The following is a 71756-nucleotide window of genomic DNA, read 5'->3' on the forward strand; positions in this document are numbered from 1 at the left end:
AGCTACCCAGGCTTCCCCAGAGAAACACTTCTGATAATAAATCAATGTTAATTTGAGAAAAGCTAGGGAAGATGTTCTAAGTTAGGAGAAATTTTAATTATTGAAGAATTTTATGGAACTAGTGTGAGGATACAGAGAGTGGATGTAAGAAAGAGATAGATTTTGGCTTTAGTTAAAAAAAGAATCCTTTTAACCTTTGGCTATGTCCAAAAATGGAATGCATGGCCTCTATGTAAGGTCAAGGGCCCCTAAACTCAAGACAGACTGTCTTGATGTCTGCACACAGCAGGCCAGGGCAAAAAGGAAGGCCCACAAGATGTACTTTTGTACTTAAATATTTAAAAGAAATAAATCAAGCTGACAAACTATTAAATAAAACATGTTCTGTCCTCCTACCTTGAAAAATTAACCACTACATGCTTTGAGATTCACATTTAGAGTATGAAATTCTTTCAGGTTCCACTCAGTGGTTTTTTGGTTTGGGGAGTGTCACTGCCCCCCACGCCTCCCCGTGTCCTTCTCTGCGCTCCCCCAGGGAATGCTGTCCTAGGCCTGAACTCTCACAACCACAAGGACGCTCAGGCCTCCCCCCATACAGACTCTGCTCAGATGCCCTCAAGCAGCTGCCCTTTGGCCACTGAGGGATCACAGCCAAGTGTGTAAGTTCTCAGAGGTGCTTCGTGCTCAAAAGAAGGAGCTCAACTAATTAACTAAATGGCCTTTTGAGGCCTCTTCTAGCTTGGACTCCTTGTAATTCCATTATTTGCAAACACTGCACAATGTTTGAGCTTAGGGGTGTGTGGGTGGCTCAGCTGGTTAAGTGTCTGCCTTCGACTCAGGTCATCATCCTCGGGTCCTGGGATCAAGCCCCATGTTGGGCTCCCTGCTCAGTGGGGAGCCTGTTTCTCCCTCTTCCTCTCTCTCTTTCTTCTCTCTCTCTCTGTGTGTGTCTCTTAAATAAATAAATAAAAATATTTTTAAAAAAATGTGAGACTAGGGCAGCCCCGGTGGCCCAGCGGTTTAGCGCCGCCTTCCGCCCAGGGCGTGATCCTGGAGACCCGGGATCGAGTCCCACGTCAGGCTCCCTGCATAGAGCCTGCCTCTGCCTCTCCCTCTCTCTGTCTTTCATGATTAAATAAATAAAATCTTTAAAAAATGTGAACTAAGGTATAAACAAATGGGTACATAAAAACAAAATGAGTTACATTTTCAGTTTATAGTTCAGAGGAATCTTATGTCACGAAGCCATATATTGTACACACAAGATAGGAATGAAAACATCTCCTAGCTGAATAACTACACCTCCTGAATTAACAGGGCCTGATTCCTATCAGATATTAATAACTGTTGTAAGACATCTAAAATAATATTAATATTGATCTTAAAGTAGGAAATAGAAGAATCATCATAAGTAGATCCGAGTTTACCCAGGACATTTGTGGGTTTTTCCTTCTCTCCTATAATTTTTTTTCTTTAAAGATTTTTTAAAATTTATTTATTCATAAGAGACACACACACACACACACACACAGAGAGAGAGAGAGAGAGAGAGGTAGAGACACAGGCAGAGGGAGGAGTAGACTCCATGCAGGGAGCCCGATGTGGGACCTGATCCCAGGACTCCAGGATCATACCCTGAGCAAAAGGCAGATGCTCAACTGCTGAGCCACCCAGGTGTCTTGCCTTCTGTCCTGTTATTAATTATTGCTCCTTTTCATCCTCAAAAATGTCCCATTTTGATGATAAATTATGTGTTCATCTTACTCAAGGGCATCAAGTGACACCTTCTAGAGATCTTTTCACTGCAACAAAGGCACATGTCAACCAGAAATAAAGACTCACATATAATCAAAGGATTGTTTTCAATAAGAACATTTCAGAGATCATCCTATAGGATCTGCCATCTCCCTCTCAATAAGGATTTTCAGGCCTAGGGAAGTTACCTAAGGCACCCAGCGTTTAAGTAGTAGATCTCCAAATGGTCCCCAGCCTCCTAACTCCCAGGGGACTTCCAGAAGAGTAGAATTCTGTCGATAGTCAGGAGCCTGGGGTTGCCAAGTGAGGACTTCATCCCTAGAAGCCAGCAGGAACAAGGGCCAGGATAAGAAGCCACATGTCAGTGGAGTCTAGTACATGGGTCAGACCAGGCTGGTTCAATCTCTCTGCCACCAGGACCAGCAGGACCCTAGCAGACACCTTCATGGAACCAAGGGGCCATTTGAGCCCCATCTATAATTTACCCAGACACCATTTAGGGACAAACTGATACAGGGAAAGCATATCTGAAAGATTGAGGATTTGCCTTAAAATTTTTAAAAAATTAAAAAAAAAATCAACTTAATCTTTTCAAAAATAATAAACAAAATTTAATATTTAAAAATATTTTTCAAGCTCAAGAAAACTGTCACCAATAATTTGCAGGATTATATTCTCCTTCTTCCTCCATAATCTAATGGAGGAGGGCACTTGAAGAACAGAAGAGGTACAGTTAAAAAGGACCTTTGTACATTTTGTCAATGTAAGAAAATGAGGGGACATGTGCCATCTGAAAAGGGAGATCCTACTGGTCTTCAGATTTCAAAGCAACTGTGTGGTACCTCTTCACCAGTTAAGATTTCTCTTCCAGGGAAATGGGATGGCCATTTGGAGAACTTCCAGAAGCAAGCATAGAGGAGCCACCAGATTGTGCTCCCTCTTCTCCAGCAAACCCAAATCCCATCACCCTGTGCACTCTTCTCCCCATCAAGTCCTATCCAACTCGATGTTTGTCTAGTAGAAAACTAGCTATCTGAATCCACATTTTCTCTCACAGATACAGAAGCGTCTTTCATTCACTATCCCTCATCTTACACTCAAACCAAAGGTTTTAATACCATGAGCTCAGAATCACTCAGATTCTTGGCTGGGCTCTGTGGTCGGTGGATCCACACACTGGGATCTGAGGCTGCTCAAGGCCATGCTTTAGGCTCCCTGGTTATGTAGGGCCAGAGGATATTTTAAATTCTGGTATAATCAGTTTGTCTATTTTTTTTTCTTTTATCTGTGCTTTTTTTTTAAGATTTTATTTATTTATTCATGACAGATACAGAGAGAGAGGCAGAGACACAGGCAGAGGGAGAAGCAGGCTCCCTGCGGGGAGTCCGATGTGGGACTCCATCTCAGGACTCAGGGATCACACAGTGAGCCAAAGGCAGACACTCAACCTCTGAGCCACCTGGGGGCCCCTTGCCTGTGCCTTTGATGTCATATCTAGTGGTGTCATTGGCAAACCTAACGTCATAACAGTTTTCCCCTATGTCTTTCCCCTATGTTTTATATTTTTAGCTCTTCTGTTTAGATTCCTCGTCCATTTAGAGTTAATTCTTATATATGGTGTAAGTTAAGGTTCAAACTTCATATTTTTGTGTGTAGGATGTCTAGTTTTACTAATACCATTTATTAAAAAGTCTGCCATTTTCTCATTGCATTATCTTGGCACATTAGTTTAAAATAATTTGATCACATATGTGAGGGTTCATTTTGGGCTTTCTATTCTATTCTCTTAGCCTATGTGTCTGTCTTCAGGCCAGTACCACAGTTTTTTGATTATGGTAGCTTTGCGGTAAGTTTTGCAAGTAAGAAATGTGAGACTTTCAACTTTGTTCTTTTTTTTTTTTTTTTTTCCTAGATCATTCTGGTGATTCAGGGTACCTTGAGATACATACAAATTTTAGGATTGATTTTTGTTTCTTCAAAAACATTGTTTTGATTTCAATAAGGATTGCATTGAAGCAGTGGATTCCTTTCGGTTAGTAGCAACATCTTACAACATTCAGTCTTCCAATCATGACAATTTCATTTGTGTCTTTTAAAATTTCTGTCAGTGGTGTTTCATAGTTTTCAGCATAAATATTTAGTTCTTTCATATGCTATTGTAAATAGGATTGTTTTCCTTAATTTTCTTTTGTAGATTTTTCATTGCTAGTGTATAAAAATGCAACTGAACCTTTTCTTGACTAAAGTATAGAAAATGCAACTTTGCATATTGATTTTGTATCATGAACTTTGCCGAATTCATTTATTTAACTTATTTATGTACTTATGTATTTATGTATGTATGTATGTATTTATTTATTCTTTTTAAGTTGGCTCTATGCCCAATGTGGGGCTTGAACTCACAACCCCGAGACCAAAAGTAGCATGCTCGACTTACTGAACCAGCCAGCCAGGCACCCCTGCTGAATTCATTTATTAATTCTAACAGCTTGTGCTGTGTGTGTGTGATCTATAGTTTTGTTTTGTCTTTTACATAAGATCATGTTTTCTGTAAAAAGAAATCATTTTACTTCTCTTTTAAATTTGCATTTGTTTTCTTTCTCTTGCCTAATTGCTCTGGGTTGGACTTCCAGCATTATATTGAATCGCAGTCACAAAAGCTGGTATCCTTTTCCTGATCTTGGAGGAAAACCTTCCTGTCTTTCCCCATTGAGTACAATGCTAGCTATGGGCTTTCCATATATGGCCTTTGTTATATTGACGTATCAGGGTCATGCTGGCCTCATAGAATTATAATTTTTCTTAGTGTGAGATTTTTTAGATTTATCTTACTTAGAGTTTGTTTTTTTCTTGTATTTATATATTCATAGATTTCCTCAAATTTGGGAAATCTTAGTCATTATTTCTTCAAATAATCTCTCTGTTCCTTTCTCTCCTTGCTCCATCTGGGACCTCTCTAATGCATATACTAATCTGCTTGATGGTGCTTCATAATTCCCATAGGCTCTGTTCACTTTTTTTCTTTGTATTTTTATTTTTACTCCTTGGTCTTGTTAGCTTAAAATGACATCTCTTCATCTTTGCTAAGTCTTTCTTTTGTCTGTTTGAGTCTATTGTTGAAGCTCTGTTGTGAGATTTCAATTCTGAAATTGTGTTTTTCAGGTCCAGTATTTGGCTCTTTTTATAATTTTGATCTCTTCTGATATGCTTATTTTGTTTATATATTTTTATTATTTCCTTTAGCTCTTTGTCCATGTTCTGCTTTAGTTCTGTGAGAGTTACAAGGCAGTAGTTTAAAAGTCTTTGTCTAGCAATCTAAAGCCTTATTTCTTTAGAGTTTATGTCTGGAGATATATTTTCTTTCTCTGAATGGGCCATGTTTTCCTATTTCAATTACACTTTGTGGACTTTATTTGAAAATTAAGCATTTGAAAAAGGTTAGCAATTGCTCCCACTCTTTGCAGACCAGCTATGTGCAGGGCAAGACCTTTACTCATGAGCCTGGTATGAGCTTAATACCTTCTCAGGAATTTTCTGGACATGTATCTTCCCTGGGACTGTGTATGTGCTTTTTCCTGATTCCCCCATACACCTGACTATTTTTAAATGCCTCAATTTCTCTGCTTTTTCCCATGGCTGAAGATTTCTACTATGTTCCTCTGCCTCTGATCTCAGCTCCCAGGGACTCATGCATCTGTAGGCTTCCTATAGTTTTTAGGTGCTATGACCCCTGCCATGACCTGTAGCATCCTCAGACCTGATATATGAATTCTATTACTATAGGGGATGAAAAACTTTTCCTTCTACTTTTCTATGTTCTGTCACTGGTCTAAGTATTAAATGAAAAGAAGGTAGATCAGTGGAGAAAAAAATTAATTATGTATGTGTGCATAGGAGCTCACAAAAACTTGAAACTTATATACCTGACATTAAGGAAGGGCAAGAGTTTGGAGCTTCTAGGTGGGGGTGAGTAGAGCGAAGTTATGGGAATGGATGTGAGGGAAGAAAATGTATAGTAAATAAGTATTGCCTTTTTACGCAGATAAGATTCTCTCAGGAAAAAGAATTATCTCTGAGATTAGCTCTCTTCCTGGTACAAGCTCCTTTTCTATTTGGAACTTCCTTTAGAGATTTCCTTTGCCAAAAGAGGAAAGGTAAGGGGCAGGTTCAAGATTTTTTCCTGAATTTTCTAACTCTCAATCACCTTCAGTTCAGAATAATCCCAATGCAAAGTGGCATGCTTTGGGATGCTCTGAACCCCTTCACTAAAATTCCTGTGTGCTATCTAGTCAGGCAAGACAGAAACCTTGCCCTCCAGGCAGCCTGCCAACAATCAAGAACACAGTAAACAAAGTGACACTCATCCCTTTGTCCCAAAGGAGGTACTAGGAATTGGGTGGCTTCCCATGGACCACAATGTGCTCAAAGGAGATGGGGTCAGGGGGAGCAAAACATAGCATTTCCTATTGTTTCTAGTGTGGCTTTTTCTTGATTTAGGCTTCACCTGGTTGCCACAGATTCTTGACTGGTTTTTAGAGTTCCCATAGAGATATTTCACTCAGTCTGTTGTCATTTACTTGGTGTTTCCACAGGAGAATGAGGGCCTGGGGCTCCCTGCTTTGCCATCTTGCTCGAGTCTTTTGACTTATATAGAGTCTTCATTGGTTTGTTTCTTTGTTTATAAAGATTTTATTTATTTATTTTGAGAGACACACAGAGAGGCAGAGACACAGGCAGAAGGAGAAGCAGGCTCCATGCAGGGAACCCAAGGTGGGACTCGATCCCAGGACCCCAGGATCACACCCTGAGCTAAAGGCAGACACTCAACCACTGAGCCACCCAGGCACCCCTGCTTCATTGGTTTAGAACATGGGTGGGGAGGAGGTGGCATTTCTGCACTTCCTTCCTTAAGTTTATTTCAACCTAACACACTTGTGACAGTGATGAATGAGGTGTTCATGGTGCCTACCTTCATTTAGCTTACAGGCTAAAGGGGAAGGTGGAATAAATAAGTACAGGGACAAAAAACACTGGAGACTCATTCTGCTCTAGGCTATGGAGGAAGCAGGATCTGGGGGCTGGTTTAGGGGAGGTGTAGTAGTTTACTGGGGCTGCCATCACCAAATACCCAGACTGGAGGACCAAGAAAGAGCTCTGTGGAGACTAAAACTCTAGAAACTAGAATTCAAAGGTCCAGAGTCTTCATGCTGTTTGTTGTTGTGCCAGGCTCCCTTTGAGACCTTGCAGAGAATCCTGCCTTGCCATTCTAGCTTCTGGTGTTCACTGGCAATCCTTGGCATTCCTTGACCTGGAGATGTGTCATTCTCATCTCTGGCACCGTTGTCACAGAGCTGGCTTCTCCCTGTGTATCGTCCTCTCCTTAGAAGAACACCAGTCAAATGAAAATAAAGGCTCATCCTACTACAGTATAATCTCATCTTAATTTAATCATCTCTGCAATCCACCCATTTCTGAGTGAGGTCACATTTTGAGCTACTAGTGGCTAGTACTTCACATATTTTTTGGAGGGGGGAGGGAGGACACAATTCATGCTGAGTGGGTGATGCAAGTTTAAACAAGGTAGCCAGGAAGTCCTCTGTAAACAATGCATTTAGCGGAGTGGAATATGGGATCAAGTTGGAGGCATAGCAAGCTGTTGGATCATGAGTGCCTTATGAGCCAACATGGAGGCTGGGCTTGAGTCTAAAAGCTCTGGGATGCCACAGGGCCTCCCTGCTCTGCTCCTCCTGGATGCTTGGAGAACAAACTGGAAATCATGAGCAGGGATGAGGGCAGACCCTCAGATTCATCAGTGTCACCTTCGATCTTTTCAGTTCTTCAGAGAGGACAAGAGTGAGAGGGACAGCAAGCCTGTTTCTCTACATATACTGCAGGTAGGAACAGGAGCAGTGATGATGTAGGAAAGATGGATACTTGAGCTTAGGGCAGAAAGTGGCCTCCCAAGGAGGAGGTATGGCCTTGAGTGGGGGCATGCTAGAAACGAATATCCTGCTGCCCTGCAATTCACCATGATGCGTGTGGCAAGATGTGTAGAGAAGAAGCCACTGGGGACAAGGAGACCATGGGCATAAGAAAGCAGAGAGTGGGTGGTCAGGTGGCACTGGATCCATGTGGAGAGGAAGACCACTAAACCCAAAGGACAACAGATGACCCAAAGGACAGCAAGACAAAGGGGAGAGGCTGGTACAGTCCAGAAGGAGGCTGGATCCTGCAGCCAGAGGGGAGGCTATGATTCAGGAGAGACTGCTCTGAGATTAAGGAGATAATGCAGCATGGGAGGAGAGACTGCCTCTGCTTAGATGCTACAGGAGAAGCGGGGACGGGTCAACTGTCAGCTTTTAATGAGGTCAAAAGAGAAGCAAACTTCTACCAAGTAGTCTAGCATTTATAGAAGCTTGATAGCTAAGGCCCAGGTGTCCCAAAGGATGCAGTGAAAGGTTTGGGAAGGAGGGAAAGCAAAGGTTATCATGAGCAGGATCCAGGCATAGGCAGAGCAGATGAGTACACAGGGCTGCATTTTATGGATATAATCATCTGTGTGTGTTCGCTAATATTTCAGTAGACCAAGATAACTAGGTCAACCTTAGATAAGGCAGGGATGAGAAACTCTCGAGATTACAGAGAACAGATGTCAGCTTTAGCATCTGTGTAGCCCTGGTAAGCTGAAAAGATTAAGAACAGATAGCAAGCATGATGCCTGGGCCTTGTCCTCCCAGTGTTGAGGGAGGGGAGGAAGAACAGAAGCAAAGCCTCCTTAGACCTAAAAGCATCCAGTACAGCTGGGCAAAGCCTGAAGGGATGATTAAAAATAGAGAACTGAGATGGAAACCAATGGAAAAATAGAGTCTTCACCTGCAAAAAGACCTGCCTTTGGCCTTCTTCATTCATGGTAAGTGGATGCCCATCTCTGGAAATCGTCCGTGGCTGCTGAGGTTCTGCTGCAGTGCACAACCACAGCCACCGCTCGGGACCTGAAGCCTGGCAACCCCCGTGACTGGAGTCTTGCTGCTGAAGGCTCTCAGCTGACTCCCTTCCTGAGAATTGGCTCAGAAAGGGCCTGGGGAGAGGACAGCCTGTGATGACTAATCCCAAGGTAGCCTTTGATGTGGGACATCTCCGGAGGGCCAACCCAATTTCAGAGCCCTTATTTCCGGGCCTGGGAACTCACGGACAAGAATCAAAAGAAACCTTCATTCTCTTCTTCCTTTGGTGGGAAGACTTTATTTTCCTAGGCCTGGGCTTCCCTTCCTCCGAGTAGACATCTGCAAGGCCTCTTACATTGCAGAGCTGAGCAGTCAGTTGGAGTGTTTGACCTGTCCAGGGATTAGGCTCCATGAGGGGAAGATGGAAGCAAGAGTATGGACAGCCCTGTAGGTGGACAGCCTGACCACTGGCCTGATCACTGGGAGACAGGCCCTTAGAAGGGACAGCTGCATGGACAGGGCGTAAGGGATGCAATCCTGAAAGACCTTCCACAGGACAGAAACACCTGGAGGTGGTGTGCCTTGTCCCCCTGGCACATTCCATTAAGGCAGTGACTTTTCAATGATTTTTAAGGAGGTAGGCTGACATGGCATTTGTTACAAATATGATAGAAAGGCTTAGGTTAGGGCGGTGGGTTTCAAACCCTACCGTGTGTCATCCAGATCCCCTGGATTGTTTGCTAAACACATGTTCTGGGCCCCACCTTCTGAGTTCCTGAGTCAGGAAGACCAGGAGAGGCTGAAATGCGCTTGCCTAGTAAGTTCCCAGCTGCTGCTGCTACCACTGGTGCCCAAGCCAGTGTCTCAGAGAAAAGAAGATGAAAGTGAGTCCATGAGACACGGAGGAAACACAGTCCAAAGGTATATCTTTTCATCACATGTATGCTCGCCCAGCAGCCAACTAGAGCATCTCCTGCCTTACCCTCCTGGAGCCCCGATGTTAGACTTTGGCTCTGCTTCTCCCTCCATGGCGTCTGGCACTCTGAGGACCTGTGACATCAGGTCCTAAATGGAGCTGCCAGCACCCAGGTGAGCAGTGCTGGCCTGGGGGAGGAATGGGCTGGGTGTGTTTGCCTGGGAAGTTTGTGTCATGTACAAAGGTGACCCGCAGAGGGTGAGAGCGAGGTTGGGGTCCAGCAGGTGCCCTGCACTCACCCCTCTGGAAACCTGGAGTGGGTAGCATCTGCTCCAGGAAGATTCTTTGCACCAAGAGTTCTCTGCTCCTCAAGTCCTGCATCATCTTGGTGGCAAGTGGAGAGTGTGTTCCCCAAGGGAGGGGTCCTTTTTCTACTTTGCAGAAAGGATGAGTTTGGCTGGTCCTACGTGGAGAGTGCAAAGTGGGAACATAGCTGAGGAAGCTTTTTTACAGCCCCCCCCCCCAAAGGTTCTGAGGCTCATGTGTGATTCTCGGGGAAGGACAGGGCTTCCTCTAACTGGGGGATGCTGGCCTGGCTATCCTGGTTTCGATTTGTTGGAGAAAAACAGGAGTATGTATGTTTCTCTTACCGGAACACATTGCCATCTGTTATTAGTCTCGACATCACCTGGGTGGTGATTGATCTCAGCAGGTCCCTGCTTCAAGCAGCCTAAGCATGCCCAGGGAACCTGTTAGAATCACCTACTTTGAAAAAAAAAAAAAAAAAAGAATCACCTACTTTGGAACCCCCCCCCCCACCTCGCCCTCAGCTGAGTCAGAACATCTGGGGTGTTCTGGGGTGTGGCTCAGCTGACTGTGTTGAACATGCTAAGAGTTTGAGAGACGTTGGCTTAGAGCTTCTCAAGTCCAACAGGCTGAGAAATATCCTGGGTATCTTATTAAAGTCAGATTTTAGGAGCAACCTACTCTTCCTAGCCAGAGAAAAGTCAGGGCTTGAGGGTGACAGGCCAGCCAGGGATGTCATTGTAAGCGTGCTGCTCCTGTTTCAATGGGGCCTTTGGGGCCCCTGCATCACATTCTCAGGACAAATAATGACTGCATGAGGCAAAATGCAGATTCTTCTGCAGTGTTGAATTTGCAGAACCAACTGGTTCCATTCACAAGGTCCAGATTCTCTCTCTCTCCTTCCAGGCCTGGGCTAGGATAAGCTTTCCACCTTCAGTACTTCCAAACCATCAAATCTCTTTGCCATTCTCCACTTAGTCCTCAACTTCCATTTTACCATTTAACCTGGTAACCTACATTTTTGGTTGTTGTGGAAAACCACATCTTATTTTGTTAGCCTGGGTACTTTCAGATTCCAGAAATGGAGGTAGGCAGTGCCCAGACTCATCATCAGGGTACCTGAGCCCTCCCCTGAGATGGCTTTCCTATTGGCCATCTGTTTATACCAAAGAGGAGACCTAGACGGAGAGGCCACCCCGCTTTCCTGCATCATTAAAATAGGGGTAGATTTGCCCATAGTGGCCTTCAATGACTTTGACAAAAATGGTGTGTATCTTTTTTTTTATTTTTTTCCTATTCCAATGGCTTTAGCTTCTAGGTCAGGATTAGGGTGAACTAGTGGTAAAAATACGTTTTCTGGATTATAATTATCATTCTAAGTAAGATTTAAAAAAAAATATTTCCTGTGAATAAGAGGGCAGGAAATGTGCTTTGTAAGTGAACATCAAAGATTAGGGTAATTTGAAATGATAAAGAAACTCAAGACAGGTTGAGAACAGGTAAATGGGATTCTATAAGCTAAGTCAAATTTAAAGAACAACAAAACACTTGCCCAAGTCTCTTGGAAAAACTGGTATTAAAAAAGAATGAGTTATAATAGGGAGTTAAAATGTTCCTCAGTCCTGTAGTTTAAATTCAACATTCCATCAGTGTTACAGGCAAGCATTTTTAAAAAAAGTGTTGGCACAGCATTGTGAGCCATAAATCTCATTTCTTGCTGATTCACCTGTTTCTGATCAATGCTTCTTAGACAAAATGGTCTATGCCTGTCGGAAAATAAACCTGGTTATTTCCTGCAGTCGCTAATGTGGAACTACTGGGGGGGGGGGGGGGGGAGGCAGTTCTGGCCGGAGATGGTCCACGGTGATTGTCACAGGAGTCTATTAAATGGGAATGTACTAATCCGTATCGGCGCGGCCCTCTCTCAATCAGTAGGTGCTTCACTTGGTATCTGGGCCCTGAAAGAAAAGCTTACGCGGCTCGTGGGGACCCCCGTTGGTGATGCGACGGATCTAAAACAAAAGAATCTGGTGCACTTTCCATGGAATGATTGTAATTCATTGAATTCTCAGAAAATTCCAGTCCCGGCCACCGATTCCAGGAGCATGCAGTAGGTGGCACCTAAAAGCTCTTTGGAGGCGAGCAGGCGCCATTCGAGCAAAAGCGGCGGCCGCTGCAGCAGCTGGCACGGCTCAGAAGTCGGGGACTGAAGACGGGGCGAGGGGAGCGAGGGGAGCGGCGGCAGCGGCAGCGGCAGCGGCAGGAGGAGCGGCAGGAGGAGCGGCAGGAGGAGCGGCCCGCCGGGCGGCGCAGGTGCGGGGCGCGCGGGGCGCAGGTGCGCGGGGGGCGCGGGGGCGCAGGTGCGCGGGGCGCGCGGGGCGCAGGTGCGGGGCGCGCGGGGGCGCAGGGGCACGGGGGGTGCGGGGGGCGCGGGGCGCAGGTGCCGGGGGCGCGGGGCGCGGGGCGCGGGGCGGGCGGGCAGCTGACGGCAGCGTCACGGCGGCGGCGCGAGGGAGCGCGCGCCCCGCCTGCCTCGGGAGGAGCCCGCAGCCGCACAGCCTGCGCCGCCCTGTCCTGCGCCAGGCGAGCTGAGCTCGGGAGAGGCTGGGCGCAGAGTTGCGCGGCTCCTCAGGTAACGATCCCCCCCCGCCCCTCCCTTGCTGGGGCTTCGCCGCGTCCGCACTGGGGCGCCGACGGCCCCGGGCATCCCGGTCGGGGAGCCCCGGGAAAGGGATTGCCGCCCTCCGGGAGGGCGAGCAGGCGATCGGGATCCTGGAGTTGGCCCCGGGTGGGGGGTGGAGAGGGAGCTGCGTTTCTGCGTCCGCGTCGGGGCGGGGGTGCGCCTGGGCGCTCTCCGTCTCCAGCGTGTTCCCTGGAGAAGCACGTCCGTACCCGACGCGGGCTTTCTTCCAACGCGGGAGTTGGTGTTTTCGGGAATTCTGTGGGGCAGGTGTTTCTAGGGTGAAGTTGACGGAGTGGGTTTGCCCAAGTCCTCCAAGCTGTGGTCCCAGGTGAGGAAAATGCAGAGCGCGTTAGGGCCGCCGGTGGCTCAGCATGTTTTCCCCGACCGCACCGCAGCCCTTGACGGGCTTGGCTGAGACCCGGCGGGAAGATTGTAATTCTCCTCTTGCAGGACGGGGGCTCGTGGCCTGTCCAGGTGGCCCTCCCGGCTCCCAGGTGTTAGGCGGGCGCGGGGGAGGCGCCGCAGCCCGCCTGCAGGTGTGCGGACGGGGCTGCTCCGAGATGACAAGGACTCCTGCCGGCCCGCGCTCCCTGCAAAGCCCTGCTGCTGCTCGCCCTGCGGGAACCCGTCCGGCCGGGGCGGGGGGCGGGGGGGTGGATGCTGGTTTGCTCCTTTAAAGAACTCCAGTGCTCATTCTTGGGGGTTTGGGAGACTTTTAAACTGCAAGCCCTGTGCTCTGGGAGTCCTCTCCGTTGGCCCGTGAAATGCAGCGTCTGGTGGGTTCAGCCTCTCCAGCTGTGCAGTGACACAGCGCTCCTTCCTCAGGGGTGTCTTCTACATCTCTGCCCTTATCAACTTTCCAGCGACCCCCTTCCAAGGGAGAAGCTTGTCTTAGCGTAGGGGACCGCTCCAGCGTCGAACTAAAAAGCTGTAAAATATTATTTGTAGGGAAGATTGTTCTAGGTAACCATAAAAAGCTGGAGCATCTTACATTCCAGATCAGTCCAAATGTGCTTCTTTTCTGGTGGCATTTGGATTTGAAGAGGTGGAGAGGGAGGGAGAGACAAGGGGAGGGTAACATTAGAATAAATTTAACAGATTTTCCCCGGGGGAGGGGGCGGTGGATAATACTATTTCTTTTCTTTCTTTCTTTCTTTTTTTTTTTTGTCGTTGCCTGAAATTGCAAATTGTCAACAGTTCTGTCTGTGGAATTGCAGGAGCCCACAGTTCCTGTGGGCTGAGGCATTGGAAGCCCCATGGTTCATCTTGCAGGAACAGGAGGGACGAGGCAGGGGAAGCATTTTTACCCCCTTTAACACATGATGGTTATTTTGGTAATAGGGCGAGAGATCCCCAGGAGCTCAGGGAAGGGAGTGGGGAGAGGCGGTTGTCTCACAGCGCCTGGAATCCCTGCTTCCTCCTGGGCTACTTCTGCAGACGGCAATTAGAGGTGCACAGTTATTGCAGAAGCCTCCAGAATCTTTTCTTGTGGCAGCTTTCATAGTTTGTTCCTAAGGAGAGACTCAGAAAACAACCCAAATTGAATTCCGAGTTGTGGGAGTGCCTCTGCGCCTGTGTCTGGCAATCTGGCATTGCCAGCAGCCCATGGATGCTGTCTCTCCCCGGGTACCTGCACATCACACTGAAAATTAAAACCCTTTGAAAAATAAAATAGCAAGCGTTCTTTGTCAAAAAGAGAGTGCATCTGTGCCGATAGTCACGTGTTGTTCCCTCTTCTAATTTTGTTGCCATAGTTGACATGTAATGAACCTTATTAATTTGGACAAAGTCGTCATTCTCACACACACACCCCCAAGCCCCCAAGATGAATGCAGTGAAGTTTTGCACTAAAAAAATTTCTTTGTTATAAAGAGGAGCATTTGGTTTTTCTGGGGGGGGGGAGCAGTTGCCTGCAAACTGTTTTAAGTTAGAAAGGGCTCAGTGCTGCCCTGTAACTTTGTGTCCCATTCTCACCTATAAGGGGGTTGGATGTCTGTCTGTCTGTCCAGTGTGGCTATTTCCAGAGGACAGATGTCTCTTTAAAAACACAGCTGGTTTCTAGGACATTGTTTTTGGTTATGCTTTTTCTAGGAAAATACCTGCTCTTAATCAAAAGGGAAGGAGATGGTTGTCACACTGTCATGATTGCCGATGTTGTTTTGCAGGTTAAATTTGCACGTGCGTGCACAATTAAGGATTAGCCTCAAGTTGTTTAATTGACTTCATGTTATGCTTTAGTTTTTATTTCATTATGAATCTTGCAAGTTTCCCTTCCTTCACCAGGTGAGGGTTCTCCAGAGTGCCCGGAGCAGGTGCTCTCTCATCCTCTCTTGCTTCGCTCTCACCATTGACAAATTCAGGAAAGAAAGATTCCTTGTAGCTCTGTCCTTAATGCAGTGAAGTGTTTTCCTATAACTCAGCACTGTTCAATGTAAATAAAGTGCGTGAGCCACATGTATAAACTCAAATGTCCTAGAAATCAAGTTAGACAAGTAAAAATAAACCAGTGTGATAAATTTAGATAATATATTTTCTTTAACCCAATCTGTCAAAAATGACCATTTAAAGATGTAATTGATACAGAATACTGATAAGATACTTTACAAATGGGTTTTTTTTTCCATGCTACGTCTTACACTTATGGAACATCTCAATTTGGATTCACTACATTTTAAGAGGTCAATAGCATATGTAAGTAGTGACTATTGTATCGGCTAGCGTGGCTATGGAAAGTAAACTTTTTGACAAGGCAATTTAAAAGCTGACAGGTTAGGAGCCATTAAACCATTAAATTAAACACTATCAAAAATAAATATACAGATAATCTCAAATTGCTATAAGACCCATGTCCTACCCTTCCTTACCTTTAGCTAGTTGTGTGGTCTTGAAACCTATTTTTACTTCTCTATCAGTAAAACAGGAGGGTTGGGTCAAATAACCTGCTGGGTCAGCTACCTGAGTCAAATACCTGGTTCTCTGAAAATTAACCAGTGAAGAGACTTGAGGAATTCAACCCACATGCAACCTAGAGATGTACCGTAGCAGGAACAAAGCGAGCCATCGTGGTGGTGGGTGTTGCCATTTTGCACAAGTCCTGTTTGCCTCAGTCCAATCCCTGATGGCAGACGTCAGCCACTGCGTCCCCATGTCCCACAGGAGATCATTCAATTTTCATATTTAAATTCCTTTACTGGTGGGCAGGTAACAGCAAATCCATTGTAAAATCAATAAACGGTGAGTGAGCTAGTATATACTGCATGATTGAAGATGCTTCGTGAATCTTCTCAACTTACCCTTCATTGGTATGTGTATTTTCCATACTTCTGTCTGTTTTGACACCATTAAATAAAGTTGGGTGAAATGGAATGCTTTATAATTGAGTGACTCGTGAATTCTGACTTCTTGAAGCCCAAAAAAACGAGTGATCTTCATGAAAAGATGTCACTTTCTTCACCCCGCCCCTGGATAGCCTTGGTGGTCAATGAGCGACGGAGGGGCACGGGGCCATTTCTAACACACGGCTGGCTGGCTCGGAACCAGGGTAGGAGGTTTGAAGAGAAAGGAGTTTGTATGAAAGGAGTTTGTGCAGTGTTCTTCTAAAGCTAATTGATGTCTGAAAAGTGGTTGCTTTTCTGAAGAAGTAAGAGAATTCAGGACTGTTCATTAGGACTTCCCCCTCTCTCCTCCCATCCCTCTGAGGCTGAGCTCCAGAAGGGTCCATGTGCTCCTGAGGGTTCAGACAGAGGAGCTCTTAGAGGGGGAGAGCGTCCTTCCTATGTCACCTTCACCCTCCGATGGCCTTATTGGAGCACACCTGGGACTTTCTTTCTTTAAAATTTTTTTTTTAAAAGATCTTATTTATTTATTTATGAGAGACACACACACAGAGAGAGAGAGAGAGGCAGAGACACAGGCAGAGGGAGAAGCAGGGTCCGTGCAGGGAGCCCTATGTGGGACTTGATTCCGGGACCCTGGGATCACACCCTGAGCCAAAGGCAGATGCTTAACCTCTGAGCCACCCAGGTGTCCCACGCCTAGAACTTTCGATGTGGGATTTATCTTTAGCCCCTACTGGGCAAGGTTGATCAGTGTCCAGGTCTCTGCATCCCGAGCAGAGCCAGCAGCTCACTCGGCTCGACCACATCAAGAATCCAGCTCAGTGGCATTTTCCTGTTTTGGACGAACTTAGACAGGCCTTCCTAACCACACTACCCAGCTACCTATCCCCTCCCAGTGTGCATGGTATCACTGGGCTGTCTCACTGTCCCCTGCTTGTGAGCTGTCCCCCGCGATTTACAGAAAGCCCGTGGAATAGTCCCATTTGGCTTTCTCTCACTCAGTAGCGATCTCTCGCTCTCCATCCCCCTCTGACTAGATACCGTCGTATCCACACCCGATGATAATGTTGGCCCTTACTGTTGACCGCTCAGTGTGCGTGCTATTTGGGTACCTACCCTCCTGTTCCATCAGATCTCTGCTCTTGGCAGAGAGCTATTTCTGGCTATTGAGTCAGAAAACGCACAGCCGTCGGTTATTAGCTGCCTAACATGGCTGTTCCGTCTTTAACGTGAACAGGAGGCCATTCTGAGGGTTGCTTGGCAATGTTATATGTTATCCCATCGACAGCTTCCTTCCACACCATTTTAGCATCCTCAGCCCCTGGTCCCATGGTTGCTGACTTGGATCAGCTGGGGTGCCTTCCTGGGTTTGCTACACCTGAGCTGAGATGCAGGGTCCGCCCCTTCCTAGCACTGCTGCAACCACCCGGAGGCTCGGGTCCCGCATCTGCACGTTGGGGCTGCTAAAACCTCAATCAGAGGTGTTTTGAAGACGTAGCTTGTCTAGGATTGACCTCTCCACACTTGCTGAAGGGTCGGGATTCCCGGGGCTGCTGGGGCGGGTGGTGGTTACCTGGGGAGCATCTCACAGGTTCTGCTCCCACGCTGGGTCAGATTTGTCCTCCTGCACAAACTGGCACAGAGCCCGCTGTCTTCCGTGCTCCTCGCCTCCAGGCTCAGCCCTGTCTAGCTCACCTGGTGTGCACACTCTCCAATTAATCTTAAAATATTGATTTTTTTTTTCCTTTACATCTTGCTCTTTGAGCCGGGCCTGCAGGGACTCCCTCTTTTGATTCTGGTTAGGACTGCGTTCCTTCTTTTGCCAACTCTTTCCTTCTGTTCCTTGGCTGAGCTCATCTCCCCATGGGCAGTCCCGCCTCTGTCACTGAATTCAGGCTGTTCTGCGTATGTAAGAATATCCCCTGCTTGGCATTTTTGTCACTCTAGTCTGTTTGTCTCTGCAAGGATCTGGGTGTCCTGGCCTTGACTGGAAGCCTGCTGAGGACAGGTGGTGCCAAGGACTGTCCAGCATCACCTGTCATTGGATCCTAGACACGTTGGTGGCTACAGATTTTTATGGCACGTTTTGCTGACCTGCTTGGTAACTGTAGAGCAGATGCAGATAAAGATCTGTTATTGGTTCACAACTCCTGACTCCACACCCTTGCCTGGGCTCATCCTGTCCACTTCTGACCTCTGATGCTCTTCCTCCCTCACCAAGAGCATTGGCCCCACAGCACTGGTCCTCATGGTGTCACCCAGGAGACCTGTGTCTTTCCCTCCTCTCCTCTGAAGCTCCACATGACAGTGACAGTCTCAGGAACCCTCCCCTTCCTGAGGGACGTGGGGAGTTCCCTCTCCCCACAGCGTCCACAGCGTCCTGTCCTTGCAGCGTGCTTGCTCAGTGCACTTACTCCACTGCTCTCCCAGGACTCACATTTCATCCTGCTGCTCTCTTCAGTTGTTCCCTTCCTGCTGATAAGTATACATGTTTGTGTCTGTGTATCCTCAAATTAATTTTATTTATTTATTTATTTTTTATTTATTTATTTTCAAATTAATTTTTAAAAACCCAAACTGGGTGTCATTCAGCCACCAAGTTGCAATCATCCCTCATTTCACAGCCAAGGCCCCAGGGCACGTTCCTGAGCTGCACCTCGTGTTCCATCGGGACCACTCCTGCCGGCTCCCCAGGGGCTCTCATCTGTCCCACTGCCTCCGTCCAGTCCATACTGTCTGGCCCTGTCTTCAGCTTCACCCTCTGAGGCTCCCTGTGATGCTTTGCAGGCCCACTGCCGCCCCCAGCTTGCGACCCTGGAGCCCTCTGCCATCCTCGCAGCTCCGGGGCTTCAGGCCCTAGTCACCACGGTCCCCACCCTACAGCCGGCCCTGGACACGTTATCTACCTGCTCACACAGCACAGATGTACTTGCAGCTCACTCTGCGGGAAGTCCTGCTGGTGATCTCGCCCTCCAGCCTGGCCTTGGCCCAACCTGCTCTCAGGAGAGGATCAGACCCTGTCTCTCAGGTTCTGCCACTGGAAGCCTTACAGGTTCCCTTGACGCTTTATTTCCCTTAGCTCCACATCTGTGCCCCTTCCTGAACCAGCCAGCACCTGCCTATAGCTGCCCGTCTGGTCTAAGCTGACTGGGTTTAGGCCCCACTCGTGATACTCGACTTCCCGTGCGCTGTCTCACTGGAGCCAGCTCCTCTCGGGGGCCGTGGCTGCCCTCTGAAACGCGCGTGGCCCTCTATGCCTCCTGTCCAACCTCGCCACACCCCGCTTCCCTCTTGCAGCCTTTGGTATTTGGAGGGCTATGGGTAGAGAGCTTCGGATGCAAGGAGAGGTCTCCCTCAGGGGCTGCACAGGGCCAGGAACAGAGGGCCAGGGCCAGGGGCAGAGGGCCAGGGACCACCCAGCACAGGCAACAGCCCCGCCCCGTCCTTGAGGTGGTGGCCCGCTTCACAGGATGCTGCAACTGCAGCCGGGGAAGCCACGTCTGCCATGCTGCTCAGCCACCCAAGAGGCACATGCCATCTGTAATTGCATGGCCACATAGAGATGACCCCCATCCTAGCCCCCAGAGATCTCTATTCCTGGCACCTTGCTGAGCCTGGCCCTCCCCATTGGTTCATTACAGGTTTATTCACACTCTGAGCAGGTTCTTATCAATGCCTCCTATGGGCCAGAGGGTGTGCAAGCACTGAGGAGACAGAGTGAGGGAGCCGATGAAAAGCCCCCATGGAGCTTATGGTATAGTAGAGGTGAACACAAATTTTTAAGAAGTAAATTGCATAGCATGTCAGGAGAGAATATGTGCTCTAGAGAGACATAAGATGGGAAGAGGTTACAGACTATGAGGGCTGCAGTGAGTTAGTGTGGTCGGGGTCTTGTTGAGAAGGTGGTATTTAGACATAGGTCTGCAGAAGGTGAGGAGTGGGGAAGAGTGGTCCATGGAAAGGGAACTGCCAATGCAAAGGCCCTGGGGCAGGAACATGGAGCTATTGTCCAAGTAGCAATGAGGAAACAAAGGTGGCTGGAGTGAGCTAGGGGAGAAGCAGCAGGAGGCAAGGGTGGGGGTTGAGCCCCTTTAGCTGCTATTCTCACAGAGACAGAGTGGCCTGTGGAGGGATTTGAGTACAAGGATGACAAGATCTGGTGCCTTCGGGGAGTTGATTAGAGCAGCTTTCGGCTGACGTGGGCCTTCTGCTTAGGAGGCTGCTGCAGTGACTCGCCTGAGGGTTGAGTCATTAGGATTTTCTCTCTATAAAATCATGTGATCTTCAAATAGAGACCATTTTACCTCTTGTTTTCTAATCCTAATGCCTTTTATTTTTTTTCTTGCCTAATTACTCTGTCTACAATTTCTAGTACGATGTCAAATAGGAGTGGTGTCAGCAGGCATCCTTGTCTTGTTCTTGATCTTAGACAAAACTTTCAGCCTTTCACCATTGAGCATAATGTTAGCTGTGGGCTTGTCATAGATGGTCTTATTATGTTGAGATGCGTTTTTTTTATGCCTAATTTGTTATATGTTCTTTATCATGAGTGGATACTGAATTTTGTTGAATGCTTTTCCTGTATTTATTGAGATGATCAAGTAATTATTCTCTTTCATTCTATTAATGTGATCTATCAGGTGGATTGATTTGCATACATTGAACCATTTTTTGTATCTATCCCAGGGATAAATCATACTTGATTAAGGTCAACGATCCTTATAATGTGCTGGTGAAATCTGTTAGCTAGTATTTTACTGAGAATTTTTGCATCTATACTCATCAGGGTTATTGGTCTGTCATTTACTTTTCCAGTAGCATCCTTCTCTGGTTTTGGGATCAGGATAATGCTGGCCTCATAGAATGAGTTTGAATGTTCCCTCCCTTTCATTTTTTTTTGGGGGGGGGGTAGAGATTTAGGATTGGTATCAATTCACTTGCAAATTCTCCTTGAAATTCACTAGTGAATCCATCTGGTCCTGGGCTTTTCTTCATTGGGAGATTTTCCATTAGGGATTCAATCCCCTTACTGGTAATTGATTTGTTCTGATTTTCTATTCACAGATTCCCACTGGTAATGTCCTAGGAGCAACCTATGTCACCATCATAGTGACAATGCTCCTAGGAGCGTTTTTATGCATCTCTTTTCAAAATATCCTATCTCCATAGGACAGTTGTTTTTCCAAAGGAGGTATGGTGTCTCTCATGTTTACAATTTCATCTTTATATTAGAGAGAGAGGAAGTAGCCTTAGTTTTGTAAAATACCTACCATATGGCCTACTACTCAAAGCTGTCTGCCATACAGAAAATGGCAATGAATTTAGAACATTTGCTTTTTGTATAAAAGACACATGACTTGCCTTTTAATTCTACAACATATATATTCCTTGCTACAAGGTAATTAGTAAGCCATCCTACAGTAGACAGTATTTTTGTGGTTGCATCTTATCTCCTTATAAAGTATGTTAAAGAATTTGCTGTATCTTAAAGATTGAATTTTCATGTTATATATTATTATTATATATTATTTATATGTATATATTAAAATACTTGCCTTATTTATAACATATATGTTCTTACCTTTTATAAACTAGAAGTACCTATTTCATATTAAAAAAATACCAGTTGGAGATAAGCACATGGAAAAGAATGAAACTGGACCATTTTCTCATGCCATACAGAAAAATAAACTCAAAAGGATAAAAGACCTAAATGTGAGACCTGAAACCATAAAACTAGTACAAGAAAACACAAGCAGTAATCTCTTGGACATTGGCCTATGCAACATATTTATGGACATGTCTTCTCAGGCAAGGGAAACAAAACCGTTGGGACTACACCAAAATAAAAAGTCTTTTCACAGCAAAGGGAACCATAAACAGAATAAAAAGGCAACATAGTGAATGGGAGAAGATATTTGCAAATGATATATCCAATAAGAGGGTAATATCCCAAATATGTAAAGAACTTATATAAGTCACACCAAAACCCCTCCCAAATAATCTCATTAAAAATGGACAAAGAGTGCCTGCCTTTGGCTCGGGGCGCGATCCTGGAGACCCGGGATCGAATCCCACGTCGGGCTTCCTGCATGGAGCCTGCTTCTCCCTCTGCCTATGTCTCTGCCTCTCTCTCTCTCTCTCTCTCTCTGTGACTATCATAAATAAATAAATAAAAGTTAAAAAAAATGGACAAAGAACCTGAATAGACGTTTTACCAAAGAAGACATCCAGGTGGCCAACAGATACATGGAAAGATTCTCCACATCACTTATCATTAGGGAAACACAAATCAAAACTGCAGTGAGTTACCACCTCACACCTGTCACAATGGCTAGAATCAAAACAAGAAACAACAAGTGTGGATGAGAATGTAGAGCAAAAAGAACCCTTGTGTGCTGTTGGTGAGAATGCAAGCTCGTGCAGCCATTGCGGAAAACAGTATGGAAGTTCCTCATAAAGGTAAAAATAGAACTACCATATGATCCAGTAATCTCACTGTTGAGTATTTACCCAAAGAAAATGAAAACATTAATTCAAAAAGATACATACACTCTTGTGTTCATTGCAGCATTATTTATAATAGCCAAGATATGAAAGCACCGTGTCCATTGACAGATGAATGGATTAAAATGATAGATAGATAGATAGATAGATAGATAGATAGATAGATAGATAGATAGATAGATAGATACGCAATGGAATATTAACCATAAAAACGAATGAGATCTTGTCATTTGTGACAACACAGATGAGTTTATGCTAAGTGATATAAGTCAGAGACAAATACTGTATGATTTCACTCATATGTGGAATCTGAAAAAAAAAAGTTGAACAAATAGCAACAGATTCATTAATACAGAGAATAAACTGCCTGGAGGTGGGAGGGGCAGGGGAGTAGATGAAATAGGTGAAGGGAAAAAATAAAATTAAATTAAATATCCAAATGCATGATATGCAGTCACTCCTGCCTGATTTTGGCTTCAACTTCTTTGCCATAAGAACGTACTGAATGCTGCAATAGATTCTGCACCTCTGGTTCTATCTCTATAATGTTACCATATATCCTTCAGTAAATTTTTATTTCACTTGACATTGCCAACCTATGAATGGTAAGTCTTATGTTGATGTTTCAAAACTTTATTTTGTTTCTTCAAAGAATTCATTTTTTCTTCTCAGGTACAGTTTTCCTTGGTTGGCTCAGAAAAATTTATTCCAACAGCAGATAATCATTCAGTATGTGCTAAATGTTTCTGATGTGTTTGGCGATGAGTCAGAGGCATTGATGTGCTTGGTGAATGAATTCAACAGGGACCCTGCCTTTATGGTACTGATGCTAGACAGAGAGTGGAGAGAAAACACAGACAAACACTGAGAGAAAAAAGGATGTGCCAAAGTATCTTATTATTGAAAGAGAATCATTATAGCAGATAATAGATGCACTAAAGTGTGTTTGAGACATTTGTACTTTTGCTCAACTATAGCCAATCTTCTCCTCTGAAATTTCCAATATGGGTTTCTTCCCACCTCATGCATTATTTTTTTATTCATCTTTCTGTAGGATTCTCGGAAGGGAACGCATTTCAGTTTGTCACCGTGCATTTTGGCATGTTATTTTACATATTTTGCCACAGCAGGAAAATAAGTATTTTTCTGATGGCTTGTGGCTATTTGCTTTTCACTATTAGTTAGAAGAGGATTCTTAGAATTTTCTAAAAGATCATGGTCAAATTGTGTAATGGATTGGATGAGTTATAACAATGTGTTGCTAAAAAAAAAAAAAAAACAAAACAAAACAAAACAAAAAAAACATAGATATTTGTTCCAAAGTGTGGCATACCAGCAAATACACAGTGTAAGAAAAAAAAAAAAGTAGCATTCTTTTTGATTCTATGTGTTCAAAGTCTGGTATAGAGTCCAGCTGCAGCACACTTGGGAGTGGCTACCATTTTGAACAACACCGGCTATCAGGCTTAGTTTTAAATGCCCTGGCTAATAGTGATGCTTAACATCACCTTTGATACAATATAAAATTAGGACCAGGAATCGGGTGCAGATGTTAATTGGTCTTCTCAGGAAATTAGATTTTTGTTTGGTTTTGTCAGATGAGATTAGACTCAAAGCTTTTACTGTGTGATGTGGATGAGAAAGGAGAGGGCCTCTCTGTCCTGCCAGTGCTGTTAGTTGTGCTCGTGTCGTGAGTGTGGTCTTTAAAGTGTGGTTCTGTTGTTGATAGAAATGTTTCTACTTGCAATCATATATTTTTATTGTGCTAAAATACTGGTAACATAAAATTTACCATTTTCATCGTTTTCAAATGTACAATTAGGTGGCCTTAAGTACGTTCATACTGTTGTACCGCCATCCATCCACAGGATTCTTCATCTCCCCAAACTGAAACACTGTCCCCATCAAACACTAGCTCTCCATCCCCTTCTCCCCCTAGCCTGGTACACACACCATGCTACTTTCTTTCTCTACTCTAGACTACTCTAGGGACTCTAGTGGAATCATGTCGTATTTGTCCTTTTGTGACTGGCTTATCCCACTTATCCCAGAATAGGACCAATGGCCTAAATATAAGAACTAAAATCATAAAACTTGTAGAAGAAAACATAGAGGTGAATCTTCATGACCTTGGATTTGGCAAAATTCTTAGGGCCCCGAAAGCATGAGTAACAAAGTTGTTTACAATTGTTTAAGGGAGTCTTTCTTAGACACGTGCCAATTTTGTCAAGTTGTATTTGGCTAAATCTAGAAGCCCACCTAATGACCTACACATATACAGAGCCCCATTTCACCAGGCTTATGGTGAAGGGAGGCCCCAGGCTGCCCACGGCAGCACACTGAGCCTTCACACCTGGCACCAAACACTTTCCTTCTCCTGGTCCGCAGAGTTCCCATGTTCGCACTGCCTTCATCCTTTGGTGTCTGCTCACCTGCAGGGTTAGCTTGCGGCACCACCTTGGTAACTGATCCTTTGACCAGAGTGATGATGGTATTTTTATTCACATGATTTGCCTTTTCATTTCCCGTACCTGCATGGACAGAAAAGCAATCAAGCAGAAAGTGTCCCAAGTAGAGTCAAGCTCTTGGCAGTGTGAAAAGTGTTACGAAATGCATGTTTCATGGCTCTCTGGCATTTCTGAGCATGATGGTCAGAGGACTGCATCAGACAAACATTAGCAAATCTTTCTTCTGTGCCTAAGTGGTGGGATTACTTGCCTCTCAATAATGAAAGTCTTAAAGAATAATGTAACCTTTCCAGTCCAAGACATGTCTCGGTGTCTCTCCACTTGTTTCATTCTTGCAGCTATCATGAGTCTTGCAATGAATACCTGAGGTCCCCCCTCAGGGAATGGTCGCTCCATTATCTGGGTGCACATGTGTCACCTGCTTCTATGCCTGTCCTTACATTGCAGGGCAGGATGTTCCAGAACACCATGAAGCAAGCTTCCTGAAAAAGGAGTCTACTTCTTTGGGGAAAGATAAGCCATAGATGTTTAACTCTTTACAATCTGGCAAATGTTCCCCACTAACAAACAAATCTGTCATTTTTTAGGGTCAGCTAGGAAGGTCCATGAAATGAATCATTAATTAAATTGAGATTCTAAAAATACATAGAAGTACACTCTGGTACCTAGAGAATTTATGCTCCATTGAAAGCTAATTTATTTTCAAGATATCCTTATTTATCTTGTAAAATCAGTAATAGTTATTTTCATTTCAGTGACCCATTCATCCCATATTAGTTGTAGTGTTAAATATAGGCTTTCAGGTACCGACTTTAAATATGGAATTTGTTTAACAGTGAAGTTTAAGTGTTATAATAAAGACAGATCTATTTGAGGAGAGGCTGTTGTGGAAAACCAAGGCAAGATTCAGGCAGAGAGCACCTGTGTAATCTTCAGGAGATGGGAGTGCCTTTGATTTCAGACCGTTGGTGAGGATTTATGGCAGGAGAGCACCCAGATTTTCAGGCTTTTCCAAACACCCACACTTCATGAACTGAATTTTTCTAATCTCTAATTTTTGTGTGGTTTGAACAATTTTTTTTATTTATTTATTTATTTATTTATTTATTTATTTATTTATTTATTTATTTTTGCAGCAGGCTTTATTCAGGCTAAAATACAGGTAAAGATTGTGGTTTTACCTGAGATGCTCCTTTTTTCTCATTCACATGAATCTGCTGTTTCTCCCAAAGGGTATTTGAACAGCCAATTTCTGTGACTCAGGAAATCTAAGTCCATTTTCCCTAGAGTCTAGGCCCTCTAGGCTAGGATAACCTCCCATAATTCTGTATCCAGTGACAGTGAGGTGTGGCAGGTTCCCCCACACATCCTATACTTCTCTAGGTACTAGCTGGGTACCCTGCACGTTATCTCACTTCTGATGCTATCTACCCAGAGAAGGCATCGGATTTCATAGGTTTGAGGGCACAGTCCTACAAGCAGACTGCCCCCTGCTTCAGATGCTAGTGGCAGGTCCAGGCTGTTACCTGCACTTCTGGCTGGCCATAAATCAGAGGTTTCCACCACCCCCCTCCTCTGGTTTGATTCATTTGCTAGAGTGGCTCACAGAGCTCAGGGAAGCGTGTTACTTAGTAAATTAGTGGTTCATCATGTAAGACGAGAGCTCAGGAACAGCAGGTGGAAGAGATGTGCAGGGTCAGGAATAGGGAAGGTGGTGGAGCTTCCACAGTCCACCTCTGCATCTGCCCAGAAGCTCTCCAGACCCTATCCTTTTGGGGTTTTACCATGTCTTCATTACATGGTCATGACTGATTACATAACTGGCCATTGGCAAAGGATTCAACCTCCAGTGCCTTCTCTCCTCCGTGGAGGTTGGAGGAGGGGAAGGCTGAAAGTTCCAAGCCTCTATTTATGATTGCTTCCCCTGGCAACCAGCCCCCTAGTCTTTAGGTGCTTTCCAAAGGTCACCTCATTGACACGAACCAAGGTGTGGTGGGAAGGGGCTCCTTATGAATACCAAGACACCCATTTCACTTTTATGGCTCGGGAGACCAGACAGTGTGATAAAAGATGCTCCCAATCCTCTCCTCACTCAAGAAATGCTAAGGGTTTGGGGAGCTATGAGCCAGGAACCATGATGAAGACCAAATATATATAAAAAAATGTCTTTCATCATCTGAATGATCAAATGTATATTTCTTACAAATCATAATACTGCACCACTAACCTGATTTTCAGTATTTAGAATGTCTCACTTTAACTTCTTTAAGACACATAAGTTATGATACTTTGGGATGTATCATTTACTCCCTTTCTTTGATCTCTTCCCTCATTTGTCAATGTATAAGTATAAGCTTTTTAGATGTGCTAAAGGGCTGAGACACCATGTAGTCCAGACAAGTTCTGGAAAAAGAGAGTAGAAAGATATTATTCCAGACAGTCATCCTATGCAGGGCATCTGTGCAACCAGAGAACCCACTCTATCTGCCCCTCCTAGCCATCGTGGTGACTCTTGCCTAAATCAGGAGACAGCCAGGGACCAACAGACATAAGTGAAAACAACATCATGAGACAGAAGATCACAATGAACAAGCAGAACCGGAGATAGCTCAGATAGTGATAAGAACCGCAGCAACAAATCTCAATTAGCATTCTTGATGATAGTCAGGGTGGTATTGCCTTTCTTGAGATAAGAAAGAAAGTGCTTTTTTTTAAAAAAAAAAAAAGATAATTATTTATTTGAGAGAGAGACATAGAGCAAGCTGGCGGGGGTGGGAGGAGTGCAGATGGAAAGAGAGAAGTAGGATCCCACTGAGCAGAGACCCCCTGACACAGGGCTCGATCCCAGGACGCTGAGATCATGACCTGAGCCAAAGGCAGATGCTTAACCCACTGAGCCCCCCAGGCACCCCAAGAAAGAAAGAACGTGCTGCTATGAGGAAGGCAAAAACAGAGTGCAAGAAAGGGGACTGAAAATATAAGGGGAAAAATTCTAAAGAAGTCAGGCATAGGTACACTGGATCCATCATCTAAGAAGAGTTCCAGAAACAGAGAGAAGATATAGGGGTTGGGATGATTTACTTTTTAAAAATAGAAGGAAATTCCTCCAGGCTGCAAAAATGATCAGGTTTTTAAAGCCTCCCTCAGCCTTCGAAAACATAATTAAAAAGCAGTTCTAGGTACATCCTGGTGAGATGTTGTAACTCCCAGAAGAGAGAGAATATCCTCCCCCTGCCAAAGAGAAGGGAAAATCCCCACTTCCCTGCAGAGGTAAGAGCATCATACTGCCGTGGATTTCACATCTCTGGATGATCAAGTTAGAAATCAAATTATACTTAAAATCTGAGGAGAAATAATTTGCTCTTGGTTTAGCTGCAGGGTTGCATCAATCAGGTAAGAAGGACATGAAGTCAGTAATTTTAATGCCATCTATAAGAATTTATCAGTAATGTTTATATCAAAACATAAAATGGATCCAAGGAAGGTGATAATAAATTGAAATACCAGAACTGGCAACTAGGAGTTACCAAGGTAAAACAAAAACAAAAACAAAAACAAGTAGGGGGTAAAAAACCAACGAAACCTATGCCTACAGAAAATTATGCATCAGTCAGCAAAGTCTGATTGACAATGACTTTCCTTCGGTGGGTTCCATCCTACCCTCTACTTCGGCCTTGAAAAATTGGAACGAAAGCCTTTTAATGCTGTCTCTTGATAAGGTTTGGAAACGACCTGCAGGGAAGTTACAGAAGACTTGATATAAATTTTGGAGCAGATTGTAAATGTTATACCTGGAAATACTGGCATATACTTTAAAAATAGAGTCTAACAAGACATAGGTAGTGGAGGAAGGCATTGTGCTAAATATCATAGAAAGACATGGTCCCAAGTCAATAAGTCAAGACATTAAGATCCATGATTCAAGCAGTGAGTGCATTATCTAAAATTATAATGGTGAACACCAGGAAGTGACAACCGAGTGTCCATTCTTTTTCATGGTGGTTATTTCTGGAAAGAGAAACAGGCTGGTGAAGGAAGGAAGGGGGCCTCAGTGCAGATAAAAATGTGTCTTGCGTCACCTTTATCTTTTTTAGCCAAGTGCATGCATGATGTCAATTTTCATTTGTTTGTTTTAAGGTTTTTATTTTATTTTATTTTATTTATTAAAAGATTGTATTTATTTATTCATGAGAGACACACAGAGAGAGGTAGAGACACAGGCAGAGGAGGGAGAAGCAGACTCCCTGTGGGGAGCCCAATGTGGGACTCGATCCCAGGACCCCAGGATCATGACCTGAGCCAAAGGCAGACGCCCAACCACTGAACCACCCAGGTGCCCCTGCCCCTTCTAAACTCAATATTGGTTCACTATTCTGGGCCTATTGAATTTTCATGTGAATTTTGCAATCTGCTTGTCAGTCCTTGCAAAGTAGCCGGTTGGGCTTTTTGTGGGAATTGTGCTGAATCCCTAAGTGATTTGGGGAATATTGCCATTTTAACAAGATTAAGTCCTCTGATACATAGACATGGGTGCCTTCCCATTTATTTAAGTCTTCAAATTCTTTAAACAGTGTTTTTTAATTTTTACAGAAAGATGTTCATGCTTCCTTATTCAATTTATTCCTAAGTATCTTGTGCTTTTTAATGATACTATAAATGGAATTGGTTTCTTACTTTTGTTTTTAGATTGTTCATTGTACGTGTATAGAAATACAGTTGACTTTCATATGGATAAAACCTTTTATTTTTTTTATTTATTTTTTTAAGTTTTTTTATTTATTTATGATAGTCACAGAGAGAGAGAGGCAGAGACATAGGCAGAGGGAGAAGCAGGCTCCATGCACCGGGAGCCCGATGTGGGATTCGATCCGGGGTCTCCAGGATCGCGCCCTGGGCCAAAGGCAGGCGCCAAACCGCTGCACCACCCAGGGATCCCCAATAAAACCTTTTAGAACTAGTTTATTCTCCTTTGTTTTTTGGAAGACTCCTCAAAATTTTCTATATACAAGATTATGTATGCCTTCTGCGATAAATAGTTTCATTTTGTCCTTTCCAATCTGGATGCCTTTTATTTCATGTTCCTGACTTATTCTCCTGGTTAAAAAACCTCCAGGAAGGGATCCCTGGGTGGCGCAGCGGTTTAGCGCCTGCCTTTGGCCCAGGGCGCGATCCTGGAGACCCGGGATCAAATCCCACATCGGGCTCCCGGTGCATGGAGCCTGCTTCTCCCTCTGCCTATGTCTCTGCCTCTCTCTCTCTCTCTGTGTGACTATCATAAATAAATAAAAATTAAAAAAAAAAAAAACCTCCAGGAAAATGGTAAATAGAAGCTGCAAGAGTGGGAACTCTTGTCTTTTTCCTGATCTCATGGAGAAAACATCCAGCCTTCTATCATTAAGTATTGTCTTAGCTACAGTATTTCATAGTATGCCTTTTTTTCTGGCTCAGGAAGTTCCCTTTTATTCCTGATTTGCTTAAAAAAAATCATGATCAAGTGGTAAACTCTGTCAATTTAAAAAAAAATCATGATTGCAGAATTTTGTCCATTTTTTTCTTTTTTTTATGTCTACTGAGATTATCATTTTTTGGTCTTTTATTGCTATGGCATATTATAGTAATTTTTGGATGTTAAAATGACACTGCATTCCTGGCATAAATCCCACTTGGTTATGATGTACAATCTGTTTTATATGTTGATGGATTGAATTTGCTGGTATTTTGTTGAGGATTTTTGCATACATTCATAAGAGATACTGGTCTGTAGTTACTTGTGAAATCTTTGTCTCAAGCTGGTATCAAGGTAATATTGGCCTCAAAAAGAGTGATAAGTGTTCTCTCCTATTCCACTTTTTGGCAGAGTTTGTGAAGGGTTGGTATTAGTCCTTTGAATGTTTGCTGGAATTCCCCAATGAAGCTCTGGACCTGGCTTTCCTTATGGATAGTTTTTTGATCACTGTCCTGCTATAGATATTTTCAGATTTTCCATTTCTGCTTGATTCGGCTTTGGTGGTTTGGGTCTCTCACCTGAGCTACCTAGAGTCACCATGTTACCATACAGTCACCATGTTACCATACAGGAGCCCCTTATAACACTTTATGTTTCTGCAAGGTCTGTAGTAATGTCTCCTTTTTCACTTCTGATCTTAACAATTTGAGTCTTCCCCCATCTTTGGTCAGTCTAGCAGAAAATTTGTTAATTTTGTTGATATTTTCAAAGGATCAACTTTGAGGGTGTTGATTTTTCTCTAATGCTTTTCTACTCTTTATTCTACTAACTTCTACTGTAATGGGATCTTTCCTACTCTTTTCTTCCTTTGGAATTAGTTTGCTCTTATAAGGTCAGAGATTAGGTTACAGATTTTCGATCTCTGTTCTCATTTAACATAGCTGTCCAAAGCTATAGTTTCCTTCTAAACACTAAGCTGCATCCCCCCCCTCATGACTTTTTGACTTTTTTTTTCTTTTGCTTTCTTGGAGTTTTGCTGCCTTCTCTCCAGTTTGTGCCTGTTCCTACTGCTCCTTCGTGACCCCCTTTTCGGCCCTGTCCTTACTAAATGTAGTCAGAGAGCTTGGGCTCCCAACTGTGCCAAGTGCTTGGTTTTGTCTTGTCTCCCTAGTGCCCCCCTAGCAGCTCTGGGAAGAAGGTGCTGTCATTATTCTCCATCTGCAGGCAAGTCCAGTGCAGAAAATTCAAGTAGAAAACTCACTAAGCTCTCTTATATCAGATTTGGCATTCTGTCTTCTCTTGCTACATGCCTTACCTCTGGCTGACTATTACTTATTATAGTGCTGTTTATGTGTGGATGAGACCCAAGTATTTAACTCTAGACTAGATGTCTCTGCTGCGCTTTCAGACTAAAGCCCAGTCACCTACCAGATACTATCTCTTCATGTCTGTCCTACAAACCTGACCCAATCACAGCTGCCTCCTCATCACCTTCTTCAAACCTACTTCTCTCTGCTGCCTTTCATCCTGACTAATGGAGCCACCACTCACCTGCTTGCCCAGCTCTGCCCCAGATATCAGTGCCCATCAGCTTTGTGCCCTGGCCTGAACATTGGATCTGTTCCTGCCCTTGTATGTCTACAAGTGGCACCGTCTTCTGGATGATGTGCCTTTCATCACTTAACGTCTTCACCCAGCCTTCTGTGAAATCTCTCCTGAGGGCCCCACACAGAACTGGATGCCCCACCATGCTGTTATCTTGGTAACACTTGATGCCTGGTAATTCTTAAAAAATAAAGTACCTATAATCATCTTAATTTAGATTGAAATTTGATTTGAACAAAAGGACCCTGCAAGCTTCTTAGTTGACTGTCCACTCATGCTACTCAATGAGCCCCTCTACATCATGACCTTAGTAGCACCCAAGCCTCTGAGACCATTTCCCTGTCCACATGGCCTGGGGGCACTGAGGGTGTCAGCAGCACTTGGTTTGCCTTCCAGCCCTCACCTGTTACCAGCTGTGTGAAATCAGGGACATGACATTCCACAGTGCCTTATGTGTTTCCAGTTATTTCATTGCAAAAGGACAGTGACACCAGTGCTGCAGGGTGGTGAGGATTTCATGAGTTAATGTGAACATTGAATAAATATTAATAGAATTCTCCTCCCCTTTCCCCCTGTACTTATAAAATATCATGTATCGTTATCACCTGAATTTTGGATGTTCACAGTATTTTGTGTAAAATAATAAGGGTATTTGGTGATATTGTGTGTGTGTGTTTGTGTGTGTGTGTGTGTGTGTGTTGGGAGGGTGGTTAATTCCCATCTTTCCTTTACCTTCCCTTGATTCCACCTCCCTTGGCCTGACTTGGCACCTCTTCCCTAGGCACAGGGATGCTCAGTCGTGGCCCAAGAAGGAGAAATAGACTCCAGTTAACTACTAAATAGATTGGCTGTCCTATTGGAAACTGGAGATTGCCCATAATTACTGGACTTAGATAGAAGGATAGAATTTTTAAATGAAATTCAAATTTTCTTATGTCGGGACAGCAAAAGCAAAATCCATCACTCCAGTTCTTTTTAAGCTATCAAAGAGGGTAGAGCCATCTTTCTTGAGATTGTCTTAATTAAAAAAAAATTTTTTTTTTTGAACTAATACTCTCACACATCTGGTTCCTTTGCTAGGTGCTTCCTGGTTGACAGTCTGAGCTCTCAAGCACCATGCCGGAACAAAGCAATGATTACCGGGTGGCCGTGTTCGGAGCTGGTGGAGTTGGCAAGAGCTCGCTGGTCTTGAGGTTTGTGAAGGGCACGTTCCGGGAGAGCTACATCCCCACGGTGGAGGATACCTACCGGCAGGTCATCAGCTGTGACAAGAGCATCTGCACACTGCAGATCACGGACACCACGGGCAGCCACCAGTTCCCCGCCATGCAGCGGCTGTCCATCTCCAAGGGGCACGCCTTCATCCTGGTCTACTCCATCACCAGCCGGCAGTCCTTGGAGGAGCTCAAGCCCATCTACGAACAGATCTGCGAGATCAAAGGGGACGTGGAGAGCATCCCCATCATGCTGGTGGGAAACAAGTGTGATGAGAGCCCCAACCGCGAGGTGGAGAGTGGCGAAGCCGAGGCCCTGGCCCGCAAGTGGAAGTGTGCCTTCATGGAGACCTCCGCCAAGCTCAACCACAACGTGAAGGAGCTCTTCCAGGAGCTGCTCAACCTGGAGAAACGCAGGACCGTGAGCCTCCAGATCGACGGGAAAAAGAGCAAGCAGCAGAAGAGGAAAGAAAAGCTCAAGGGCAAATGCGTGGTCATGTGAACACCCTTCCGTGGGAGAAGCCGCAGCGTGTCCCCCATTCTGTCCCCTTCCCCCCCCACGTGACACCACCGTCGTCAGGGTAGCATGTATGATGCCCACGTGTTCAATATCGCCTTTTGACAGAGATATGCCCTGTCGTCCCTGAGAGGGCATTTCACACCGCCTCCGATCAGCGCCCCTCTCTGGAATCAGGGACTCTGCCCAGCGGCTCAGATGGAAACCCGTGTGCCCGGCAGCACAGGGGACTGCCACGGGCGCCAGCCATGGCCCCCGGTGGCCGTGCCTGGAGAAGGCGTGGGGCTGGTATGGGCGGGAGTGGGTCCCCTCTGCATGCATGTGACAGCCTGTGACCCAGAGCTACAGCCCACCCAGCCCGGGCCTTTCCCTCCGGTGGCGGAGCTGGTCATCCTTGGAGGTGGGACGGGGGTGGGAGGCGAGGAGACCAGGCCAACGCAGTTCCTTCCATTTCAGGTTCTCTAGCAAAATCACAAATAAAATGACACAGGATCCCCCTCCGCCCCCGAGGGTGCTCACTGTCGGGTCCCTGGCTCGGGGGAGCCTTGCCCCTCCAAGGGGATGCACTCACCTCACTAGGCCTAGTTAGCAGGCATCCCCATCCCCGTTTGGAGTATTTATTTCCCATACAATGATGAGTTCTCGAAGGGCGTCCTGCTGGGTCAGAGACCCTTCCATGTGGGAGTGAGAATATTTTGACGTGACTAGAGCAGCTCCCTAAGGCTCTGCGTGTTACACTTGAGGATTTTAGAAATGTGCTTTATTTTCCTTCCTTTGACCCATGAGTGGTATGCTTCTTCCAGCCCCTCAGATTTTAAATAAATGCAATTAAAGTAGCTAATTTTAGACAATTATTTTCCCTCCAAAATAGTTTCCTTCTTTTCAGTAACTCTGTCTGTATCCAGCTGGGGAACAGCCAACAAAGGCCACCCAAAGACCAGAAGCACATCCGTTTTCTAAATCACATGGGTATCTAAACGCCATACTTTGCACCTCAACAAAATACTTTGAAACAGAAGTTGTTCACTGTGTTTTTGATGATCTGTCTATCACAGAAGTATACTCCTGGAAAATGTGCTCGAGTAATAGATTATCTTGCATGCTCCCTCAGAAGTGTCTTCTAAGAGCCGTTTGATGCCATGTTCACTCTGGAAACAGTTATCTTTTCCTCTTAGTGACCTTGTGTGCATCCTTGATCCTCTGGACCAAATTAGGGCCCCTGCTGGTTCCTGCATGCTGGTGACGAGATGGACGGTGGCCAGTGGCTGGAGACAGGAAAGCTGTTCCGTTGTGGGCCGGACACAGTCCACTCAGCTGCTCTGTCCAGTCTGGTTTGGCTCTGCTTCCAGAAAGTTCCCACTGACAGAGCCTGTGAGTCCTCCTATTTGTTCTAGTCCGTGTAGCTCACACTTGGCCTGGACTCTAGAATCTTCCTTCCAGCAGTGCTCCCTGCCTGGCAGACAGAGGAAGCCCTGGGCTGGTACGGGGAGCCCCCAGCTGTGGGGCCTCTGCACCAGCCTCAGCAGAGAGGTCCCCAACTTGGGGACGTTTGTGTGCACCTTCTTTGGTTCTGCTCTGCTCTCCTGCCGCAGCCAGGAGCTCCCTCCCTGCTCTCGGCATATCCTCATCAGCCCTTTGTGATTAAATGTCCTTGCTTTTGCTCATCTTCCATACTCTGCTGGCAGGTCCCCCTGTGGTATATGTCCGTGTGTGGAGGCACCTTTGAGAATCAGCGGCCCCACTGTCTTCCCGTATATTGGCCAACTAGAGCCACCCTAAGAAGGGGGGCATGGATGTCGCCTGGGAGCCAGTGGGGTCAGGGACCCCAGAACGCCCCAGCCAGACCTGAGGCCCTGTCCAGTCCCAATGCATGTACCCTCCCTGTGGTGGCCGCCCCACAGCCTTTACAGTGACACCTAGTTGGTGAACTTCCTAGAACATTTATTTTCCAACCTATCCCTATTTTTTTTTCTGTTTCTATTCTCAGAAAGATGTTATCAGTTTGTCATTTGGATGTGGGTTCAGTGGAAGAAGAAACAGGACTTGGTGGCTACAGTGGGAGGCTGGAGGTTGGCCATGGGCTGCGTGTCCCTAAGGCTCCCAAGCGTGAGGTCTCTCTGCCGGGCGTCCTTTTCCCACAGATACAAGTCACAGTTCCCGTTCTGCCTCTCACATCGAATGTCTAGAGCTTCACCAACAGGAGAAGCTTCAGATGGTTGAAAATTGAAGTGCGCTTGGGACACATTCTGTTCCTTTGTGCTTTGCCTGTGGGTCTATAGGAAGGTCATTGATGCCTCAGCCGCAGGTCTTTGCTCTGCTGTGATTTTCTATGAACTGCGCTGAGGGTTTGACGATTATCTCAAAATAGTCTTTGAGGAGATCCCCGTTGTCTCAGGGCTCCAGGAGGAGTTAGCTCCACAGGATCAGATGTGCTTAGCATGTATGTGGCCCCGTCCTCAATATGTAGCTGTGGTTCCAGAGGATCCGTCCCACGTTGCACATGGGCACAGAGGTTTTGGACCGAGCCACACCGTACGTCACAAAACTCCAAATATTGCTTTGAAGATGGCATTCCAGGGATAAGCATGGGGTTCCACGAGCCCCTTCTGTCCCTTCCCATCTCTCCTCCATCTGGTAACAAGCCATGGGCGTGCCCTGGGCATGCATGCAATACAGCAGGACCAAACAAGAGCAATATTGAATTGTTCATTAGATCTCAAATTATATATATATATATACACATATTATATATATATATATATATAATTTATCTTCCTGCATTTTTGAAGTATAAAGCCGTACACTGTACATACCTGTAAGCTAGCATCCTTGTTTCACCATTTCTAATATTTAAGAAATGCGCATTCTTTGTAGAACAAACGATTATTAAAGGTTTTAAAAACTGCTCTGTGATACGTCATTTCCTTTTCAAGATTTGTAACGTGTCGCCCATACATCAGCTCTCTGGAAACATCCATCACTAACGGGACACACGTAAACCCTGGAAGCATCCTGGAACTCGGTCCGCCACAGAGACCGAATGTGGACAGAGTATTGACAGAGCATGACTTTTATACGTGTGTATATTTATATTTATGGTGTATATTGTTACAACTCCATGATCTATTTTATTTACTCTTCAGTTACAAAAGCCACCCTTGCATACCAGTTTCTAGTTGCCGGTGATGTTCTGAACATAATGAAACCTATTGTAATAAAGCTTCAGTTTTGACCCCCTGGCCAGTAGGTGGTGGTGTTTTTACCGATCCTTTGGGGGGTGCAGCGGGCCAGGGAGGGTCTGCACCTCCTTGTCTCCCACCTCCTTCCTCCTTCCGAGCGCACAAGGCTGATGGGCTCTTCGCGGGGCTGGGATGGGGACAGCGTTTCCGGAGGTTTTCGCTGGCGATCCCTGATGTGCTCTCAGGCAAAGCAAAAGAAGCATTAAGTTTACTTGCTGCCTGCAGCCCACGGGCAAGTCCTCGGCGGGCATTTCTCTGGAGCTGGGCGGCCTCGATGTTGGTACTTTGCTAGGGGCAGGGGAGGGCAGCAGTCTTGGCAGGACCCCTGGAATCCTGTGCATCTGCCTTAGCAGGTACACATTCCTTCAGAGGGAGGCCTGGGGAGCTCAGGGGGTGAAGCATCTGCCTTTGGCTCAGGTCATGATGTCAGGATCCTGGGATCGAGTCCTGCGGCGGCTGGCTAGCTGCTCAGCGGGGAGCCTGCTTCTCCCTCTCCCTCTGCTGCTCCCCTTGCTTGTGCTGTCTTGCTCACTCTCTCTCTCTGTCAAATAAATAAATACAATCTTAAAAAAAAAAAAAAAAAGTTCCGTTGGAGACATCCTTTGTCTCTTCCCGCCCAGGACACGGGTTGTGGGTCATCCCCCAAGCACATGACCCACCAATGTACATCTGTGTGTGTGTGTGGGGGGGGGGGGTCTCATGGGTGGGGTTTTATTAGACACCGATGAATGACCTTTTCCTGACAATGGCTGGCCCATCAAGGTCCTGGAGGCCTTGCTTCCAAAATTCCTTAGACACCTGTTGTCCCTGACCCCCTGCCAACGTCAAAGTGTGGGGTCAGCTGCTCCTCGTGGCCCCAGTGCAGCCCTTCCTGCCCACAGGTCTGGTCCCCCTGGGCTTTAATAAATCCACCTTTCTGCATCATAGACGTCTCAAGAATTCTTTCCTGACCATTGGCTTCAGACCCCAACATCTTTCCTCCATCAGTCCCGTCTCAGGCTGAGGTGAAAGGGAGGAAGTAGAGGCAGGTCTCTCTTGGGCTCCAAATTCCAGTGAGGAAAAGCTCCCTTCTTGTCCTGCATCTCCGCTCCCCACCTCCTCTCAAGGGCAGGCTGTTAAGTGGGTTTGCTCCTGAAAACCCCAGTGCCGTTTCTGGGCTGTTTTGACATCCTTGGTCCTTACTCCTCCTTCTCAAGGCTAATTATAACATAAACCTGACTTTTGGTAACACGGGGAAAGCAAATCAACAACTACAGACAGGAGAAAACCCTCTGTCCACCCGCGAACAGCTAGGTGACCAAGGGCAGGTTTTGAACCTCCCCGAGCTTCTGTAAAATGGGAATTAGCAGCACATAGAGACCCTGGACCTTGCAGGACTCTGCTGGAGGGTTTGTGGCAGGGGGAGGATTCATCCGTGCAGGTACAACAGTCAGCCAGCAACTCCCCGGTTCCTGAGGCCTCTTTAATGACTTTGCTGCGCTGGCTCTCCACAGGCCCCCGCCCCTACCCCCAGGTCAGCATTTCTACATTATTCAGGGGTTTCTCCACTTACACAGATAATTGCAATCAGCAGGCCCCATTAAGCCCCATTAAAGGACATCCCATCCGGTACTTACCAAGCTTTAATGTGCAAATAAACCTCTTGAAGGACCTTGTGACTCCCCGGAGCTGGAGTGGGCAGGGCTGGGCCGGGCCTGAGAATCTGCATTCCAAGGAGGCTTCCTGGCCACGCTGATGCTTCTGGTCACCGACCCACTGCACTTTGAGTCGTGAGGCTGTCGTCTCTTTGTATGCCAATTCCGCTGCACATTGGGGGTCACCTGGAGAGGTTCTGAAACCTCCTGATCCCCAGGCCCCAATCCCGAAATTCTAATGTAGGAGGGTCCAGAACGTGGCCTTAGCTCAAGATGTTTCTGCGTAATCAAAACGTGGAATAGAGTTTGAGAGCCCTGCTGGTAGCCCGGGTGAGCTGGGAATGTCTGCCCCGCCCCGCTCAATCTCCCAGACGGAGGGGCATTGCTTATTAAATCAAGTTTCTCTTTAATGAAAGTTTTCCAGGCAGCAGATTGGAGGGATTTGCGTGGGGCCCCCACCATGTCCAGCAGTGCCCGAGCCTGGCGCAGAGAGAAACGTTTAATCCAGGTCGAGAGCTCCCGCTCACCTGCACCTCCCAGGAGGGTCACATTAGCTCTGAGTGTGAGGGGACCTGGTGTGTCTTGGGTCCGAGTCCCACGCTGTCTGGGGTGTTCTATCCTAGGCTGGCCTGACCTCTAGTGCACACCCCATTCCTAACAACTCAAGCTCCTCTGAATCCCAAAGACCAACAGCCTCCCCCTCCGTCCCATCCTGGCTCTGCGGGCTTGCCTTGCCCCAGAACCTGAGTCTGAGGGTCAGTGGTCAGAGCCCCGACACCCCGCACTCACACCCTCCATTTCTCAGCCCCAGGGCCCTGGTTCTGCCCTGCCTCAGTCCTGCCTCATTCACATGGGGCCTGTGCTTGCGTGTGCTCGCGTGCCTTCCTATTTCCACATTTCTGGGTGGTTCTCAATCACCTTACCCTTCCATTATCTTCTCTGGACTAGAAGCGGACTTTGCCCAACCTGGAGATTCACGTCATGGGCCGACCCAGAGAAGCTGCCACCTGCCTCCGAGATTTTAACAGCACTTCGGTGTCATAATGATAATACTGTTGTTTTTGATGAGGGAGCAGAAGATAAGCTGAGAACAAAGCACAAGCTGACACCCCGGGACACCTGTCCCCACGGGTGGGATACGTGTGACGTCCCCCAGGCACTCCCGGCTGCCCTAAAACCAAGGGAAGGGAAAACAAATGGCTAAGGGGCAGCGATCACAGCTCCGCAGGGCAGTCTCCCTCCTTCCACCAACCTCTCAGTGATTCACAAGGGAAAGGCATTCTTACCATAACCTCACCTCCAGAAGCCCATCACTCCATTCCCTGGAGCCCTCACGTCACCCTCCCCTCTGTGAATGATGTGGGAAACAGAGGCAGAAGGGAAGTGAAATTAAGCTTCTTTGTGACCTGCCACCCCTTGACAAGCGCAGAGAGAGAAGAGGGTAAGGGGCCTCCAGGAAGCTCCCAACTGTCTCAATGCTGGTGCCTCTGTGGGAGGAACAACCATCTGCACTGGGCGGGGGCCAGGCTTCTGGGGTCCTGAGGGTCCCCGGAGCAGGTGAAAGCCCTTCTGGACACCCCCAGCCCCCCAGTAGAGAACCAGCACCCCTCACCAGCCCGGGACAGCAGCTCTCCTGCCCACGGGTCCCGTCCCCGAGCTCTGAGCTTTCATAAAACCACCTTTTTGCACTCAAGACGTCTCAAGCATTCTCTCCTGGTCATTGGCTCTTGACCTCACCAACATCCCCAAACTGCATCAGTTTTTATTGGTTTGCTCTTACAGTGCCTCGTGTGCCCCGTGCAGCGCGGAGTACGTCAGCCTATGTGTAGGAAACCGAGCCCGGCGCCCCTGTGGCCCAACTCCTGTAAGGACGGGCTCTGGGGCTGAGGAAGCCCGAGCTGAGCCGAGGCGCAGCCGCTCCCGGGCGGTGAGATGAAAACCAAGCAGGTACTTCCTGGGGCCACACAGGGCGTGACACCGAAGGGAACGTCAGGCGCTCGCTAGGTTAGCCTCTTGCCAGAGGATGCTCTGGAGCCATCCTCTCCCCGCGAGGATGCGAGAGCTTCAGGGAGCACCTCTGGAAAGTACCCCCCGCTCATGAGCCCACGCTCCCTGAACCGTAGTACTAAAACAGCCCCCAGTACGCGGTGTGACAACCACAGGGTTAGTCTGGGGGTCTCAGAGGAGGACGAGGAGAAGGCTTTGCCTGGTGCACCACTGTCGCTGTAACACCCACGACGTACAACCATAACGTGGGGGTGTCGCCCGGCACTGCTGCTTCCTCTGCTCCAAAACCCGTTCTCTGTCCTTGTGTCCCGTCCCCACACCTGAGCATCCATTCCCATGTCCCAGCTGCACCCAGCGAAGTCCAGGAAGCCCTCCCCAGTCATTAAAAACAAACGAATTCTCTCTGCCTTCCTGACACCTGTTTGCCATCCTCTACGGCTCTTCCAACAGGTTTCCTTGTGCCGAGAAGGGGTACACCCGCGTCCCGATTCACTCCATGCAGCTGGACCTGAAGTCCCTGCTGAACCTTCTTGGCAGCTGGAATTGTACCTTGGAGCAAGTAAGCGCCCGTAGGCCGTGGTTCCGACGGGCAGCCGAGGGTGCCTAACCCTTCCGACGGGGTTCCTCGGGCTCTGCACACGCACCCATCTGTGCCTCAGGGTGCAGAGCAGGACTGCATGTCCCAGCTCCCCGCGTGTCAGGTGGATTCTGGCCCTTTTCCTCTTAGAGCAGAAGAGACACCTGTTATTTCCAGGCTGGAGTGAGTCTTTCATCTCCAAGGAGCTGCTCTTGGGGTCTCCCCTGCCCGTGTCCCCCAGGAGCCTCTACTGGTCTCAGCTGTTGAAATCTGGGGGGCTGTGGGTTCCAGTAGCACCGTCCACCTGACCTTGACTCACACACGCTCCCTGGCTTATAACCCCAAGGTTAGCATTTCCTCTTGCTAATGGTTCTGTCTTAAAATAGCAAATGAACAAATAAAATAGATCAAGTACAAATAAATGCAGTGCTATGAAGTAAGAAATTCTGAAGAACATGCCTGAGTTACACTTATAAACTGTGGCTTAATCTTTGATGGATTATTTAAAGAAAAAAAAACATTCTTGGGGGCGCCTGGGAGACTCAGTTGGTTGAGCATCTGCCTTCACTCAGGTCATAACCTCACGGTCCTAGGATAGAGTCTCATGGCAGGCTCTCTGTTCAGTGGGGAGTCTGCTTCTCCCTCTCCCTTTGACCCCCACCCAACACTCATGCTCTCTCTCTCAAATAAATGAATAAAATCTTAAAAAAAAAAGAATAAGTGGAAGAGCAGAGTACATGGACGGTTGAAAAGAAATGCATTTACCAGATGTTTGACATTCAGTTACATTCTTCTGTTTTTGATACTGGGGAGGTCAGTAACATAATCAAGACACGTATTTTGGGGTCCTATTGAGCACCTCCACAGGCCTGCATCCACTACTTCAGGCCAAGGTATGTATTTTGTTTCTGCTTTACGTGAAGGACAGTGCATCACATGAGCTTCTTGGGCTGAAGATCACAGCAAAATCTCAAATAAAAATTATTTAAACAATGTAGATGTTTATTCTTGGTCACATGGAAGGAGTCTAGGAGCTTCATGGAATTAGGAGAGATCCAGATTCATTGGATGATTCAGCTCCTCCTTCTCTAGAGTGTAGGATGCTTCCTAATGGCCCTTGACGGCTGCTTGAGCTCCAGCAAAAAAATCACCTGCGCTGTACTTCTGTGGACTCCTCACTGAGCACAACGTGGCAATGTGGCCTCTGCGTCGATTGGTTTGCCTATGATAGGTGTGCTCACAGGTGACTTACTTACTACCTGGAAATTGGCTCACCTGGGAGGGTGTCAGCAAGCCCCCTCCCACCCCCCCCCCCACCCCGCATGTGAAAGCATCAGAAGCAGAGAAAATAAAAGAAATGGTTAGTACACTGGCCACTTAGTACTCTGTCATGGACATCGAAATTCATGAGAAGAAAAAATGCCTCAGCCATCAACATTTTCCCCATATTTCATGTTTTTCTAAATTTGTTAGAGAAATAAGGCAATGTCATCATATGCATAATTGAAAACCAAGATCGAAGTGCTGGAGAGGGAACACGAAGAAACACGTTCTAAAGCCAAATGAAATAAGTGACTGGATTAAGAATCCATTTGCTGTGGTCTCTCCATTGAAACTTTTAACCTCTGGCTTTTGAGTAATATGTGCTCCTTAGTCCAAATCAGATAAAGCCCTGAATAGAGGTCCACCGTGAAATATCTCCTCATTTCTATGTCTGCTTTCAACCTTTGTCCTTCATACTGAGAACTGCCTCCCAGAATAATCGGCCACTGATTGTCACTCGTAATGAGCCAGTATTATTGTGCATTAGGGTTTTCTACTTTGGTAGAAATAGAAGGCCCATAGGAAGTGCTACATATGCTGTGAAATCTGCCTCTGGGCTGTAGGCCTCCGTGGTCTGCTCAGCTTGAACAAGACCCTGTGAAAAGATGGGTGGTCATCATGGTGGTTCCTATATGACATCTGCCTCCCCATTGTGTGTGTGGGGGTGTCCAGCAGGGCCATGGTCAAGGCGCATGCATTTCTCTCGACCACACAGGGCATCTGGGTCCCCAGTCCTCTGGTTAGGGTCCTTGTAGTATCTCAGAGCAAGTGTTCCTTGGTGTAGTGTGGATGCTGGTGGTGGCACATCCACCCCTGAGGACCCTCATCCTCACTATCCCTCCAGCCGTCCCCTGGCCCTCTCATGGCCTGGAGGCTGGGGCCAGTTCCCACTGGGTCACAAGGGCGCTGTGGTCCCGTTTGTCCCAGTTCTGAGTTTGCCAAGAACCCACACTCGGGCAAGCCCAGCACATCTCTCTTCCGGAGAGCTGGTGGTCAAGCATTTACCTGCACACCGATGTTGGCAGTGGATGAAGTGCTTTATTTCTTTTCTTCTGAGACTGTTCTCTGATTCTTCCTTCCTCTCTGGCTTCATCAGTCTCCTTCTCCAGCCTCCCTTTCACCCAGAACCTTTCTCACTGGTCTCCAGTTCCTCAGTTATCAGTCTAAAGTCATCATTAACAATCACACTCTGTAATTATCTATATATACTATCTATAAATACATAAAAATAAATATATATATTTATGTTATAAATATCAATATATAGGGGCACCTGGATGGCTCAGTGGTTGAGCATCTGCCTTCAGCTCAGGTCATGATCCCATGGTGGATCATGGGTCTTGGGATCGAGTCCCATATCGGGCTCCCCTCAGGGAGCTTCTCCCTCTACCTGTGTCTCTGCCTCTTTCTCTGTATCTCTCATGAATAAATAAATGAAATCATTTTAAGAAAGCTTGATTTATAAATATATATTTATTTGTTATATATTACTTATAATAAATATATATTTATATAATATATTCCATATACTTTATTATATATTATATAATGCATATTTATACCTATATATTTATATATGTGCTTATATTATATATATTTATTTGTTATATATTACTTATAATACATACATAATTATAAATACATATTTATATATTCTTATATACTTATAAATAAATATAATTACCTATAATAAATAAATATTTACATATATTTTATATGTAAAATGCTGGGTTCTGGTAACAATGTGGTGAACACTGGTACAGCATTTTGGAAACATTGTCTAGAAACATTAAAAAACAACTATAAAATTTTTTATAACCCTGTTGACCTACCATTCCACTTTAGGCATATCTGAAACTAATCTGAAGTATAAAACCAAGCATCTTATGCCCAGAGACGTCCTTTGCAGCCTTAATTAGTAGCAGGCTGAAAAAAGCCCGAAAAGTCTGATCCCACGCGGAGCAGCGTGTGCGCTGCTGGATGGTGAGAAGCCAGTTTTCTGAACGGCTGGCCCCAGGCGCTGTCAGTGACTTCATTATCAGAGAAAATTTAAATCGGGTTCACTAAGTTAAGAAAGTGTGTCTCATACACTTTGGAAAAAAACCTGTTTTAATGGAAAAGTTTTTCTGGTTAGTGCTCAATTAAGCCAGGAAATTAAATTACCCGGAACACTCGATTAATTGAAGATCCTCTTAATTGAGATTTTTACAATCACATTTAGAATGAGGCCTCTGCAGAGTGTCTGGAGCAGGGCTGTTTGTGGTGTGGTCCTGCAGCTAGAAACACATCCAATATGCAGGTGCCGTGCTGGGCTCTGCACTGTGACCATGACCGTGACCATGACCATGACCATGACCGTGACTGTGACCGGGGCAAATGGACACCCCGCTGTCTGTGGCCCTAACTGCAGGTCACATCTGCTAGGACTGAGGACAACCGCAGATGTGAAAGTCTTGGCACCTCATCATCAGAGGGAAAACACTGGAACTGTCACAGGGAGGACCGTCCTTATCAGTGAGAGCTGTCCCGACAGGGCGCCCCAGAGCCTGCCTCCACCACCTGCCTCCTGTCCTGAGCGTTTCTTCTCCAGATGCTTCTCTGTCCTCTTGTTCTCAGTGGGAGGCCACGTTCTCCACAAGTCCACTAGGAGTGAACCCATGTACACAGCCGTCTGAATCACAAGGCCTAGTCTTCTAGCTTCTACTTCCTCTGCTTTCTTACACACACTCTCTTTCAAAAGCCGCTGTTGCTTCCCTCACATTCCACTCAGAATAGCTGCTTTCAGGAAATGCTAAATATAGGCAATCTGAAAAAGCCAGTTTTTTCCTCCTCTGTTCAAAGCTTCCTTTCCCTTGGAGTTGAGAAGAGGGTTTGCAGTGGCTCCTGATGTGGCCCCCAGTGGCCCTTTGTGGTGTGCCAGGGCCCCCCCCCGGCTGCCAGGCAGGGGTCTTAGGGACAATTTCCCTCCCTCTGCACGCAGCTCTGGCGGAGGATGGGGCTGGGCCTGTGTCCTTCCCCCAAGACCTGTGCTCAGCTGCCTCCAAAGCCAACCCCCAGTGACATTGGCTCAAAAGAGGTTTTCTGCTGGGTAGTTAGGGAGCCTGGAGGGGAGTGCCTCAGGGCTCCTCGGATTTCTCTAGGCCTCTCTGTCTCTGTTTCTCACGCAGAGGCTGTTCCAGTGCTGGTAACCCTGCCATGTTCTAGGCTGTAAGCAGGAGGAAAGGCAAGGGGGAAGGAGAGTGTGCCCACCCAGCTCCCTCTGTGGAGCGTTCTGGAAGCCCTATTAGTTACCTGTACTTACCTTTCCTTGCTTAGTGCTATCTGACGTGGCCAGCCTTCCACCAGGGAAGTGGGGTGATTCTGAGGGATCTGGGAACACTGCCACCCACAGTGAAAGGGGTCGTCTAGTAGGCAGGAGGAGGGGACATATCTGCCTTATCCCTTTGCTGTCTGCATTGTCACCGGGCACACCTATGTGTCTGTCAGACATCCTGGCAGTGGGGGTGACAAAAGGGCATTGCAACACAGACCATGTTGTCAGCTCCCAGCCTGGCCCTGATACAGGCTTTGTCAGGATGCCTCCACCAGCAGCCCCCACAACTTCACCCCTACACTCGTACCCTCAACAGTTACCCAGGGTCCCACTATCTCCTCAAACTTGAGTAATAAATGGACAACTTCGAGAGAAAAAGATGTGGTGGGCTTCTATGTGGTGAGTTACATGATTTGTATCTTAATATCACTTAATACGTGAAGCCACAGACCTTGGTCAAACTTCTGAAGCTTATGGTTTTATGTATCTTTAAAACAAAAACAGAATTTCACAGCAATTTCAACCCAAACTATGCAATCTGTTGAATTAAATTAGCACAATTAATTTAATGGAAGAGAAGATTTTTCCTTGATGGCTGGTCTCAGTAGAACGCAGCTCTGAGGCAGATGGGGGGCTTGTGTACACCAGCGGCAGGCTCTTCTCTGCTCTGGCTCAGGCCGCCCTCCCAGCTCTCTCCTCGAGTCATTGCAAAAATCATGATTTCCTAGTGCACATGTGCACTGTGGTCTCCACTTCTTGCTCACTAATGATACAGGAAGTTCATTTTCCTTGGTCTGGAGGGAATCACAGGCGTCAGGGCAGGCGAGCCTCCCGTTGCTGCTGGCTATGGCAACGATCACTCCTGATTCTCTGCTTTCCCATCAAACATCGCCTCATAGTACTACCCGAAAGCAGAAACTTTCTACAAGCGTGAACACTGGGAAAAACAAAACTTTTTACCTGTAAGGGTTTGATTGGAATCGTAGGCAAGTTCTATCATCTACCAGGAACAGGGCTGTGGTGAGGGAGGGGCAGTGGCTATCAAGGTCTTTTGTATTTTGGACAGAGTAACATCCCCGTCTGGGTGTCCCACTGCTTCTGACCTTGGGCTTTAGGCTGTTCTTGTCGCTGAGTGTGAAGCAGGTGCAAGACACTGCAGTAGGTAAGGTGGGGACCGAGAATGCCTGCTCTCCGGTCCAGAGCGAAGTCTAAGGACATTTTGGCACATTGGAAAAGCCAGGCCTGTGTGACGCAGAAGCGAGTTTGCCAAACCCTTGGTGGCTTAGTGATTTTCCTACATAACTTCTACTTTTTATGATTTTGCTATCCTAACATCACAGTTGCCTGACTCAGCTCCTTGAGAAACTGATGCCCACACGCCATCTCGGCATCCTGTCTGGGACCAGGTCTCCACTAAAGAGCAGTGGGGCAGGGACATGGGAAACATTGGCGGTGGCATTTCAGGATCACTGGCTTTTTTTTTTTTTTTTTTTTTTTTGGTGGTGGTGGGGAGGGCTGTCCAATTGCATCATTCCCTTTCCAATCCTGTTAAGACATTTCCTTTCATTGCCCTGGAAAAAAATGGGTCCTTGGCTGAGGGTCACCAGAGCCATGAGTGCCCCTCTGCCATGAGGCACCGTTGTTCTAAATATTAACTAGCCTGCCCCATCATCTATGATTTAAAGTTGCTCTCTTGGGGCACCTGGGTGGCTCAGTAGTTGAGCATCTACCTTTGGGTCAGGTCATAACCCTGGGGTCCTGGGATCGAGTTCTGCATCAGGCTCCCCACAGGGAGTCTGCTTCTCCCTCTACCTGTGTCTCTGCCTTTCTCTCTGTGTCTTTTATGAATAAATAAATAAAATCTTAAAAAAAATAAAGTTGCTTTCTCTATTGAATGTCATTGAATGAATTTCCTCTCTGATTCTTCCCTGCCCTCTGAATGAAACCTACTCCTTTGGTCAGCAAATAACTCCAAAATAAGTCTGAGCTTAGTTCTGAAGAACTGGAACTCCCCACTGTGGTGGTCAGGGGATTCTCTTCTCCCTGTGATAGCAAGCAGCCCCAGAAGCACAGGGCCTCTGAAGACTGTTTTCCCCTACCTACCGCAGATCCTCTGTCCCTTGCTCACTGAGCATTCCCTCCAATAAGATCCAGGACGTGAATACAGCCATGACTTAGGTGTGGTGAATTAATTCTGTGACCAAGGGAAGGGGAGCTCTGAGGATTGGAGACAGGGAAGGACATGCTCTGGAAGAAAAGGAACACAAGTTGTTTCTTCTCACAGCTCATCAGCCATGCTCCTGGAGAGGAGAAGATGGTGAAAAAGGGAGCAGCTACACCATGTTCTACCCGGGTCGAGGGCCCCACCAAAGAGCAGTGAAACCACACAAGGGAACTGCAATGGCCACTTCTGCTGAGCTATTCACAGTTTTTACTTCCACAGGAGGAAGCAAACACCTCTCCCCAGCCCACATCTGGTGGTTGGAAATGGGAGCTTGAACCATACAGGGAAGATAGCATAATGTCTGCTGCACCAAGCCCACCTACCATCTTGGTATACACTACACTGACCACTTCTTTGGCTTGTACATTGCTCACCTCTTTCGTCACTTTCACTTTTGTGCCACATCCACCCATGTATGAATTAAGACAAAGGCACAGGATCATGGTCTCAACAGAAAAGCTTGCTGAACGTGGTCCTGTTGAGCAAGATTTTGCACGCAGGAATCTCTCTATGAGGTAGACTGAGGGAGGGGATTTTCTGTCCCTGTTAATAACAGTACCAGCTGAGGCGGGAGAGGCAAGGTGAGTGGTTGTAATGAGGCCTGGGGGAGTGGCCAAAGCTGCAGTCACCTCTGAGGAGTCTTCCTACCAGTTGAGAGTGAGTTCTGGATGGGAAGTTGCTGCCTTGGCAATTTGTTGGAGGATGTGAGAGTCATTTTGAAGAAGAGAGATTCCAGATCATCTGAAGGGAACAAGACATAGCCTCTCAGTTATCAAATTCTGCTGGAAAACATAAATTTAGATGGCATTTAAAATTATTTACATAATATCTGTTTTATTATGCACCATCAGGAAAAAAACTCGAGCGTGTCCTTGGCAGCCATGGAAACACTGGCAAAATCTGACACTACTTGCATTTCTGCCTCTTCCTTCCCCCACCACAAAAAAAGAGAGAAGAAGAAAGGGAAACTAGAAACTGATCACATATACACTACAGGGCAATACAAATTTTGATGAAAAGAAAATTGTACTGGTGCTACACAATGTTTGTATCTGGGCTTTCTCTGCAAGCCCCCAAAGCACCATGAACCAAGGAAACATTGCAACTGCTCTTCATACAAATAAGTTCCGCCTCTACTGAAAAGGCAAACGGAGGGATGCAGCAAAATACCAAAGCAATCCGTTCGCTTTGGAAGGTCATAGGATGGCAGGTCTCATCATGGACTTCTGACAAAGCATTATGTTTTCACTATAGTTCCTCCGGAACACAGTTGACATTGTAGGAGATAGGGATTGGCTAATTCCTTGAGAAATAAGTGTGGTCAATAAAGACGGATAGTCGTAAACCTGGACTGTGATCCATAGTGTATGCCTGCAGAGGTGGGGAGCAAGCTTGAGTAATAGTAGTTAGAAGGTGGCATGTTTCCCTTTCAATGGCAAGTGAGAGACGTCTTTCAGCTTTTTAGAACAGGGACTTTTCTTTTGTGTCACTCACAATGAATATCTACACTTTCTACTTCTAAAAAGCTAGTAGTCAATGAAAAAGAAAAGAACAGCAGCAAAACAGGAATATCAAGAAATTGGAGAAGGTTGTTTGTAAGCTTTGAGTCTTCACCAAATTCTGTGGATCTAGCAAAACAAAACAAAACAAAACAAAACAAAACAAAAACAAAAACAAACCAGAACAAAAAAACAAAAACAAAAACAAAAACAAAAAGGAAGCCAGGGGCTTTTGTCCTGCTCTGCACTGGAACCAAGGAACCGAGGGTTAGAGCAGATGATGTAAGTGCTCCAATGCAAGGGATGAGGTCCAAATTCAGGCTTCTTTGATCAGAGAGGACAGCAGAGGTTGTGGGTGGTGGGGGTGGGACTGTAACCTCGAGACACAACCAGAGACCCAGAGACTGAAGACCAAGAGTGGCCGGCGGGCTCTGGACAACAGTGCTTACAAGCACAGGGCAGTGGTGAAGCCACCTTGAAAAGATAGGTATGCCTGAGATTTTTTTATAGGAGCAAATGATGATTCTCTTTCATTTTCCAAGAGTGGCCTTTCCTAGGTTGGTCCTGTTCTTGGAGCTGGGGTCCCCTGGAGGCCACTTGCAGGAGGAAAGTCGTCAGAGGACTAATTCATGCCATGCTGTCCAGCTCCCATGAGCTTCTCAGCCTCACTTCTGAAGGGACCTTCTCCACGGTCCGTGTTCAGATGGAGGAAGGCCTTTTCTCTCTTTGCAAAATTCTTCCTTTTCTCCCTTCTGTCACTATACCTTTTTGAGGGGAGGTGAGAACCCTTTTTGGAAGAGTCTGTGCACACAGATGATAAGCCCATACTTCATGCACAGCATCAATGTGCATGTTGCACAAAAGCATCTCTTTGGGTTTACAGGGCTCTGCAGATATTTGTGAAGATCTGGTGGCAGCACTTTATAAGCAGTGTTTGTTTTTGTTTTTTTACGTGCAAAGAATATGAAATAGACTCATCCAGTGAAGCAACAAGCACACTCTTTTTCTCCCAGAGAAATGAAAAAAAATTTTTATGCAGAAATTTGTACGTGAGAGCTCATAGGAGCTTTATTTGTGATAGCTCAAGACAGGAAATTGCCTAAATGTCCTTTAATGTGTGAGTGGTTAAACAAACTGTGGTACGTGGATGCCAGAGCATACGATGCAGCACAGAAATAAACAGACTATTGATGTACATGACTATTGTTGTACACAACAGAAAGAAACAGACTTTTGATGTACACAACAGTCTGGACAGTAAAAGTGAGTCATTTTTGGGTGCACAGTTCTGTGAATTGGAGGAATTACATGGGGTGAAGAAAGCCAACCTCAAAAGATATACTGGATGGCCCCCTTTTCTATAGCTTTCGTGGAATGACATGATCACAGGATGGAGACTAGATTGGTAGTGGCAGGTATAGGAATAAGGGAGGATGGGCATAACAGGTAACGTGAAGAAGTCTGGTACAGATAGTTTAGTTGTGTATCTTAATTGCAGTGGTAGCCACATGAGTCTACACACGTGGTAACACCACATAGAGCCACCTACACACAAGCGAGTGCACCTGAGATGAATTCTATGGACAAATTCTATGGATTGTACCAATGTCAATATCCTGGTTTTGATCTGATAGCTGTGTCAGGTGGGACAGGGTGGGTAAGAGGTGTGTTGGACAGCCCGAGAATTTCTTTGCACCTTCCCCTGAATCTATAATTATTTCAAAATACAAAGTTTAAGGCAAAAGCAATATGTAGCCAAATAATCCAATTGCTGTCACTTATTTGGTGCTGTTTTTCCACACTTGTCCATTTTGATGCCTGAGAAGCGTCAAATTAATAGTAATAAACTTTTAATAGTAATAAACTTTTACTATTAATAGTAATAAACTTAATTTTAGAACATACTCTTTGGATGTCATCCGTATACCACAATAAAAAATTATAATAAAAATTATAATAGAAAATCTAACAGGCATATAACGTCAACCAAAGTCTGTCAACAAAACTACTGGGGATCCACTGGCTTTCATCCAATAGACTCAGGTTGAAAAGGGAATAAAAACAGCTCCTGCTAGGGCCAAGGGTGCATTAACGTAAGAACAAATGTGATTCAAATAATTACGAAGAGTTCGGGATGTGATGTGATGTGTTACAGACCTGTTTCTTTTCTCCCATATGCATTTAATACTATACATTTCCCTCTAAGGACTATTCTGGTTGCATCCCACAAGTTTTGATCTATTGTATTGTGATAGTCATTCTATTAAAAATATTGTCTTATTTATACTTTTACAAAATTTTCATAAGCATTGGAAAACTCATTTGCTACCTACAGTAGGCTGAATTATGCCTATTCTTACTTCAACGTCCACATCCTGATCCCCAGAACCTGGGAGGGTGTTACCTTCCATGGTAAAAGGGACTCTGGAGATATGATTAAGTCAAGACTCAAGACGGGAGATGAGCCTGGTTGATAAACCCAGGCGGGCTCGGTGACATCACAAACCTCCTTTTAAGAGGGAAGCAGGAGACCACAAGCAGGATGGAGATGTGGTTATGGGAGCAGAGGCTGGAGTGATGGCTTTGAAGATGGAGGAAGGGCTGAGGGACCAGGCGTTGGGAGGCCACTAGAAGTTGGGGGAAGCAAGGAATGGATTCTTCTTTAGAGCCTCCAGAAGGAACCAGCCCTGATGATACCTTGACTTTAGCCTGTAGGATCCATTTCAAATTTCTGACTCCCAGAACTCTAAGATAATACATGTGTGTTGTTTTAAGCTACTAAGTTTGTGGCAACTTTTTATAGCAGTCACAGGAAATTAATACACTGCCATTTTATTTTGAAAAATGGTAAACCTTCTGATTAGTTGTGAGAATAGTATGAAGCCACCCACATGCCCTGCTCCTGCATTAACATCCCACCACAATTAACTCCCTCCTATGTGTGTGTATGTCTTGCTGAACCATCAGAGCACGAGTTGTAGACATCATGTCCTGCTGTTCCCTAAGTATTTCAGCATGAATTGAACCAGGACATTCTCTGTCACATTCAGGTGCTTTAACATTGATCCAGTAGTTTTATCTAATATCCAGTACTGATCCAGTATCACACTTAAGCTTCTTCTTTACCCCAATAATATCACTTATTTCTGGGCTTTGTGTCTCCTGACGCAAGGCCCAGCCAAGGATCCCATGCTGCATCTAGTTGTCATGTCTACATTTAGACTCTTAAATCTGAGTAGTTTATAGCCTCTTTGTTTTCCCTCTCGTGATATTGATTATTTCACAGGATCTGGACAAGTTGTTTTATAGATTGTCTTGGATCAATGGATCTTTTTTCCTCATGGCCAGACTCAGGGTAAACATTTTGGAAGGAGTTATTACATGGTGATGCTATGAATTTTTCAGAGCTTCCCATCACCTCTGATATATCTTTTCTTTTTTTGATGTGTGTCTTTGAATTTTATTTTTAAAAAGTATCATACAGTAAAAGTGAGTCACTTTTTGGTGAACAGTTCTATGAATTTGAAGTCACGTATAGATTTATGTAATCCCCATGACAATCAAGATACAGAATAATTCCATCCCCACAAAAACTGGACTCCATCCCAGTCCTACTGACTCTGAATCTGCATTTTAACAAGATCCTCAGGGACATTCAATTTGAGAAGCACTGGTTTAGAGAACTTAAAACAATATTTACAAATTTCTTAGCACACAGCAGACCATCAGTAAATTATGGATACCTTAAATCTTTTGCTAGAAGGTTTTGTAAGAAAAAAAGAGAAGGTTTTGTAAGTGCATACATTTCTCTTGGATTGTATAAGGAAGATCAACTGGTTTCAGTTTCAATAAAACAGATGAGACCCTGGTCAAAGAAAGACATTGTCTTGCTGTAATTACCACTACAGTGTTGTGACAGTGGTCATAGAGACACAAACCCACACATACACATAAGCACTGATACCCTCACTAAGGTTACTAGAAATACTTTTAGCCCCAATAATTCATGCTATTATAAAAGCTAATTCCATGAAAGCATTCAAGGAAATTCAAGGAAAGCATTCTGTTAAAACTGAGGAGGCTGAGTGGAGTTTTCTGGGTTTCCTGCCCATCATCACTTGTCTGGTAGCTGATACAAGAAGACAGTGCAAAATGGCCTGCATGGGGTGGGCAGTGGTTCACATTTTTATCCATTTTTTTTTAAGGATTTTATTTATTTACTCGTGAGAGACACAGATAGAGAGTCAGAAACATAGGCAGAGGGAGAAGCAGGCTCCCTGCAGGGAGCCCAATGTGAGACTTGATCCCAGAGTTCTGAGCCAGAGGCAGACACTCAACCATTGAGCCACCCAGGTGTCCCCATTTCTATCCTTTAAAATCCACCTAGAGCCCAATAAAATGGACTCAACCTTTTCTAAATCTTGCTCAGCAAAGACCTCCATGTCTTGGGAGGGCCTTGAAAAACAGGGCAAACCATGTGGTCTCTCTAATGTGATGTTAATGGGCAATTTCAAGACCATTTTCATATGTGTATCTATTAGATCAAAGTGAGGACACTCACATGTTTGTGTGATGCTGTATGAAGGGCAGGAATTACTTCTAGGTTCAGAGTCCTGAAATGTTGGCTGCGAATTCATCAAAAAGAGATTGCTCCCCAAAGTCCTATTGACCAAGCAAAACTAACTTGCTTGGATTTATTGCAGTATGGAAGAGTAGTACCTTAATAGTCACAGTGTCTCAGAAGCAGAATCACAGGAAGGGGTTCATAAGACTTTAGAGATATGGCTGGGTGATTTGTAGCAGGCTTTCAAAGGGAAATCTGGCTGGGGTTGGGCACAGTTGTGACTTGGGTTGGTGTCCACAGAGTGAGAAGGTCAACCAGAAAGTATTGATGCTAGAAGATGCCAGTTCTGATACTAAGCTACTTTAATAATTGGTTCAGTCTTCTCTCTCTAGCAAGTATTTCCTGGACCAGGTAGCCCTGATCACAGTATTATTTAGCACAGAAATGGGATCTCTGTCTGAGAAATCTTTGGAACAAGGACAAGAAGGTTGTTGGTTTTAATGAGTCCTTGGATCTGGGTCAGTGTGGGGCCGTCCAGGGCCTCTGCAGGCACCTAAGACCTGTGAATGAGGGGACATGACCAACATTCTGTCCTCCTGCCAGGGGTGTTCATCCCCACGTCCTCTTCTATACCTTCTCATCTGTCCTTTGGCTTTGTTGTTTTGTGGGGCTGTTTCTCTGCCTTTGCAGAAACCTGAAGGGAGCTACACATCACAGTGGGGACGTAGGCTAGGAAGTATGAATATGAAAAATATAAATTGAGACAAGCTTTTGCATAAATCATTGTGAGTGGTGACTATATTTGCATTTCCCATTTTAGTTTCATGGGACACTAGATCAATTCTCCAAAAGAGAGGACGTCTGCAGACCAGAGTTTTGGAGACGTGGTGCACATGTTCCTGGGGAGGTCCTGAGGGCTTCTTGGTGCCCTACTGGCACAAGTCCTCCTGTAGAGCCCCTAGTGAATTCTATGTAAGTCACTAATACTCAGATGTATTTGACAATGGAAATTTTTTTTTACATTTACCAGGTACTATTATCCTGCAGAAACCCAATTTTCGTTAAATGCTGTACCACCCTGCTTGTGGAGAGCACACAAAACCATCTTTATCTGTCAATCAGAAAGACAGTGAAGTGAAAGGGATAGATGTGGTTCTGAGGAAAGATTTTCATGGTGACAAATGAGGACTTGGGAATGAGTAATTTCTGCATTCTAGAACCAGGTTTCCAGCACCCAAATCCATTGTTTTCCTGGTGCCTGTGAGGTACAATCTTTGGAAAGACAACCCATTCCAAACCAGAGCTAGTTATGTTAGACGTGAAGAATCTGTGTGACGTCCTGTAGGGCAAAAGGCGTGCTCGCATTTAGTGTATAAGCTGGTGTCAGATCCTGTGCCATGGCACACCGTGGTTGCGCCTGAGGGCTCGTTGGACTGATAGCTCAACCATGATACATGAATAAAGAAGCACACAGGGTACACTTATGGAATTCCTTCTTATAGATTGCATGTTTATTAAAATTGTATTCAGTTTATAAAAGTAATACATGCTCACCATTACACTTTACAGTAGTGCAGACCGCATACTTCCAATCTCCTCCAAATCCACACTCGAATTCCCTACAATTTGTATATTTTTAAAAATTTAGCAAATAGGCATATGCAGTCTCAATCTTTATTTTTTCCCCCATTGTGATAGGATAAAAAAAATAGCCCTCCATTAATATCTTAATTTGTCTTTCTTTAGTTTAGTAGAGATCTTTGGTCTACTGGTATATTTCATTTTATGATAGAGCTGTATTTTTGAGAAGGCAAATATTTGAATCAGTTGTATTTTATTTTTTGTGTCATAATTTGAAGATGTTCCATCTTGGTCATTGTTCTTTGTCATCAAGTGACTCCTTTTAAACAACATTCTAGTAAGGAACCAAGAGAAAGGAAAAGTTAATTTTGACATATTTGATCAAATCTGATGGTCTGCAGGAGACCGCTGATGTACAGTACCACCAAAAAGTGTTTGCTCGGTTTGGCAATTTTGTTTATTCCTTATGTACCTGTTTCCCTGCATGCTGGGTTATAGTTGGTGGCTACCGGAGTGGTTCCCATGACCAGCCTCATGTGGAATCCCTTCCCGAGCTGGGGCTGGGCCCTGTGACATGCTTCCAATTCACAGAAAGTGGAAAACATGAGGGGTTGCTGCTTCTGAGGGTGGTTTACAGGAGACTGACCCTCACTGACTCTCTTGCTCACACTCTCTGTGGCTTCTTTCACTCACTCTCACTGACCAGAAGCATATCTGCCTGGCAAGGGGCTGAGAGATACTTCCAGCCAATGGCCTGCAAGGAAGAAATCCTGCCACCAATGACACCAGCAGGTTTGGGAACAGAACTTCTGCTAGGGGGCCTTGATGTGACTGGGTGGCGACAGACTCCCCCAACACCTTGACTGCAGAACTCTGAGCCAGAGCTGGGCCTCAGTGAGCTCCTGACCTGCAGAAACTGGAGATGGGAAGCATTGTTTCAAGCCACTGAAATGGGGCACCCGGGTGGCTCAGTGGTTGAGGGTCTGCCTTTGGCTCCGGGCATGATCCCAGGATCCTGGGATTGAGTTCCACATCAGGTTCCCCACAAGGAGCTTGCTTCTCCTTCTGCCTGTGTCTCTATCTCTCTGTCTGTATCTCTCATGAATAAATACATAAAATCCTTAAAAAAAAAAAGCCACTGAATTTTGGAGTGATTTGTTAGGCAGTTATAGATAGCTAATACTAACTAATTGTTCATTGAGCACATATTCCACAATATGTATAAATCTATCTTTTTAATTCATGGTTGCTTCTTCCAAAGAAATATGTTTTTTCTGTATAAAAAAGAAAATAATATATTTGGGTATGACTTAACATTTTTAATATGTGAAAAATAGCAGAACTTCAAAAATATCTTTTTGTACTTCATTGCCATAGTTGTGGTGTAAATAACTGAAAATACAGGTCTGTGATTTATTTCTATAATTCTGCAAAGTTCTAGTCTAAGTTGCCCCATCCAGATTTATATAATTAGATTCCACATGGTATACTTATAGGGGTGGCCAAAAAGGCCCTCTCCCTACTGGTTTAAAAAATGGAATGAGGGGCACTTGGGTGGCTCAGTGGTTGAGTGTCTGCCTTCAGCTCAGGTCGTGATCCCAGGGTCCTGGGATTGAGTGCCGCATCGGGCTCCCTGTAGGGAGCTTGCTTCTCCCTCTGCTTGTGTCTCTGCCTTTCTCTCTATGTCTCTCATAAATAAGTCAATAAAATCTTTTTTAAAAAATGGGATGATTTTTCATCTTCTCCTGGAGTCTTGAACCCATGGACCTATGGCTGATTTCTTCAGTCAGATTAGCATTGCCAGATGAGTCTTTCCCTTGGAAACACCCAATCACCACCTCCAGCAGAAATCCAATTACAAACAAAAGGCTGTATAATTTGAGAATGTTCTAAAAAGCTTAAGTGAGCTGCTCTTCATGATAATAACTGCCTTGTATTCCACATAATATCCTCTGGACCCCATGAGGGCTCTAGAGCAAATATTGTAAAAAAAAAAAAAAAAAAAAAGAAACAAAACAAAAAAAACACACAACCTAAGCATTGTGTCCAACGGTCGCAGCGGGAAACCACCAACTATCAATTTAATTACAACTTTATTACTTACCATTCAATTTGGTTCCTACAGAGTTTGTGTTCCTTCAGGGAATACAAAAAAAAAATTGTTCTAATTAAAGTATAATTATATAGCAAGGACAGAAGGGCAGGAATCCTTTATTTCTGGATGTCCTCACATCTGAATAAACATGGAGAGGCTTCACTCAACAACACCTACACCTAGTAATCTTGCAGGACGTGTGGTTTTTCCCTGACATATAGGCTTTCACCTATATGTCATATTTCAAGCTAAAGAAAATAAAATCCCCAGAAGACACAGAGTGATTGAAATAGGGTAAGGTTTGTGTTGACTTTGAAACATTTACATTTTTCATTGGAATGAATGTTTTTTGGGTTTAGCACATTTCATTTGTTATGTATAATCACACATTCAGTGTGATCCAGTTATTCGCATCCAGATTTTATTACTAAAACACATCAGTTTTGTTTCCACCAGCTTGTCACCTTTTGGCCAAACTATCTTTGGCTCCTATGACCATCAGAGCTTCTCCATTCTCTATGATTTGGTCTGTCCTCCCCTTTCTTAGCCAATCCTAATACTCTTTGCTGTATTCTTGTTTTTGCCTTACAGACTGCTGTTCCTGTGCTTTATTCTATGTTTGTGCTTCTGTTTTCAGTTGGTGTTTGGTATCTAATGGGCATATGGATTGAGATCTATACACAGAGAAGGTTTGGAATCAAGAATGTGGTGAGAGGCCATCACTTGTTCATGCAGCCAGTACCCCAGGAAGTTCTAATTTCTGGACATTCTCATATTTTCACTGGTTAGTCTATGTGCTGGATCTGCACTTACTTTATAATTATTATTTAAGAATTATGTGAAAGGGAAGTGCCTGTAAAATGGACAGGTTTCCCACTGGACCTGTGTCTGCCTAGGGAAGCAGAGGGATACAGATGGTCTTGGGCCTTCCAGTGTCTTTGTGAAAGTGGAGAATTAGCCGTGATGTCTGCTATTTGACTCATTTCCTGCCTTGGTTGTCATGTCCAGGAACATTCTGTGTGACCAGATTCTAAGCCCAAATTCTTTTATTTCGGTTCCTCTTTTGTGTTCAAGAGTTTTAGTCCTGGGATCCTTGGGTGGCGCAGCGGTTTGGCGCCTGCCTTTGGCCCAAGGCGCGATCCTGGAGATCCGGGATCAAATCCCACGTCAGGCTCCCGGCGCATGGAGCCTGCTTCTCCCTCTGCCTGTGTCTCTGCCTCTCTCTCTCTCACTGTGTGCCTATCATGAATAAATAAAAATTAAAAAAAAAAAAAGAGTTTTAGTCCTAAATTTTTTAAAAAAGATTTTATTTATTTATTCATGAGACACACACACACACACATACACACACACACACAGAGGCAGAGACAGAAGCAGAGGGAGAAGCAGGCTCCATGCAGGGAGCCCGACATGGGACCCGATCCCGGGTCTCCAGGATCATGCCCTGGGCAGAAGGCAGGCAATAAACCACTGAGCCACACAGGTTGCCCTTTAGTCCTAATTTTTGTTGATTTTATTATTTTGTTGGTTTATGTTTTGAGGTTTATAATATATGTATTCCATTTAAAACTCTACAGGGTTGGGATGTGTGGGTGGCTCAGTGGTTGAGCATCTTCCTTCAGCTCAGGGCATGACCCCGGGGACCTGGGATCCAGTCCCACATTAGGCTCCCTGCAGGGATCCTGCTTCCCCCTCTGCCTATCTCTCTGCCTCTCTCTGTGTGTCTCTCACAAATAAATAAATAAAATCTTTAAAAAAAGGAGAGAACAGAACATTTGTAGAAAAATAACACTAACATGAATTATAGACCTAATTTAAAGAAAGAGTCCAAATCATATATCTAAAAGTCTAGGCAAAAATACTTGGCAAACTAGTAAAAAAAATAACTGAACACTTAGGAAATTTTTGGCAGATTTTTTTCAGGAATAAATATAAATACATAAATAAGACAAAAATTCTCTATAAAAAATAGAAATCAGGTTTGTTTTAGATTATTAGTCTATACATGTACAGTATTCAAAAACTGGAACAGAGTACACAGAGATAGGATTTTTTAAAAATGAGTACAAGTTGACACCTAAGGCGTGTAATGGCCATTAACTATACCACTGATTAATTTAGTTAGTACTTTGCTGGCCAACTAATAAAGCTCATAGAGAAACTAAGAGTGGAGAGATGTACTATAAAAAAACAGATGATAAACAAGAATAATAGTCAATAGATTGTTTTATTTTTTTAGGTTTATAATAGTATACATTATAAAAAGGTTCAAATTAGAAAAAGCCACTAAAAAGAGACTCAAATTTTTTTTAAAAAAATTCCAAAATAAAATAGCTTCATGTTCATAAGAATGAACCAAGAGTCACCATCACCAGAATTTAAGGAAAGAAAGATGATGAATTACAGAGCAAAACAAAACACAACTTTTCCTGCAGGAAATAAGGAATCCAAGAGAAAAGGGAAGAACATTGAACCAATTTGAACATCTTCAGAGACATTTGAAATGTCTCCCTACTGATATCTATAGGGATCAACCAACAGAATTCCTACAAACAAGATTAGAGACCAATTGAGATGTGTCTCCATGTGTGGTGAGAAGAGGGAAATAGGCCTTCCTCCCATGCAGAGGGACAATAGGAATATAGTAAAGTATTTTTTGGAAATATTGCTGGACTGAAAATGTCAGTGAAAGGGTGAATGATTGATTACAAGGAGGCAACCAAAGATAGAATCAATAATCTGGAAGATGCTGAGGAACCACCATGGCTGTGGAATGGAAGGAAGAAACAGGACATAAGACAGAAGAGCTTAGCAGCATGGGTACCAGCTTCTAGAGACGCCAGTGATCATTGTATAGTAATTCTAGGAGAGCCCTCCATCCCCTGCTACCCAAAAAGAAGAAAGTAAGAAAAGTCAGAGAAGAGCAGTTAAGGATGACAACTTTAAATATAATAAAGTATTCACATTGAAATGACCCAGTGGATGTGTAAAAAAATTTAATCACCATAGAAAAGACACCTGCTGGATATTCCTGGAGCAATTTTGTACCTCGAAGCATAAAGAGAGAATCCTAAAAGCTGCCATAGGCAGGGAAAAAAATCAGCAAACAATCATTTGGATTCATGAGCTTTCTAATCAGTAAAAATAGATTTAAAAAATAGCATAAGGATTGCACAAAGTTGAAAGAAAAAATGATTTTCACTTGATATTTATGCCAAACTATTCACAAAACCAGTGGAAAACAAAGACACTTTCTGATGTGTAAAAAGTAGCATCGGTCCACTCGTGAACCTCGTATGAATTAAAAATCATTGAGGCAGTGTTGAAGGAAAAGATTAAGAGACTTTAAACCATAGGCCTGTATAAGACATGAGAGCCAGTGAGGGAAAAAGTAAGAAATTAGAAAGAAATTTTTTAAGAAAAAGAGACAAAGGATTATGTTTTTTTCCATATCCCTCTAAACAGAGGGTTTAGCTCTCCATCAATATTTCCACCAAAATAATACTGTGGTTGCTATGCCTTAATTTTTCACTCTTAGAGCCAATTTATAGACACATCTTTAAGAAAGAAGTATAGTTTAAAAGTAGAATATATGTGTCATAAACCTTAAAACAGAGTAAAAAATAGAACCAACAACAAAAAAAAAAGATGGCAAGAAAGAGAAGGGAAAAATCAAGTAGGCTAGATGGGACTGATTTCAGTGCATTATAAAGGTAATGAATCATACCTATACTGATATATATGTGCACACTTTGTGCATATACATATAAATAATTTTTTAAAGTAGGCTCCACATCCAGCATGGAGCTCTACTTGTGGGTATTTATTTTATACTTTGGGATATAATCCAACATCACTTTACTTATTTTTGCTCCAGCTTTGGCTGGAGCTCTTTCCGTTGACTCTGGCACCTCTTTGACATATTCCCATCATTTTGATTTGTTTTTGAGCACTTTATTTTTTGGCTCTACAAGGTACTCCAGGTTCATCTTAAATGTACATCCTGTCCCAGCCCTATCATCAGCCATGTCTCTGAAGAGCCCTGGTTTCTTGTATTGAGAACTCTCTTCAGTTTTCAAAATAATGGCTTGATCTCTTTATATGCCAAAGGTCTTATCCTTCATACTAAAGAGTTTTTAGGTACTTTCCAAAGTGGTTTAATAAAGAAATGGTGGGATATGTGCATTTTATTTTAGGTTGCCACCTATGAAAGTAAAAATTTGTTATTTTACATAAATATAAATAATGGAAAACATGAAATGTTGCCTCTGGGGAATGAGGCTATAGATGGTGGAAAAGAGCTGTTATTCTTCACACACTGGGTCTTTTCTATTGGGTTTTAAAAAATCTTAAAAATCATTTAAAAAATCTTTAAAATATAAAGAAAAACCTTATTCAGATTTCACTTTAATACATTTATCTGGAGTTTTTTAATTATGTGGGGGAAATGTTCACATTATAGCATTTAAGTGAAAAAAGTAAAGGTACGTCAATAAACACACCTACTAGTATTAAAGCTGACAGTGAATTCAGCTCAATGGAGAAAAAAGGCATCTAGAAGGTCATGATAAGGGGCACCTGGGTGGCTCCGTGGTGGAACGTCTGCCTTTGGCCCAGGGCTTGATCTCAGGATCCTGGGATTGAGTCCCGCATTGGGCTTCCAGCAGGGAGCCTGCTTCTCCCTCTGCCCGTGTCTCTCATGAATAAATAAATGAAATCTAAAAAAAAAAACAGGTAATGATAATAAAAATATGGCCATGTGCTATAAGCATAGGATGGAATTCCTATCTTATAAAATCAGTGTGGCTCAGTATCATTAAAATCTTCTCAAGATTTTAAGAATTTCCCCAGTATAACCTAGTCTGGCTCAACCTTTAACCTCTATACACTTGTTGCTTATGTTCAGTGTGGGCCATCAACCTGTGGCATCAGCATCACCATGGGCCATGCCTTAGATTACTGACTCAGATTATTATTCTTAACAGGACCTCCCCTCCCCCTCACTGATTTATAAGCTAACTTGAATTTGAAAACCTGCTTTATACTTTACTTATTGATCCATAGGGGTGAAGCCTGGGAGGAGGTGGGACCCTAATTATCTATTATCTATCTGTCTATCTATCTATCTATCTATCTATCTATCTATCTATCTATCATCTCTCTCTATCATCTATGTATATCCACCTATCTATCCATCCATCATCATATACCCATCCTTTTATTCATCTATTCATCCATACATCCTTCTATCCATCATCTATCCATCCATCCATTCAGTTTTTAATTGTGGGTTATCTCATAAATATAATTCTTTTACAGTTTGTAACTTTGAAATGAGATCCAAATAATGTCTATCTCATCTTCCTCTTCTAGCTTTTTCTTTTAGCTCTTGAAACTTATTGGTGGAAGAAATTTTTTGTTTATCATGCAGGATCTCCCCCAGTGTCTATTTTACTGATTGGTTTAGGTGTCATTTAACGTGTTCCTCTGCCCTGCAGCTAGGTGGTTGAGTATGGGGGCTAGGTAAGATGCAGGTTTGACTTTCTTTGGAAGACTGTTCCCAAGTCAGTCATGTGTCTTCTCTCCTCTCTTTCTCCTTCTGAATGTGGGCATGTATCTTGTTCCAATCTCTACCTATTGAGACACCAGTGCCTAAAATTTCAAAAGATAAATATATAAAAGAAACATTTTCAAATTGTATTTCTAAAACTGAGTGAAATTTGAAAAGTGTTGGTTTACCGCAAGCTGATACAGTAAAGAATCACTTTCAAAGTGGTTACATAAACAACAGAACAGGGCCATATCATGAGAAACTGAAGAAATACAGCCACGAATGGCTCTCCAAGGAAAGCCTCAGCTCACTCCTGACAGCTTCTCCTCCTTTTTCTAGAGGGCAAGAAAGGAAATGGGATACCAGGTAAACCAAAGACCAGCAGAAACCATGACATAAACAAGCAAGAGTCCAGGCTGAGAAACAATGACCCACATCTCAGGGGCCTGAGACCATCTCCCAGAGAAACAAAGACTGGAGCATGAGGGAGGGGAGGTCTGAAACCCAAGGACCCCACAGAACAGTGGGGTTTGCTCAGTGCATGGGGACCCATGTGGGGCTCTGTGAAGACAGGGGACTTCCCACAGGTTGCCTCCCAAGTCCTTTTATGTGTATTTGTGACTGTGTGTGTGTATGTTTCTGGGTTTCAGAGAAGCCAGGGCAAAGTTTAAAAAGCTTTCTAGATTTTAACCAGGGAAAAAATTTCCCTTTAACCTGTCAGGGAGACTCATAAAGTTTCATGTAGCATGACCTCTCTGTTATGAGGCCAAATTCAAATCACAGGCCTCCCTGGGAAGGTGAAGGGTTCCCGTGAAATCCTTTGTAAGCTCAAGTGGCACGAAGGGCAGAGTATCTATCCCCTACTTTCCAAACGTTTGTGGCAAGCCACTCTACTTTTGTGAAAGACTCACAGGAGCACAGTGATGGCTGCTTTCTAAAAGCAGAAATTCTCTCCAGATCTCTCACTTAGAACAGGTCCTGATGTACTAATGTGCTAATGTAGGGCAGTACACCTGTTCCACAGGCCGCACGCGTGGATCCTCTTGGATTCTGTGTTCATTTCCTGTGGCTGCTGAAACAAATCACCCCATGCTTAGCCACTTCAACCAACACAAATGTATTCTCATGTCACTCTGGATGTCAGAAGCCCGAGATGTGTTTCCCTGAGTGAAATTCACAGGGCTCATTCCTTCTGGAGCCTGAGTGGAGAACCAAGTTCTGTGTCTCTTCAAGCTGCAAGAGGTGTCCTGAATCCTTGGCCTGAGACCCCTCCCCTCCTCTCTACCACCTTCTGCTTCCGTTGCCACACTGCCTATTAATTAATCTCCAGCCTCCCTCTCATTTTGTGATTATGCTGGGCTCACCCAGATAATCCAAAATGATCCCCTCATTTTAAGATCTTTAACTTAATTGCATCTGCAAAGTCCCTTCTGCCATCTAAGGTAACATATGCATATTCCAGAAATTAGAATGTGGAAATATTTGGGGATGGGGCATTATTCGGCCTGTCACATTTTATTTGGGAGAGATCTGAGGGGGAGACCAAATCCCTGTGGAGCATAGTCCTGGGCATTCCATCAGCCCGGCCCCTGCTCTCTCTGTTTCAATGGCTGGTCCTGCTACCTATTACCTGTGACTACGAGGAGACAGGCAGGCGTGTCTTCACGGTAAGATTCTTTTACAGCGGTGTGTTTAAAGGTAACTGGAATTTGTTTTAGTCAGATATGGTGAGACACACAAGCGTGGAAATGACTGCTCTGCAGGAAAAACCTCTTATATTCACAGTTCCCTTGTAGCAGGAGCCAGGCGTGCCACTAGGAGCCATGTGAGGAAGCACTAGGGCCTGTCAGGAAGCAGAGGCTGTGATGTGGGCAAGCCTTACTGTGGTTTCTGCAGGAAAGGCAGGGCCAAGTGGGATGAGCAAGCTGCGGGCTGGCTAGTCTGAATAATTTTAGTGGTTCTGGTGCATAAGGGCTGTCTCTAGTGGTCTGGCACTGGGCTCTGGGGTGATGAGGGCACAGGGACAGTGGCTAAGGGTGAGAGCCCCTGGAGAGCCTCAGAGAGGGACTGGTTGGGCTTTGATTAGTTGGTTTGCATCTGAAGGGCACCGTCCCGGGTGAGATGTTGGCTGTCTCTAGGAATTAGCCAACCCTGGGAGGCATAGTCTCCTAACACAACTGGTCTTGTGATGGTTTGAGATGCTATTAAGGGGTGATGATAGTAGGGACTTTCAGTGAATAAGACACAAATTGCCTTAAACCACATAGAAACTATTTTGTTATGAGAGTAGAAGGAACACAAAAAATATAAGGAATTCTTATTTCCCACTTATGTGGCATTAGCGAGAAAATAGATCTGCAATTTCCAGGTCTCTTACAATATCTTGGTGAAACTATAAAGTATGCTAAAAATATCTTATATATAAAGTAGATGTAAAGGTGATTGCAACCAAGGGGATGGGGTAGTGGTGGTCCTGGTTGGACATGCAGATGGGAGGTTGTGGGGGAAAGCCAGGGCTGGTAGGAGAAAACACTGGGGAGTGGGGGCTCCTCTCTCCAGGAGGCCCAAGAGTTGATTGGGAGGAGGCATGTGTCTCCAGGGGAAGCAATAACGTCCACAAATTTTTAGAATGGTCAGATAGTAGTGACCTCTCCCCAAGTTTTCGTTAAGTGTGGGCACGTAGGTATGTGTTTCAGTGAAAGAAGTAATGCATCAAGATCATGGGCTAAGTGGATAATGAGCTCAGTCAGCAAACGTAATGAAAGACTTCTCAATATGGAAGAGGAATCTTCATTTTCTATGAAGAAAAGCAATACAAGTCCTTTATCCAATTTGTGTTTTAGCAGAGGAAAGCCATGGGTGTCACTGGGGCAGAGGTTTAGTGTAGAGGTGAAGTTGTGTCTGGGACAGAGGTCTTGGGCTGGAGGGATGTTATCTGGGATGCGGGTGCGGGATGACAGTTTCCTTTCCTTTTTTTTTTTTTGACATTTTCCTTTCCAATGAGACCTCCTTGAGTTGACATGGTCTTGTTCTCTGTGGCATAATGAGCCTGGGGAGGGGCCCCATCATACCCTAGAGGCAGGCCCTCTGATTTGGCCAGTTACCACAAACCTTCATATTCATTGTTGGTTTGGTTGATGGTGGGCAAGCAGGTGAGGTCTTTGAGTTCTAGGGCTTACCTGAGCAAGCTAGATGGCACATGAGCCTCAGTGCTGGTCTTGTCTGGTTGAAACGATGGTTTATCTGGAGGCTTTCTGGCCAGCGAGACCACAGATGGTGGAGGCTCCGCGTGCAGAGAGCACCTGGGAAGTTTGCTGCGAGTGGCCCAGAGGGTGGGCTGAGGGAAACAAGAACTAAGAGATTTTTTCCCTCCCTAGTTATTTGTTTACTAAAAATTAGAAAAGATTCTTTCTTTAAAAGCTATTTTGAAGTTCTGCGAAGAACATGTTACAGATGCCAGAGAGAGGAATAATGCTAGTTGACCCCAAGGCAGAAGGTGTCTGGAGAAGATGTGCCTCAGGGGAAGGGTGGCTGAGGCAGGAGCACAGGAGGAGGGGAGGGGTTAATGGGGAGGAGGGTGGGGTTTTGGGGACGGTGCTCTCCCAGGCACTGCCGGCCCCTCATTACCTGTGGTACCACCACTTGGTCCTCAGGGAAAGCACTGGGTTCTCCAAAGGTGGCCTCAAGGCATGGTCGCCAGGATCCCTCCTCCCTGGAAGCCCATCAACCAGGTGGGGTGTCGCCTCATTCTTGGAGATATTTGTCAGCAGAGGGTGATTCACCTGGCAAATGTAGTCTGAGCAGGAATGAGCTTTGATAAAGAATGACAAAAAAAGAATGCTTTGACCAGATATGGCCGGTCTCTGAGAGGTGCTGCAGAGAGAGTTAGGGATGCCGGGTCCCCATGCTCAACAGGGGAGACTTTTAGATCTTTATTCGGAAAGTCATGCCCTGGAGATAGCATTTTGCAAACACTGTCAAAGACTGAGGGGCTGGCTGTGCGTTCCTAAATGTGAAGACAATAAAGAAACAAAGACTCATATGAAAGGGAAGGTCGAGGCCCTAAAATTTGGAAGTGGGAATACTATTAAGGGAAAGTTTTATATATATATATATGGGTGGTGAGTGCAAGGGGACATTCTGGGATGAGCCCACTGACCAGGCTCAGTGACCAGGTGTAGCGCTCATGAAAGTGGGGAACATGGGAAATGTGGCAGGTTTTGCAGAGCTGGGGAAGGTGAAAAGGGCTCATATTTTAGACACGTTGAGAGTGAGGTCTGGGGTCATCCAGAGTAGACACGGCAGTTTGCTGTGTGGACCTGGGCCTCAGAAGGAAGGTCTGGGCCCTGGTTAAGGACTTGGGGTTGGTATAAGGGAAATTGGATGGGTTCGGTTCCCGTTGCTGCTGTCACAAGTCATAGCAAACTTACAGGCTTCACACAATACACATTTATTCTCTTACAATTTTAGAGAATTGCACGTCCCAAATGGGTTTCCCTGGGCTAACATCAACATGTTTACGAGACGGCATTTCTTCTGGACGTTCTGGGGCAGAATCCATTTCCCAGTCCTTTTCAGTTTCTACAGGGCACACACATTCCTTGGCGCATGACCCCACTACTACGGATCCCCTGGGATCCCTACTTCTATCGGCACATCTCCTTCTCCAGCGACTGTGTCCTTCCAGCCTTCGCGACCACACTGGATTTGCTTGATAACCCAGGAAAAATCAAAAATCGCCTCACAATATCCTTTTTTTTCAACCACATCTGCAGGGTCCCTTTTATCATGTAAACTAATATACTCTCAGGTTTCAGGGATTAGGGCATCTTTGGGGCGAGTCATCTGCCTAACACTTGGGGATCTTTGGGATTCAGCTTAGACAGAGTTTGGTGCCTGGTTTCTCCACTTACTACGTCCTTACCTCGGGTGACACTCCATTTCAGCTAAGCTTCTGATTTCTCCTTTGTCAAATGGAAATGGTATTCATACTTGCTCCGGCTCTCTCTCAACAGGTTGAAAGAACCTAATGAAATGTTTGCAAAGCCGGTGCAGAAAACGCTACACAAAAATGTACATAAATACAGGAAACCCCTGGCGTCCTGACAGGAGTGCGTGAGGAGGTTGATCAATGGTTCTCGTCTCGAGCACCAGCTGTCAAGGCAAACCTGACATTCAAGCAAAACAAAGCACCTGATATAAACATTTTCCTAAAGCCAGCACTTGGTGTGGAGACAGAGCAACGGGTGCCAGGACTCAGGGCCTCTGAGATGCGCAGCTGGTTCGCTGGTTGGTCAGCAGAGGAGCGTGGGCAGCAGAGGAACAAGGGGGACATTGGTCCTGCCCAGGCAGCTACCCCTGGGACAACCGGCACCCTCTTTTTCCTGTTTCCCCACCATCTGAGGGCACATGGCCTCCTGTCCCTAATGAGAAGTGAGGTCAGTGCTGGGCAGGGCCATAGGGAAGAAGTGCTGACCTCGAGGGGCCCCAAGTCTGGACGCATGCAGCCCTACTTCCTTTCTGGGGACACCTGAAGTGTCCCTCTCCTGGCCCCTCTGCAAGGAGTGACTTTTGGTGCAGCCTTTTTTAGATTCTGACCAAAGTCACAATCCTAATAACTAAAGTGTGGTAGGGAGAATAATGGTCCCCAAAGGTATCCATATCCTAGTCCCTGGAAGCTTCCATGGTGCAAGGGACTTCGCAGATGTGATCAAGTTAAGAGCCTTGGGTGGTTGGGGGGAGATGATTCTGGATTATCTGTGGGCCCTAAATGTCACCACAAGGCCCTCAGAGGTGAAAAGCACTGGCTTCCTGGCCGTGCAGGGAGACGGGATTGGGGACCAGTGGCAGGGCACTGCGCCATCGGTGGATTTGAAGACCAAGGAAGGACCATTGACTGAGGCATGTGGATGGCCTCTGGCAGGGGGAACTGGGGAACTGGCAGAGAAATGGACTCTTCCCTGGAGCCCCCCACCGTAACCTCAAAAACCATAGGATAATAGGGGTGTGTGGTTTTCACCACCAAGTTCGTGGTAATTTGTTAGAGCACCACGGAACCTAGGTGGAGGAAAGACCTCTGGGCACGCCTCAGCACACAATCCTGACCCTCTTTCCTCTGGGTGGGGCTCTGATGTCCTCCCCTGGACTCTTGTCCCTGGACTCTTGTGTACACCAGGCCTAGCACCGACCTGGAGGAGGTGGAGAAGCGGGGAAGGCCCTGAGGACAGGGTTGTGGAGACCCCTGTGCTGCCAACAGCACCCGGGCATCCCATCCTGAGATGGTGCACAACACCACTCACCCCATGCCAGGGATGATGAGCACTGGCGGTGTTTTACATCAATGCTCTCCCTCAACAGACCAGTATTTCCAGCCCCAGGCAGTCTTTCTGGAGCAGGTGCCTGGCTCTGAGGCGACTCTGGCAGCCACCCTCCTCATTGTTCCTGGTTACAGACAGCCACCTTCTTGCTGTGTCCTCACATGGCCGAAGGGGAGAGAGGGCTCTCTGACATCTCATGATGGCAGGGATCCCGACCTGGAGGCTCCACCCTCATGACCCATCAGCTCCCAACGGCCCTGCCTCCCGACACCTTCCCCCTTCACGTTGCAGGACAGGACTTCAACACATGAACTTGGGGTGATACTGACATTCAGTCCACCGTAGTCATCTTTTCTAAAGTCCCCCGAATGCCACCAATGTGGTTCTGAGTCTGCAATTTCATCTTTGCCGCCCTGATCTATCTCTTCTGTTGCTGATCTAGGCTGTTCCTGAATCGTCCAAAATTAGTTGGGAAGAAATAGGAATTTTAATGACAGTAAAACAAACTTGGCTAAAATCTTAAACTGAGAAGCTTGGCGCATTGAGCATATCAGGAAGGAAGAAGCTAAGTTACTCTGGCATCTTGCCAGTTTCTCTCTTCTCTGTCAAAACACTGAAATTATTACCAGGGTGAAATGAAATAAAGCTGAAATTGCACAAGAAAACCCCACAACATACAAAAAAAAATACACTTGTGGTGTATATTATTTATGTTACCACTAAAATAAACTCTAACTTATATAAAAAAATGGAATATTGTCTACAACGTATGACAACCCTTTGCCAGAGCCAAATAGCTGTCCGGAATCCACGTAGGGACTGCATTCTGCTCTGGAAAATGAATTGATGTGACAATGTACAGAGTTTATTTCTTTTCCATCTAGTTGTATTGCCAGAAAGTAGTTATATACATCTACATGTATATACACTCACAAAATTGTGGTCTTGTAATAAAGCCAAAGGACACATTATCATCGATAGACGTTGGACTTCCAACCCATAGACCTTTTCCTATAAAAATGGGAGGACATTCGAAGTCGTTGGGAAAAGATGAGACCCAGTTACTGTAAGGGCTTGGGAAGAGTGAATTGGCACAGATGGCCACTGTGATGAGGTCATCTGTGTGTGTATGTCAGCCCTCCTCTGGAAAACACGGATTCTCTCTTCCGTGTAACCAACAGTGGGGAAGGTGTGGACGGATTCCAAAAGTAGCCTTTACTGGACTGTGCCTTGCCCAGTTTCGTTTACTGCGATCAGCCGAGCAAGCTGTTGCTAATGAATAGTCTCGTGACCTGGGGAAAGTTTCACTGACTTCTCTGAACTTAGAATCATCCCTGGTACCTCGCAGACTTTCAGTAAATTCACCAGAGCTGCGTTTCCGCATCCTCGTCATGGGGATGGTGGTTTTCACCACCCTTCAGGGGCCATGGTGGCCTGAGAGGATTTTCCACTCTCATGAACAGAGTGTGAGAGCGCCTCTAGATGGAGGATGGCAAACAGTCCTCATCTCACGTGTCAGCTTTGCCAAACTGTGAGCCACGGTGGTGGCGATGACTCGCCAGAAACACCTTTTTACCTGCCATCTGTGTCTGTTAGAGGACAGACAGATCGCCAGTTTGAACTCGGTTGTGGTCTACTTAGGTTTAATGGTGCATTTCTTTCCTGTCCCTTTGATGGAGCGCCTGTGATGACAGGGACTCTTCCATATTATATCTAGCATAACTCTCACTGTTATACATAAATTATTTCCATTATTACATAAGAAAAGGACTTTAGGGAAGAGATGCAGAGTAATCCAGGAAGCTTAAACAATTTAACGGTGTTTTTCTTCTACAAAATCTTTTTTTTCTGATTCTATGGTGACTTGCACCCCCTTTTAACCAATACAGATGAAAAGAGGTTTCCCCAATTACTTTGGGCTTTATATTAGTGATGTCCTATGTGTTCATGGTGAAAGTATACTCATTTTTTAATTGAAATATAACTGACATAGAACATGGTATAAGTTTAAGGTATATAATATGTCGATCTGATACATTTACATATTGCGAGATGATTCCCACATTAGCATTAGCTAACACCTCTATTACTTCACAGATAGACTCCTGTTTTAAAATGCTACAAGAGGGGCAG

At 45.1% G+C, this 71756-nt stretch overlaps 1 protein-coding gene and 1 long non-coding RNA gene across 6 annotated transcripts; one reads left to right on the forward strand and one right to left on the reverse strand.

Moving 5' to 3' along the window:
- Window positions 1–11871: 11871 nt before the first annotated feature.
- DIRAS2 (DIRAS family GTPase 2) lies at window positions 11872–36938 on the forward strand. Of its 4 annotated transcripts, none has more exons than XM_072841229.1 (2): window positions 11872–12256; window positions 33049–36938. In XM_072841229.1, exon 2 carries the CDS (start codon window positions 33085–33087, stop codon window positions 33682–33684), a length of 600 nt encoding a protein of 199 aa, XP_072697330.1. In that variant the 5' UTR covers window positions 11872–12256; window positions 33049–33084; the 3' UTR covers window positions 33685–36938. The 4 variants fall into 4 exon arrangements, with proteins under 4 accessions (XP_072697330.1, XP_072697320.1, XP_072697314.1 ...); XM_072841219.1 differs by having other exon boundaries at window positions 11876–12234; XM_072841213.1 differs by lacking the exon at window positions 11872–12256 and adding an exon at window positions 12419–12553.
- LOC140641407 (uncharacterized) lies at window positions 14548–26819 on the reverse strand. 2 transcript variants are annotated; one of them, XR_012037917.1, is made up of 3 exons: window positions 26716–26819; window positions 24882–24980; window positions 14548–15076 (listed from the first exon to the last, which is right to left on the reverse strand). It is a non-coding gene; the product is annotated as an uncharacterized lncRNA (long non-coding RNA). The 2 variants fall into 2 exon arrangements; XR_012037916.1 differs by lacking the exon at window positions 14548–15076 and adding an exon at window positions 23062–23278.
- Window positions 36939–71756: the final 34818 nt, after the last annotated feature.

The sequence above is a fragment of the Canis lupus genome, chromosome 1 (genome assembly GCF_048164855.1).
Source record: "Canis lupus baileyi chromosome 1, mCanLup2.hap1, whole genome shotgun sequence".
NCBI classification, from domain to species: domain Eukaryota; kingdom Metazoa; phylum Chordata; class Mammalia; order Carnivora; family Canidae; genus Canis; species Canis lupus.

Excerpts from the sequence above, each read along its gene's own strand:
- DIRAS2 (XM_072841229.1), top strand. The coding sequence starts at position 33,085 with ATGCCGGAACAAAGCAATGATTACCGGGTGGCCGTGTTCGGAGCTGGT.